Below are 66,117 nucleotides of genomic sequence, written 5' to 3'. Positions count from 1 at the left end.
GAGCAGGTGTGTTAAATTTGGTGTCATCGCTCTCACACTCCCTCATACTGGTCACTGGAAGTTCAACATGGCACCTCATGGCAAAGAACTCTCTGAGGATCAGAAAAAAATAATTGTTGCTCTACATAAAGATGGCCTAGGACATAAGAAGATTGCCAAGACCCGGACACTGAGCTGCAGCACGGTGGCCAAGACCATACATCGGTTTAACAGGACAGGTTCCACTCAGAACAGGCCTCGCCATGATCGACCAAAGAAGTTGAGTGCACGTGCTCAGCGTCATATCCAGAGGTTGTCTTTGGGAAATAGATGTATGAGTACTGCCAGCATTGCTGCAGAGGTTGAAGGGTGGGGGGTCAGCCTGTCAGTGCTCAGACCACACGCCACACACTGCATCAAATTGGTCTGCATGGCTGTCATCCCAGAAGGAAGTCTCTTCTAAAGATGATGCACAAGAAAGCCCGCAAACAGTTTGCTGAAGACAAGCAGACTAAGGACATGGATTACTGGAACCATGTCCTGTGGTCTGATGAGACCAAGATAAACTTATTTGGTTCAGATGGTGTCAAGCGTGTTTGCCGGCAACCAGGTGAGGAGTACAAAGACAAGTGTGTCTTGCCTACAGTCAAGCATGGTGGTGGGAGTGTCATGGTCTGGAGCTGCATGAGTGTTGCCGGCACTTGGGAGCTACAGTTCATTGAGGAAACCATGAATGCCAACATGTACTGTGACATACTAAAGCAATGCATGATCCCCTCCCTTCGGAGACTGGGCTACAGGGCAGTATTTCAGCATGATAACCTTGCTAAAGAAGCTGAGGGTGAAGGTGATGGACTGGCCAAGCATGTCTCCAGACCTAAACCCTATTGAGCATCTGTGGAGAATCCTCAAATGGAAGGTGAAGGAGCACAAGGTCTCTAACATCCACCAGCTCTGTGATGTCATCATGGAGGAGTGGAAGAGGACTCCAGTGGCAACCTGTGAAGCTCTGGTGAACTCCATGCCCAAGAGGGTTAAGGCAGTGCTGGAAAATAATGCTGGCCACACAAAATATTGACACTTTGGACCCAATTTGGACATTTTCACTTAGGGGTGTACTCACTTTTGTTGCCAGCGGTTTAGACATTAATGGCTGTGTGTTGAGTTATTTTGAGGGAACAACAAATTTACACTGTTACACAAGCTGTACACTCACGACTTTACATTGTAGCAAAGTGTCATTTCTTCAGTGTTGTCACATTAAAAGATATAATCAAATATTTACAAAAATGTGAGGGGTGTACTCACTTCTGTGAGAAGTAGAACATCTACAATATATAATCCTTGAGAACTGCAAGACTGCATGACTATAACAAACTAATCAGGAAGCTGAGAATAGAAAGAGCCATTACTGGGAGTAGATATTTGGGATGGTCTATCCCCTTGATATGAAGACATAATTATCCCTGAAACCAAAATAGCAACGGTTCCTGTGGACACAGAGCAGGGAAGAGAGAATGTGTGAACCGTGGAAACGGCAGGTGCTACAATTAAAGAAACCACACATGGATTATCAGTTTTATGTAGTTTCAATAGCATATACAGAATTGGTGCCATTACACACCTAATCGGCTATTTTTATATTTATTAATATCAAGCCTATTTGTAGATAATGGCCTACTTAACAATCTTATAGGGCTTGTTGTTTTTATCTATCATAATGCCTGACAGATTTCTACTTGTTTAGAATTAATCCTGATTTTATTTATTTACATACTGGAAGACCCAGAGAGTGGTCTCATGTTACTGATGCACAGCCTGCTGTTTTCTGAGTGAAAGCTGACCAAGGTTCATCATACCATGTGACAAAGCTGGTATCAGGCCAGAGACTGTCCTTAATGACCTAACTGTAGAAATATGAATCATGATCTGTGCTCCAATACTGTTTTTAATGTGGCCTTGTCAACTTGATCACCACCTAAATGTTGTCTTTTAGCCAATACATGTTACCCTATATAACCAAAAGTAGGCGAACACCTGACCATAATTCCTATATGTGGGTTTTCTCCAACTGTAGCAACAAAGTTGTAAGCATACAAATGTCTATATTGTCTTTATATACTGTAGAATTACAATTTATTTTCACTTGACCGAGGAGGCTTAACCCAAACCTGTTCCAGCATGACAATGCCCCAGTGTACAAAATGAGATCCATAAAAACATGGTTTGCAGGGTTGGTGTAGAAGACCTAGAGTGGCCTACACAAAGCCCTGACCTCAACACCTTTGGGAGGAAATTGGAATGCCAACTATGTACCAAGCCTCACATCAGTGCCTGACCTCACTAATGCTCTTGTGGCTCAATGATCGCAAATTGCCACAACCATGCTCCAAAATAGAAAGTCTTCATTGTGAGAGCTGTGAAGAAAAACATAAAAACAACAGTCAGTGACATCACCAACAACCTCCACAGAGCAAGAGTGAAGATTTCACAATTCAACATTCGAAGAAGACTTTGAGGGCAGAAATACACAAGATACAAACCACTCATCAACAGTAAGAATAAAAAGTTTGTGAAGAAATACAGAGATGAACCACAAAAGTTCTGGAACCAAGATTAACCTCTATCAAAGTGATGGAAAGGCCAAAGTGTGGAGAAAGAAAGGATCTGCTCATGATCCAAAACATACAAGCTCATCTGTGAAACATGGTGGAGGTAGTGTCATGGCTTGGGTTTGCATGGCTGTTTCTGGAACATTCTCACTCATCTTTATAGATGATGTAACTCATGATGGTAGCAGCAGAACGAATTCAGAAGTTTACAGGAATATTTTGTCTGCCAATTTACAGAGAAATTCATCCAAATAAAATCAGGAGGAACTTTTTCATGCAGCAAGACAAATGATCCAAAAAACACACTGCCAACTCAACAAAGGACTTCATCAGGGGGGGAAGTGGAAGGTTTTAGGCTGGCCAAGTCAATCAGCTGACCTTAAACCCAATTGAGCAGCATTTCACCTCCTGAAGGAGACTGAGGGGGGAAACCCCCCAAACAACTGAAAGAGGCTGCAGTAAAAGCATCACAAAAGAAGAAACCAACAGTTTGATGTCAGTGAGATGCAGACTTGATGCAGTTACTGCAGCAAGGGATATGCAACAAAATATTAAGTGTTCTTTACTTCAAGACTTATCTGTTCCTATACCTGTGCTCACCTAAAATTGGGTGGTCTGATACAAAAGGTTCTGTGTTTTATGTTGTTTAATACCAGTAAATAAAAGCCTTAAATCCTAAATCCGCCTCCTATCCATCTTTTGATCTCAAACCCAAATGTATTGAAAAGAGGCTAGAACAGTGTGAATAATGTAATAATGTTCTGAGAATTCAGTTTGTAATATTTTCTAGCACCTTGTTGTTTATAGGCAGAGCTGTGAAAGGAAACATGGCTATGCAACAGGTAATTAATAAGCAGCATTCGAGGACAAAAGATATCTAATTTAATATTTATTCCTCTTTCTTCACGTTATCCTTGTATCCAGGTGTGCACTGAATGATTTATGGGGCTCAGAGCTAGGCCGAGGACCTGAAACATGTATCGTAACACAGAGACGGTGGTAATTTCATTAACTGTTCTGCTATCTAGTTATGAAGCCACATGCTTAGCACACCAACTAGACAGCAGCTCGATTTGTCTCTGAAATGTTGGCTTCAAAATAAATCGGCAATACAAATCTAATCTAATCACGAATTATTACGACCAGATCATTCGGTCAAAAGAAAATGTGTATCTATTCAAAAATGTTACATTTTAGAACTGTCCAATCAGTTACTGTAATCATCCATCCATCCATCCATCTTTATACTGGTCAGGGTCTTGGGGCATCCAGAGCCTATCCTAGGAACACTTGGAGCAAGGTAAGCAACAAATGGACAACACCTGGTCCAAAAAAATATACCCTGGATGACTCCAGTTCAAGGGAGCAGTTTATTATGGACAATCCATCTACCAGCATGTTATTAGGACATGGGACGAAACCCACGTGGACACAAAGAAATACTTTCAAATGCCATATGCTGGTTACATTATTGACACATTTAGACTGATTCATCTTGCACTGGATATCTTGACAAACAAAATTACCACTGCAAACCCTATCTATAACTCATGTGTAATGGCAGGTTGGTGAAACTTGGCTTAGAACTGAGGTCAGAAGTCAACCGATGTCATCCAAAAAGATTTCAGGGTTGCGCACTAGTTAAAAAACAAAAACAAACCCCTATACAACAGATAAACCTTAACATAACACCATAGCTTTAAAGGTTAAGACTCACATTTGAATATGATGGCCTATATTCCTGTCCATATCTTACTGTCTACATCAAGTAGAAGGTGCTATTATTAAGTGTGTGTACAGCAGGAAGGATCTATGTACATAAGTCACATGGCTGGCGCTTCCCAGAAAACTATTAAACGCAGAACACGGCTGTTCTAGGTAAATGATTTTATGTCTGGAATCACATCAACTTGTGACATGACTAAATCATTTTAAATTACGGGTAAATACGTACTGTTTTGGGATCGGTCTCGATTTTCAGAACACTGTTATCCTGGAAAGTCTATGCATCTATAATAATATTTACACTTCCATAAAATGTTGGACAAGCAAATGGCATAAAAACGTATCAGTAGAACGTACAGGCCTCAAACAGAAGGTGGGTGTGTGTGTGTGTGTGTGTGTGTGTGTGCGTGCGTGTGTGTGTGTGTGTGTGTGTGTGTGTGTGTGTGTGTGTGTGTGTGCGTGCTTACTCACATTTTGGCTGCGTCAGTGAAATTCTAGTCTCGATGGTAGCACACATGCATATCTTACCTTGCAAGCGCTGTAACGTAGCTCAGAAGAGCCTGGATGTGTCCCAAGAGGTCCTGATGGAGTCAGTTATTAAGACAGTCCTTATAAAGGAATCAAAAGTGTAGGTATGTTTTAGAAAGGTATGTTTGTCTGGTTTCTGCTTGTGAATATTTTTGCAACAGAAAAGTATCATACGGGCATACAAAAATACAGACGCTTCCGAAGAAAGACCCGAAAGCCCTGCAGTTTGTAGTGTTCTTTCACAGAAATAGACCAGATGCAACATTATAATATCAATTCATTCCAATAATCACAGGGTACAAGGCGGGAATCGGCTAACACTACTCCCACAGAGCATAGCTCTGACTGCAATGCCTGCTAAAGATAGCAGTGTCACAGCTAGTCTAATCTGCCTCGTACACACGCTGTCCCTCAGTTTTCTGTTGTGCCGTCAAAACGGCTCAGCTGTCGTGTTTCCTTCAAAAATAGCCACATTAAAGGATTTGGAGAACAGCAGTGATGGCTAGGGTTTCCGGAGGTCAGGTAGTCACTGACGGCAAAAAGTTTTACAGCAGAGTACTAAACATAGGAAATTCATCATTCATCACTTCTGCGACACACTGCAATGATTTGTAGGGTGAATGCCCATACCTTCAAAATTCTGGGTTAAACAGCTACAAGTTTCTACTGGACCCATCAGCAATAATCAGTTTGCCTTTTAAATTACGAAGACAGTCGAGTAGTCTTAGAATGTTGCATTACAATTTGAATAACTTCTCCCAATCAGGAGTACAAGATCATATTAAATAGTTAAAAGCCAGCATTACGGGCTTAGTCCTACGTTTAAAACAAGAAAGGTTCATCAGGCAACATTACTTTTTTTGCTATATTAATTTGGCTTTATGCTTATTAGGAGTCTTTATAAGCTTCGGTGACAAATATAGATTCTACAAAAAGGCCTTACCCATGGTCAGCTTTATAACTAAATACAGTCAGATTTGATTGATTGATTGATTTGGGTGAGTGTGGGTTTGGGGGGATTTTAGGACATTTTTCTAAACTTTTGCAGCCATCCAGTTCTAACTTTCCATACGTCAACAGCACCAACTAAGAATTTTGTCTGGATATTGAAAGTGACTTGTCAGATAACTAACTTACAGCAACCGTACCTTTCGTTTGAACTTTTTGCAATTCACCGTGATGTTTATTGTTTCTAAAATGTCTTACAGCAAAACCCTTCCAGTATTTAGAATAATGTGACTAAGAAAAGACAGCTGAATATTGTTTTTTTGTTGTTGCTGCGCATAATGACAGCTTGGGGTTATTTTGACTAACCCCATTTAGCTTGGCAATGTAACTAGAAGTAAATGTACACCAGTGAATAATCCCAGGGGATGAGTGGCCTTGGCAGGCTTAAAAGCGAGACCTCACTATAGAAAGCAAACCTCTCTCACATCCCTGACAGCTGCTTGTGTGTGTCACACGTACGCTAGAGATCCTAGAGGCTCCGACAGCTCAATGCTGCAAACCTGGAACACAGCAGCAAGTTCGATAAGCAATTAAATACAGAAATGTTACTTTTAAAAAGACAATTTTTCAAATCCCTTGCTAATCAAAACCATATGATGAACGTCTTATTAATATGTTTGTTAATTTTTAAATGCATGGTTCATCAGATACGTCACATCTGGTTGCGCGAGTTCTGTCGTCTCACCCGTTCCACAGTCACAGCATTATGACTAATAGGAACGTTTCCAATTCTGGTGCCATTTTACAGGAACTATACAGCAGTGGTAAATCAAGTCAACTGGATTTGAGGACTTCATCAGAGCAAGTCCAATGTTTGAAATGAAGATATGAAAACTGTCATTCACTATTGCTAAACCCATCAATCCATACATTTTCCTCGGGGCACAAGGCGGAGGACACCCTGGACGGGGTGCCAAGCCACAGCAAGGCATAATGGCGCACACAGTCACACACACACACTACAGACAATTTGGAAATGCTAAATCAGCCTACAACGCATGTCTTTGGACTGGGGGAGGAAACATGCAAACCCCACGCGCACACACACACACACACAGTGGAGGTGGGCTTTGAAACTGCAATCCCAGAGGTGCGAGGCAAATGTGATAACCATTAAGCCGCCGTGCCCTCCTACAGCTAAACCTCTGTGGCTAAATTGTCATTCCTTCATGATGAGCTGTATTTTCTCAGTCTTTCTCAAGACCTCACATGTGGGAGAGTCAAGTTCGCCACCTCATCCGGTTGCCCTCTTTTACACTTTTCTGTACAGTGACCTTTATGCAGCAGATATTTCAAACAAAATGCAAGACCATTTTGGCAAAACACAGAATCCAATTAAAATGAGAAAAAGGATCACTATTATGCGTGGCTTATACAGAGCAGCTCCGAGGCATTTCAGCTTCTGACACAGTGCGTGTGATAGTGGGTGCATTTGGTTTTAGTCATGCTCAATACCAGTGGTACATAAGGAAAGCTGGAGGTGATGCAGCTTTTAAAGTGAAAACTGTGGTGAATGTGCATCATAAGGTGTACGCCACAATCCGTCTAGACTCTGCAGCACTGCAGCCTAATCACCCGAGGAAGCACTTGTGTCAAACCTGTAATGTAGGCCATGTTTTCAGTAGGGCATTATTCAGGGTTATTTAAAGGCACAGAGAAGTAGGTTGAGCGTCACATGTCAAACACTGAAAAAAAAGAAGACAAACATAAAGAAACAAAAAGGTGCAACTCGGAGGCTACGCTTGATGCGTAACACTTGAGGGTGTGTCCATAAACCAAAACAAATGATAACGAGCAAACAAGCTTTTCCAGCTATAACCCATTTACACAAAGATAAACGTGTTACTGTTGATACAAATTGGTTGCTATAGTGTAGGCTAAACAAAGAATCTAAAATAGTTATAGTGTGTATATACATATACACACACACAATCAGTCAAAAGTTTGGGAGACACTTGACTGAAATGTTTATCATAATTTTATAAATCTTTTAGTCTGAAGAAGTATGATTAAATGTTGTAGACATATTTGTTTCTTTTATTAGAAAACTATTTAAAAAGTTCTTTTTTTTTTAAATGGATGACTTGGGGCAAAATATTCCAGCGAATAAATGTCCAGCATAGGTGGGAACTCCTTCAATACTGTTTAAAAAGCAGCTCAGGGGAATTCCTCAAGAAATCGGCTGAGAAAATGCCAAGAATACATTTCTGGAAATTCTAGGCAAAAAGGGTGTCTACTTTGAAGATGCAAAAAAATGCTGAACTATTTTGATTTATTTTGGATTTAAAAAAAAATAAAAAATCACAACTAAATTTCCCGTGTGTGTTATTCCATAATTTTAATGACTTATTATTCTGAAATGTGGAGAAAAAAAGAAAAGAAAGAATGAGTGTGTCTAAACTTTTGACTAGTAGTGTGTGTGTGTTATATATATATATATATATATATATATATATATATATATATATATATATATATATATATATATATATATATATATATATATATATGATAGATAGATATAGATTCTGGAAATGAATGACCTAGAGGCGACTCTTGCCGAGATAGGATTGAAATAAAGCTTGGAGACAGGGAAATAAATTACCATATTGTGTTCAAAGTGCATAGGCGGAGACGATCTTAAGTAACACGTGTTACGTAGTTGGTCCAACATGAATCACTCGAGAACACTGCATGACTGTGCAACTTCACCGAACAAGGAAGTAGCACAAGCCTGGGATTCACCTGTTGAGAGTGAAACAGTCGTCCTCACACCCGTTGGTTTACAGGCTTAAAAAATGAATGAATGAATGAATGAATAAATAAATAAATAAAGGACGACCAAAGTGAAAAAGAATAAAAGAAGTGCAACCGAGGTTTATTGTTAAATATGCTCTGGGAACATTAACAAGCCATTGGAAAAGGAATTTCGAAACTCCACTGCAATAAAGTGCAAGTTTTCGGATAGCTATGACTGTACATTTGTTTCTGCTGCTTGTGAAGTGTGCGCCTAATTACGAAAAGCCCTTGTTTTCCGCAAACCTGGAAATCTAGAGTAAGAATTTATCCATGAACGATACCTTATTTAACAAATATTTTCAGGAATAAGAAAAATCAATTCTGCGAACCAGTGCTCTGAGGAGATCGGCATTGATTTAAACACACTACGTTCTGTAAATGAAGAAAATTTATCCGACTCTCTCTCAAATTATAGCTTGTCTGAAATCAACTGGGCTCAGAGGACTACTAAAATACACTCCAGACTTATCCTCCGAATACATAATTTTTTTTTTTTTTAAAAACCCAAAACTAAGTTACTTTTTTGCTGCAGGTTTGCAGTCAAGTTAAAGAAAACTGGAGAAAATGATGACAGTAGTCAGGCAGTTAGAAAACAGTGGCACAGTCCAGGAACATGGAACAGTCGCAATATCATACGCTGTGCATAGGAGAAATAAAGCACTTATGGTCTTCACATAACATCAACCACGTCGTAAAGCTTCTGTATGCTTGAAGGGAGTAACGAACGCATTCCATTCCCGAAACAGTGACAAAAAAACAATAATGAAGTGAGGGCATAAGCAAAGGTTCAGAAGAGAATAGCAATACAATAGTATTGTGCAGATGCCAGCAAGATAAAAAGGAAATTAAATTAGACACAGCCCAACACCTTTGCATAGTGACAAAACAAAGCAGCGGCAAACAGGAAAAAAAAATTCTATCAATGAACAGCAAGAAATAAGCATTATGTGGGAGAAAAACTTCAGGCATCAGGCATGGCCACAGAACAGAAATGATCAATTCTCGGAAGTCTTCGACAGACTCCTTCTTCTGTACAAACCGTACACGTGGAGAACGTGAAAAGGGAGTTCGGTGCTCCGAGACACTTTTTAAAATCCGATCTGGATAGTACCTTAGTCATTATCTGTGCAGTAGCACAAAAGCCTCAAGCTTCTCTGGAATATTTCCTGTATATGTAAGATTATGCTTGATGATGGTGCGAGCGGCCAAGCACTGCAGTGTGGTGTGATTTATGGGCTGAATCAGGTTCTTGGCCATCTCCTTCTCGTCTAACAGGTCACATGCAGTCTGCCTGAAGGAGTTGGTGCTGTCGAAGTGCGTGCCACATGCGATAAGCAGCTTCATGATGTCGGGGTGATTGTTGGAGGCAGCTACGTGCAGAGGGCTGTTGTTATCTTCGTCGCGACAGTTGACGTCGGCGCCACACTCCAGAAGGATGGAGGTCACCTGGAACGAAGGGAACTTGCAGACGGGGTACCGGCCGACACACGTTGTGTTCCGGTCCACGGCCAGGTGAAGGGGGCTGAAGCCGTTTTTCCCGCACGGATGCAGCTTGAGGAACTTGTAAATGGTTTCTTTCTTGAAATGGTCCTGCTCGACCGTGCACTGGACTTTCTCCAGTAAGCAGATGAGGTGCAGTATGATGGCGAGTGCCTTGCTGAGCTGAGCTGGGTCGGGCCCGGGCTGCCGCAGCTTCATGGCGCGTTCGATCTCCAGCACGCTTTTGCTAAGGATGCCCATGAGGTCGTCAAAAGACACAGAGGTCCCCAGGAGGCCTTTAGCACGGTCCTGCAGCATGAAAGAAAAAAGCTCAGCGAATGAGAGCAAGCTGCTGGCAGTCATAGGACTAAGTGGGTCCAAGTTATTCTGTTGCATGTCCAGGGCATACTTCCACAGGTTGATGCACCGTTCAAAATTCCCCGAATCGGCATACACAGCTCCTCGGTACCGAATGTAGTAGGACGTGTCTGGATGCGATGGGCCCAGGATGCGTTCTCTAATAAGGAGAGCCTGCATTCGCATCTCGTCCGGGTCCGAGATCAAACTGTCCAGCTCTTCCATGCTCCCGGCCTCCTTCGCGTAGTCGTACGCCATTACAAGTTCTTTAGGTTCGCCTTTAAAGAGGATGTTGCTGCAGTCGCTGTACCGCATCTCCATGGCTCTCTTCCAGTACTTTAAAGCTCCCAAAAGATCCCTCTTTTTGTCCACAAAAGTAGCACCTAACAATTCTAAACTATTAATTCGTTCCATTTTGCTTGTTTGTGGGTGTTGCGTGAGGAAGTCTACTATGTTCGTGTGCCCAGTGACACTGGCTGAGAGCAATGGAGTCATTCCATAGCCGTCCTTTTCCATTGTGGCGCCGTACTTCAGAAGCATTTTCATTATCTCCAGACTTCCTGATTCGGCGCAGTCATGCAAGGCCGTGTTACCTACAGAATGCAGAGAGGTTAGCGGTTAAATGAGACCTCGTTTACACACCTCACTACTGAAAGATTCAGCACTACGACTTCAGAAAAGCGATATAAAAAATAAACACTAAAGAAATAACATTCTTCTTAAACTTGACAGATTATTTCACGCAAGTAGCAAAAGCTTTCGTCGTTCGTGGTTGCGGTTTACCTTTGACGCTTTTCCTATTAACGTCAGCGCCTCTCTCCAGCAGATACTGCGCAATTTCTTTGTGGCCCTTATAACAAGAAATCATGAGGCACGTGTGGCCGTGCCGATTGGCCACTTCCAAGTCAGCTTTGTGTTCCACCAGATACCTGACGATATCAAGGTGGCCGTCGAAGCAAGCGGCTCTCAGAGGGGTCGAATTGGTGAGCGTGGTGTTGTTCACAGAAGCACCATGGCCTAAGAGTGACTGCACAACCTTCAGGTGTCCGGCCGCCGAAGCGGCCCACAGCGGAGGGGCTCCTTCGATGGTCTCGCCGTCGAAGTTGACAGACCCGCCGACTTCTACGGGCGCGCAGCAGCATTCCAGAAGATACTCGACCAAATCGAGGTGCCCGTAGCGTGCCGCCATCAACAGCGGTGTCGCCCCGTTTGTTTTCTCGGACATCAGTTTCGTCACCTCGTGGTCGGTTTTGTTCTCCAAAAGCTTCTGGAGCAGCTTGAGCTTACCGTCTCGGGCTGCGTTGAATACAGCGGTTTTTAAATCCATTGCATCTGCTTGCGTTCCTTCTGCCTATATGAACACAACACCACACTGAGATTAAATACATCTGAAGCATTATACATTATATTATAGACAAGCAAACAAAGTAGAAAAATAAATCAACAGTTCTTGGATATATCGAGCTACACACATGGTGTAAATTGTACGTACATGTCATAGGACATCAAGTCCTTTATCACTGAACCCCAGAAGAACCAGCTAGGTTCTAGTTATGACCGCCGATAGCTCTTTGCTACACTAGCTAGCCAGCTAACGTCCATTTTATTATTATTATTATTATTATTATTATTATTGAGATAACTAACAAGTATCGTCGTGGAAATCTTGTAAAAACTATCCATTAGGACTAAATAAGACGCAGACAGCTTGTTAGATCACAGCTCGGCAAATCTGACCCGCTAAGAGTAACTGGGTTGTTTAGTCAACCTAGCTAGCTAGTTATGTCAGTCTGAATAGGGCCAAATTCCAGAAACGCTTACTACATTAGTCACAATGCCCAGAAAGTAGTTTTGTTTCAATAACTATAATTCCAAGCTTATACGTGTACCTATCGTCTTTCTCTAGCTAGTAAACATGAGCCAACGTAGCAAAGCCAAAAGTGGCCGACTTCTACCTTATTGTCGTCGCTTCTTTGGATGTCGGTCGAAGCCACAGATCCACTGCCTGGTGTCACCTCAATTGACTAACAGAACCATGACAGCACGAGAGACGCTCAAATCCACTGGCGTTAGTGGATTTCTCATCATAACTCTTGGCTTTTCCGAATATACAGAACTTATTTGAACGTAAATCAAAGCCGTTGTGCTGGAATCCGACCGCAGCTCGCCACCCCCGCTTAGCTCACAGCTCACCTAGCTTAGCTTAGCGCTAATGTTAGACGATATCCTATAACATTGGCGTGTTTTTTTTTGCGTATGTGTTTTTTTCTGTAATAAAGTCTTCCGCCAGAAAACAAACACAATCCCACGACTCTTCTCAGCGCCTGTTTGTTTCATATGTTTTCCTCATACGATACTTTCTGTTCCCCACGACGAATAAGGAAGTGTATGGCAGCGGCTCCTCTCACCACTCGGCAGCTTCCCGTTGAAGACCCATTACTCCAGCCCCTTTAATGATTGGCGTTAAAGCTAGCCAATCAGAAACGCCGCGTCTCGGCGCGACGTCTAACCAAACGTAAACAATACATTTCTGTAGTCACGACGTTGAGGCGCTCGAGAAGTTCCTCACGACGACGAGATTTTCACTAGTCATGGTGTTTTAACATTGACCATAGAAACGTATTTATATTTCTAAGTATATTTAGATGTATACTGTTGATATATGACTGTGATAATGATATACATACACCTTGTTATATTTGTAGATAATTAAAATTATATAAATACATATTTATATAAAAGTAACATTTATAATAAATAAACCCTGTATTCTTGAGACTGCTTATAGTTAGAAACAGTTTTACCTACTTTGCACACACTGCCCTCTGGTGGCAACACAGCAGTACAGCGAGTGTACTCACAGCATCCCATCCATCTTCTACACCGCTTATCGTTCAGGGTCACTGGGAACCTGGAGCCTATCCCAAGGGACATGGACAAGACGGGGTACATCCTGGACAGGGTGCCAATCCATCGTAGGGCACAATCACACACCCATTCACACACTACGGACATTTGGACTGCTAATCAGCCTACCATGCATGTCTTTGGACTGGGGGAGGAAACCAGAGTACCCGAAGGAAACCCCTGCAGCACAGGGAGAACATGCAAACTCCACACACACAGGGAAGAGGCGGGAATCGAACCCCCAACCCTGGAGTTGTGAGGCGAACGTGGTAACAAATAACCACTAAGCCACCGTGTGCCCGTCACACAGAATGTAAAAGACTAATACAATGTAATAAAGTATTTCACAGATTTATTGATTGTGTATAACAGATCTCACTATTTTTTTTCTCTGGATGTGATTAAACATACAAGGGCAATTTGTTAACACTGAACAAATCATACATAATCTGAGAGCTGATGAAGACCAAACGTACAGTGAAAATGAAAGAAAAAGAAAACCCACAGCAAAGCTAGCACACACAGAATGGAGTTCCTGTGAAGCCAGTTTAATTAAAAAGAAACTGTGAACATGATGCTTTACACAGCCATATCAACTAATTGAAATCTGCTACTTAACCCACACTTAACCCAACAGGACTACAGGAGGAAATCATTTTTATTAGCGCAAATCATAATCATTGTAAACTCCAACCTCAAAATACCTAAGTATTAAGTACATCAACATGTACATTTCCATACAAGCTAAATATTCAAAAAATTCATCCGCCATTTCTTAATCCAACTGGTGCATTTATTTTGTTGACCCATTGGATTTGACGAAATCAGCTGGCGTATGCGGCTCCGTTTGAATTGGATTATTTACTTGTCTGTTTTACAAATCAAGTTCTCCAGCCATACGGTTGGAATTTCTCTTCTCATTTACAGTCACTGTGACCGACTACCCTGCAGATTCAAGCTTTCAGTCCTCCCAACACACTCGACTACCACCTTACAGCTGAGGACAGGTTCGTTTGAAACTGCAGGGCAGTGGATACACAGGAACTTTGTATTTACACAGTCAAAAACCTTATAATGTCCTGCTCAAACACGATACCAAAGCACCTGGCGTGTGTACTCTGAAGTTCAACTGTGAGCAAATGGAATCAGTGACCACCATTATGTTTTAACTGTTTTTCTTTTCTTTTCTTTTTTTTTTTTTTTACATAAATCAGTGCTTTCTAAATCATGCTTCCAGATTCTATAATTTAAGTCAGTGCTTATGAATTTTGTCTTTAATGTGATGTTATTGAAATTTAAGACCTGCTAATTATGTGACAAAAATACAGCCGTTCAAAACGAACCTCATTTAAGAAAGTAACAACAGAGCACCGGTAAGCGGATGACAGAACGAAAAACGAACCAGACGCAAAGTACTAAACTGAAAAAAATGAAAAGGAACTCCGCTCTGAATAAATACGTTATCCCGGTGTGCTTCTAACATGTTTCTGAAAGTGTTTTTTTTTTTTTCACTGAACATTGAGGTTTATTTGTATTTGTTTACAAGGGGGAACAGGTTAACGGTTGTTTTTTGCATACAGTCTGTAAAATGAACTGAAAATATTACATTTAGTTTATCAAAAGGTAAATTAATTTGTCATGGCTCACACTATGTTCCTAAATTCTGTCATAATTGAAGAGCTCAGGTTTTCTCATGCCTACTTGTGTGTTATATTGTGGTATGAGAAAACTTAATAAATGTGAAAGTGCAATAAAAATATGTTGTCACTAAAATCAGTTAATAATCGTGATAAATAATCGAGATCTCAATATTGATCAAAATAATTGGGATTATCATTTTGGCCATAATCGTACAGCCCTAGCTCCGAGTCAGATTTCGAATTAAATGGTGAAAGTTAAAATGTCTCTCCATACTCAAGCCATTTTCGTCTATTTTAGACCAGCTCATCCAGAAGAGTGGAAAGTGTTTTTTTGATACTCATTTAATACTGAAGTCCTACCACTGATCTCTAAACACCCCAACAGTCACGAGTTCATTAACAGTTCTGCAGAGCTAAGCGTGTGTTAAGTAGCTCCTCCCACATCTACAAATGAAAGAAAGCAGTGTAAAAATTAAACACACACCCACACAATAAATTACGAGGTTTGCTTCTTACCGCTGAAAATATGTGTTTTAAATATATTTGATTAAGAAACTACCATGTAAACAGCAAATTTTACTTACCTTAATCTAATTAAGGTCATAATCGAATTAAGCTCTAATCGAATTAAGACAGGTGGAGTACTCTTGTTTTAGTCGCATTATGGACGTGTATTACAGACATGTAAACACCTTAATCACATTATGAACGTCGCGTGAGAGTTTTCACCGCATTTTGCGACAGGACACAATCACACACGGCAGTTTTACGTTTTACGGCGAACAAGAGAGTTTGGCTGCGTCCCAAATGGCATACTTTCTTACTATAGGCCTGTAGTGGGGAAAAATACATGTATCTCGGCTACTATATAGACGGTAATTACGCCGTTTGAGACGCAGCCCACGGCTTCAAGCAGCTGTCTATTAGCACGTACAGCATGACAAATAATTAACTGCACGTAAAGCATTTGTAAAAAAAATTAAAGAAAAACACCCAAAACTGTATACGGTACCATAACGAAGACGAATTGTATGTTGATACGTGAAATTCTGGAGGGACGGCGTGGCGCGGTGATGTAATGACGCGGGCTGTTAATCTAATTATGTTCAAAAACATGTAAAACGGGAAAATGACAGGAGTATTCTAAAAGCAACCCATTTAAACACCTTAATCACATTATTATCTTACTCAGAGTAAGGTCAATAATTAGATAACTGCTGTCCATGTAAACGTAGTCATACTTGCAGTATGAACAACCACGACTGGATAAATACAGCGCACGGCCAGTTTAAATAACAGCTTGTCTTGCGCTTTTGCATCAGTAGCTGCGTTTACATGGACAACAATAATCCACTCTTAACCCGATTAAGACCATACTTTGATTAAAAAACTACCATGTAAACAGCAATTTTTAATTACCTTAATCTAATTAAGGTCATACTCGAAGTAAGCACTAATCGAATTAAGACAGGTGGAGTACTCCTGTTTTAGTCACATTATGGACGTGTATTACAGACATGTAAACACCTTAATCACATTATGAACGTCGTGTGAGAGTTTTCACCGCATTTTGCGACAGGACACGATCACACATGGCAGTGCTCAACATTTTACGGCGAACAAGAGAGTTCGGCTGCATCCCAAACCGCGTACTTGCCTACTATAGGCCTGTAGTGGGGAAAAATACATGTATCTCGGCTACTATATAGATGGTAATTACGTGGTTTGAGACGCAGCCCACGGCTTCAAGCAGTTGTCTATTAGCACACACACCATGACAAATAATTAACTGCACTTAAAGCATTCATAAAAAAAAAAAAAAAACACCCAATACTGTATACGGTACCATAACGAAGACGAACTGTATGTTGATACGTGAAATTCTGGAGGGACGTCAGACGGCGTGGCGCGGTGACGTAATGACGCGGGCTGTTAATCTAATTATGTTCTATAACATGTAAAACGGGAACATGACAGGAGTATTCTAAAAGTGACTCATGCAAACACCTTAATCACATTATTATCTTACTCAGAGTAAGGTCAATAATTAGATTACTGCTGTCCATGTAAACGTAGTCATTGAGAAAAAACCTTGCCACGTAAATCCCCCTCGGCTGTTTAAAACCTCCTGAGACGCACGAAGGTGAGAAAACGAAGACAAAAAGACAAAAGAAACAAAACAGAGGAGCAAATTATATGAATATTATTTTGAATTCCTTTTAAGCATGGAGAGACCTGTGTTTACTTGTACAGTAGCGTCACTGTTTACTTTTCGGACCATAACTGTAAAAATAAAAAGGTCTCCTCTTTGCTCCTTGGCTGAAAAGATGAAGGGTGAAACCAAAGAGGTGGTGGGGTGAAGACTCGGGTGTTGCGATGTGAGAGGCAGGGTACTTGTATCAGTAGAATGTACAGGCCACAAACAGAAGGTGTGTGTGAGTGCTTACTCACATTTTGGCTGTGTCAGTGAAATTCTAGTCTTGACGGTAGCACACATCTTACCTTGCAAGCGCTGTAACGTAGCTCAGAAGAGCCTGGATGTGTCCCAAGAGGTCCTGATGGAGTCAGTTATTAAGACAGTCCTTATAAAGGAATCAAAAGTGTAGGTATGTTTTAGAAAGGTATGTTTGTCTGGTTTCTGCTTGTGAATATTTTTGCGACAGAAAAGTATCACACGGGCATACAAAAATACAGACGCTTCCGAAGAAAGACCCGAAAGCCCTCCAGTTTGTAGTGTTCTTTCACAGAAATAGACCAGATGCAATATTTTAATATCAATTCATTCCAATAATCACAGGGTACAAGGAAGATAGCAGTGTCACAGCTAGTCTAATCTGCCTCGTACACACACTGTCCCTCGGTGTTTTCTTCAAAATAGCTGCATTACAGGATTTGGAGAACAGCAGTGATGGCTAGGGGTCCTGGAGGTCAGGTAGTCACTGACGGCAAAAAGTTTCACAGCAGAGTACTAAACATAAGAAATTCATGATTCATCATTTCTGTGATTCTTACATGATTTGCACAGTGTGAATGCCCATACCTTCAAAACTCTGGGTTAAACAGCTACTACAAGTTACTACAAGTGCTCCCCATTGAAGTTGGACATTTTCATTTAGGGGTGTACTCACTTTTGTAGCCAGCGGTTTAGACATTAATGGCTGTGTGTTGAGTTATTTTGAGGGGACAGCAAATTTACACTACATACATACAAGCTGTACACTCACGACTTTACATTGTAGCAAAGTATAATTTATTCAGTGTTGTCACAAGAAAACCATTTAATCCAGTACTCATTTTGACCCCCTTTATGCATTCGTGAATGTTTTTTTGTTCATGCATTGTAGGGTTAAATATCAAAAATCTAAAAGGTGTGCATCATACCTGACACCTAGTCGAACACTTTACGGTTGGTTTTGTTACTGTAGGTCATTCCCTTCAAATGCTATTGAGCTTTAAATAATGGTATATTTTGTGTATGAGCCCATTCTATAGTGAAATTCATGTCTAATTTAAATGTGATTTAATAGCTCATTTTGTTAAATATCAAAAAACTAAAAGGTGTACCTCATACCTGACCCCTAGATGAACACTTTACAGTTGGGTTTGTGACTGTACATCATGCCCTTCAAATATTATTGAGCTTTAAATAATGGCATATTTTGTTTATGGGCCCATACTGTAGTGAAATACATGTCAAATTTACATAGATTTAATAGTTTATTTTGATATATATATACAGTGGGGGAAAAAAGTATTTGATCCCCTGCTGATTTTGTACGTTTGCCCACTGACAAAGAAATGATCAGTCTATAATTTTAATGGTAGATTTATTTGAACAGTGAGAGACAGAATAACAACAAGAAAATCCAGAAAAATGCACGTCAAAAATGTTATAAATTGATTTGCATTTTAATGCAAATGTTATAAATTGCATTTTGCATTTTATTTTTCTGTATAAGAAAACAAATTAATTTATTTAGGAGTATTAAATTATTTGTATTTGTACATATGTGTATTAAATTATTAAGGAGATCCAACACAAAAATGAAGGTAGAAGTAAAAAGGGAAAACAAGCTTAAAAAATATTCTATTTCATAACACTTTAACCATCAGTTTGCAGTATACCAAGACCATCTCAAGATTCTATTTAAAAACCGTAATGAATTAATAATAATCAAACTGTGATAATAGTAATGAAAACAATAGCAAGTAGTAGTTATAACAAGTGATAAGTGTTAATGGAAACAAAAAAATAAAATCAGTCAAAAAGAAGGTCTCTGCACCACCTCTCAACACCAAACAGTGCAACACTGTGATCCCATTGTTTCGCACTGCGTTCTGGTCATGCTCAGTGAACATGAACTACAGATCAATGCAGAGTGTTAAAAAACAAACAAAAAAATGCCACATGCCTCTGAATCATCACACATCCAAGTGCTCCACTTTGTTTTGGCTGAAACACAAGCGTTTCCAGCTTGATATCTCAAAGTCCTTCCTGGACTTGCTCAAAGTGTCAAGGTGTGGGAAATGCATTAAAAACTCTTTCAAAATGCTTTTTGGTTTGTTTGTTGTTGTTGTTTTTTTAGACAGAAAGCTAGAGAAAGATGAATAACTTTGGAATAGCATTTTCATAATAGAGTTCCTTTAAAAAAGTTACCTTTTAGTTTTTCATCTTGTTAAACTATTAATAGTAACATTAATAATAACAACAATATACAACTTTTTAAAAAATGAAATGAAATGACAGTTGAAATGACATCTTTAGTATTTCATTTCCTTCAAACTTACACTGTCGCACTGAATAGTTTCCACATCAACAAATTGACACACTTGTCAAAAACCACATAAAGTACCTCGTGGTCAGCTGGAGATGCATGGGGGGTGGGGCAGTTATGACAGGGGAATATATATATATATATATATATATATATATATATATATATATATATATATATATATATAGTGAAGAAATACAATTAATATAATTTTGTTGTTTCACAAATTGATATCAAAATCATCTGAAATTGTGCTAGCATATAGAATTAACTTTGGCTTTTTGCACAGTGGCTAAGTCTCATCCTTTCCTGTCTATGTGTTAATAGAATACAGCAAAAGCTGGCAACACTTCAGTAAAATCTGACATACAGTAAATTACTATTGTAACAATATAGTAACAATCAAAAAATCAAATATATACATTTTTTATTTGTGGGAGCCGATATTTGTTTTAACAATACATTGTGATATTATTGTGGACACTTGATATGTCGCCACTGCCTTTCATTTGGAAGGGGGGTACCTACTTAGGCAGCACTTTTGGCCCCAAGACTAACTGTCCCATACTGAAAGCAATATAAAGACATCAGTCTTCTAAGGGCCTTTATTCTGAGCAAATCTGAAGTGGCATTGCATGTATCCCATAATTCTGTTCACTAGAATTCCACAACAGCCTAAAATGTTCAAAAGCTTATTTCTGATTCTAGATTGCGATAATATTGTAAAATGTGCTAAAAAGCAATTGTCGTGACATTTTAGTATCGACGCTTGCCTACCGTCTTAAAAACTTCCATCAGCTACTTGGAGATTTTTGATAAACACATCATCTTTTTCACTTTGTCAGTCAAATAAAAACAAAACCTCCCACTGACGACGTTTAATAAATCGAATAGAATTTGATCAAAATATATGAATTCTGAATTAAAACACCATTCAGGCTCAAGCAAAAGCAGTACCATGTATGTAAAATGACTGAATAACCTTTGATGAGTTTCAGGTGGCCCGTTACTAGATCCCCCCCCCCCCCCCCCCCCCAAACAGCCAGTGTTTCAAATTAGCAAGAAAGGATAATAAACAAGCACAAAAGAAACATGTAAAACAGAAACGAAGCAGTGAAAGACATAAAACAAGACCGTTACAACATAAGCATTTACATGTCCAGTATAACCAATTCATTTGATTATTATTAGTGAAATGATGTGGCAACGAGTCATTGGAATAAAGTTCTGTTTAGGATCAAATCTCGCCGACATCCAAAAGTGGAGACTTCATTCAGGCCCACTGTAATGGTGCAGAATTAAAAGAGCGTCAGCTTTAAAAACGAGCACCTTTTCATTGCCGATTAAAAGTATAAGAGCCGAGTGGGTCCACTTAATTAAGCAGCTGAAGTTCATTTCTTAGCTAGTGCTGCTAGCTGGTGAGCTCGAAGAAGCCTGGCTCACAATGCCAGCTGATCCGTCGCTAATTTGCATCGCCGACTGACCAAAGTTAGTGGTTCTCAGTGTTGCAAGATGCCGAGGAGAGAAAACGTGGTCTCATGCAGTGGCTCTGGACTCCAGTTCTATGTTACACACGGCACATTTCCCTCTAAGTGTTTCACGAGCTGTTGGCTGACCCACGGCAGGTGACGGAGAACTTTCCAGAACTGCCAGTTGTACTGGTTTGGGAAGAATTGGACGGTTTGCTCGGAGCGCATTGTACTGCAGGTAAGTGCCCGAGCTGATGTCCAACTTCTTGGAACGGTCACTGGAACTAGGAGACTGTATAAGGGGAAATAAGAGAGATGCATGTTCATTCCAATTTCTTCAAGAGCAAAATCCAGAAGTTTTAAAGACATCAGTTAACTGGCGTTAGTTAAAATTCGGTCACAGAGTGAAGAAGTGAAAATCTCACAGCATTAAGTGTAAATTCTGTGACCACAATGGTAATGCAAGTTCATATTAATCGGTCAACATCAATTTTATTACTAACACCTGCACATCCATTCAATTATCCCGTCTGCCAATCATGTAGCAGCAGTGTGATGTATAAAATCAACTGCAACACTCACGCGCACACACTCACCTGTCAGTCAAGTCACTCTGTCTGGAAGATGCTCTTTTCTTTTCTATTTTCTCCATCTTTGTGTATTTTTTGTCTTTTTTTTCTTCTTTTGTTGAGGGGTTATTTTCTTTTTTCTTTTTTTTTATAGGGAAAGGAGGGATGACAGTAAAAAGGGGAAATGACAGTGGGGAGTTATGAGTAAGGGGAATACCACAATGTTGATCGCCCTCGGCCCCTGGAAAAAGAGAGAGAAAAAGAGGGTGAGTTTTTTTTTGGTTGAAGATGGAGGACACTAAATGTGTTATGCGTACAAAAAAGGGGCTTAATATTTGAGATACAGGTAAGTCATTCTTTTAATACAAATACTATTCAGGTATGCAGAATGTCCACTTAGTATAATGTATACCATCTCGTCTACATTACTGAAGAACACAACTCATATAAGTATTATAAGTAATATAAGTCGTAGCTTTATCAATGCCGCAACTTTTACACTTCACCGTCAAGGACAGCGTCCCAAACCACATGCTGCTTATAGTATACCGCTCGATAACGCCACTACTGTGAGACTACAGGGTGGACAATTCAATTAATGAGCTAGCTATTTATTCAATAAAATAAAATTTTTAAAAAATCAGCGAGTACTTGAATCCCTGAGAGAGGCACCTTTATGCAGCCAGTCCTTATCCTTTCCCAATAATCTCTATGTTTATGAACACACAAGGCAGAAATTTGTTGGCTGATGTTTCGCCTTAAAGGGTGGCCACGCTATAAATTTTCGTCCCACTGACAACATGTTCCAGACATGTTGCCTTTAAACGAACATAATCGTTTAAAATTTTTCCTTGCCAAAGTAAACAAAGTAATAAAAGTAGTTCGTCTTTCATTGGCTGTAAGACAAGTGACATGTGTATCTGAACCCGTTTGTTCGTTCTGCCTGAAGCCAGTCTGCCGCTAGTAAAGAGCTGTAATAACGACCTATTAACAACTTAGGAAGAGCAAGGGCTCTCGTCTATCGTGTTGGACCCTTGATGGCTCTGCTCCTTCTGCAGTGTAGTACAGGCTGAAACCACAGTGTGCAAACAAGGTGCCGAGTTCCACAATTTGTACGCTACATTTACACCTTCCTTACACAACATTTTTGTTTGCGTGAAGCAGACGACGAAAACGGTCTTTACAGGCTGCGATCACGTTCCATACCTGATTTTTTACATCTCGGATGAGCGCAAACTTTATTCCTGTAATACTTTTGATTTGTAAAACAGATAGATGGAAACAAACTTTAAACACAAACACATACACAGTTGACATGCAGTGTCTCCACAAAAGCACTTGAGACACACAAACATGCAAGAACATCAAAGATGCAAACACAGCTTAGTCACCTTTAGAATACATGATTTAATCGATTTAACTGCCACGACACCAATCCTAAAATTACAAAAAGTGGCCACAATATTATTTTAAGCCAGTCTAAAAGGCTAAAGGATTAGGTGAACATTTAGCATTTCGTTTTTATTAGCCTCCATGTTAATGCATGAATTTAAAATCGTCGGGGTTACGCATGTAACCCTGTTCCCTGAGAAGGGAACGAGACATTGCATTTAGCATAACAGTATGGGAACGCCTTGCGCGCGCGACCGGTATCTGAAGCTTGTGTAAAATCATGCCTCTATTTATAGGCCTGCCATGATCAGGTGACGTGGCAATTAAGCGCGTCGCATGATATATATATGGCACCTGTGAACCACGCCGCCAGCCTCTATTATCTGAAGCGAAGACGCCATTCACAGGCCTGCTCTGGTATGACAGTGCTATGCAATGTCTCGTTCCCTTTTCGGGGAACAGGGTTACGCGTAACCCCGATGTTCCCTTTCAAAGGGAACTTCGACGTTGCATTTAGGATAACAGTATGGGGACGGGAATACCCACTCCGTCATACTGGGGGTACGACCTGTTCAAAAATACCCAAGCCCGAGGGTCACTGCAAGACACTCGAGCCCGGGGTGGAATGAATATCCAGGCTGTAATAACGAATAACTGTGTGTAGCGTAGACCACCCTGCAGCCGCACACATATCCTGCAAGGATACCCCTTTGGACAAAGCCTTCGAGGAGGCGAATGCCCTAGTGGAATGAGCTCTTATGCCCAGAGGCGTGGCGAGACCGCATGTCGTAAACCCTAGAGATTGCTTCCACCATCCAATTAGAGATGCGCTGCTTTGACACAGCATCACTTTTCCTGTCGCTCCCAAAGCAGACCAGTAGCTGCTCCGACTTACACCACTGGCCGGAGCAGTGGACGTAAGTACAGAGAGCCCTTACTGGACACAGCAGGTGCATCCTCTCTTGTTCCGGGGTGAGGAACAGAGGAGGGCAGAAAGCCTGCAACACCACAGGGTGGGCAGCCGATGTAGGCACTTTAGGAATATAATCCGGCCTAGGATACAGGAAGGCCTTGGCTAATCCAGGGGTAAAGTCAAGGCAGGAAAAGGCAACAGAGAGAGCTTGTAGACCTCCTACTCGCTTGAGAGATGTCAGGGCCAGTGAAAGAGCTAACTTTAGAGTCAGAAGTTTCTCAGAGGCTGACTCTAAGGGCTCAAATGGGGCCCCTGACAGACCTTCCAAGACCACAGCAAGGTCCCAGGAAGGTATGCATGGCCTGCAGATGGGCCTCAGCCATCTGACACCACGCATGAACCTCGAAGTTAGAGGATGTTGCCGAACAGAGGCTCCATCAACAGGGGCATGGCTGGCCGAAACGCCGCCCCATAACCCTGATTGTAGAAGGACCCACCCTGCTGAGAAACTTTCTTGTAAGAACTCCAGGACTGTAGCTATTGCGCAGTTCACTGGGCCTAGCTGATGTTCCTCACACCACAAGACAAAAAGCTGCCACTTGAGCGCATACAATTTCCTTGTGGATGGTGCTCCAGCGTTTAACATGGTCTCTACCACCTCAGTTGTGTGACCAGAATCCATGAGCTGGTGCCCCTCTGGGGCCAGACCCACAGTTTCCATAGTCCCTAAGGGTTCAAATGGGGCACCCGGCAGACCTTCCAGGACCACAGAAGGTCCCAGGAAGGTCCCAGAGGCTCCATCAACAGGGGCATGGCTGGCCGAAATGGCGGCCAAGTAACCCTGATTGTAGAAGGAGCCCAGCCCGCTGAGAAACGTTCTTGTAAGAGCTCCAGGACTGTGGCTACTGCGCAGTTCACTGGGTCTAGCCGACGTTCCTCACACCACAAGACAAAAAGCTGCCACTTGAGTGCATACAATTTCCTTGTGGATGGTGCTCTAGCATTTAAAATGGTTTCTACAATCTCAGTTGTGAGACCACAATCTATGAGCTGGTGTCCCTCAGGGGCCAGACCCACAGTTTCCGTAGTTCTGGCTGAGGGTGATAAATCAGCCCTCCGGCTTGAGACAGTAGATCCACTCTAGGGACTCAAATGGGGCACCCGACAGACCTTCCAGGAACACAGAAGGTCCCAGGAAGGTATGCGCGGCCTGCAGATGGGACTCAGCCATCTGACACCACGCATGAACCTCGACGTTAGAGGATGTTGCCCCACAGAGGCTCCATCAACAGGGGCGTGGCTGGCCGAAATGGCGGCCGCGTAACCCTGATTGTAGAAGGAGCCCACCCCGCTGAGAAATGTTCTTGTAGGAGCTCCAGGACTGTAGCTATTGCACAGTTTACTGGGTCTACAGTGGATCCCTGCGGACGGGAATCTCCCAAGGAGTGCCATCTCGCAGGGATATTATCTCTCAGAACCATGTTTGAGCTGGCCAAATAGGTGCTACTAGCAGACTGTCTTGGAGAACTCTCGCTAGAGCTTGAGGGAGCAGAGCGATGGGGGGAGCAGCATACAGATGTGACCTCGGCCACATGTGTGGACTCCACCCCAAAAGTCTCCCAAGATCCAGCTTTATCTTGCTCAGTGTTGATAGGATTGACACTACGCATGTATGAGGGATAGAAACACCCTCATAGTAGTAGAATCCTATAACCCCTAGAAAAGTTGTCCACTGCACCGGGGAAAGCATACTTTTCTGAGATTCAACCTGAGCCCCAAGCTTTTCATGTGGGCGAGAACAACATCTCGATGTTGAACCGCCAGTTCCCTGGATCGTGCTAGAATTAACCAGTCGTCCAGGTAGTTTGGTACACAGATGCCCTGGAGTCCCAATGGAGCCAGAGTGACATCCATACACTTTGTGAAGGTGTGAGGGGATAAAGCTAGCGATATTCCTATGTGGAAATATGCACCTTTTAGATCTATCGCCACAAACCAGTTCTCGAAATGAATCTGTGGCACGATAAGTTTGAGCGTCAGCTTCTGAACCTGTATGTCTGAAGAGTATGGCTCAGATGACGCAGATCTAAAATTGGCCGCATACTCCCACTTTTTTTGCGGAACAGGAAATAATGGCTGTAAACCTCCCTCCCTTCGGGAACGTTCTATGGCCCCATTGACCAAAAGGGAACTTACTTCCTGCGCTAATGTCGGGCTCTGGTCTGTGCTGACTGCTGTGGTGAGCACACCTGTGAACGGGTGGGTCGAGCTATAAACTGGACCCGGTAACCCTTTCTACGTTGCACAGAACCCATGGAGACACATTTGGCAGTAGTTTGCACGCTGCCCGATGGTCTTTTAGTGACGTTAACTATCCCACATTCTATTGGAGGGAAAGCATCAGATTTCCGTTGCCCTGTGACAGCTCGCTGACCAGAGAACACTTGGGGACTGCCTTGGCTAGGGGAGGCCCTACAGTAGCACTGGGGGCTACCTGCCCTAACAACCTCATGTCCCCAGATACATCCCTCCACGGCCCTTCAGGACTGCTCTTCTTTGCCTGCTTGGCCTTTATGACCATTCTCAGATCAGGCCTAGTAGCAGACCGCGACTGTGGCCGCCCGGTTCCCCTGGCTGTCTGCGGGGGTTGGCAGGCTGCCATACTCGCCTTCTGGGTCTCCCTCACACTAGTGCTGGCCCAGGCTCCACTTGTGGATGCCCGGGTGAGCTTGAGACAACAGGGAAGGAACTGGCTTTTTTGAATGTCGCCATATGTTGAGCTCACTCAGCAGGTCTGCTTGGTAGGCCTGCAACCCTGTCATTGTCTGCAGTGACCCACAAGTAAGACTACTACTGCATAGGCTTGCCCACCAATGCCACGATGGCCTTACATGGCTTGGATGGAAGACGGCCCCTGTAATTACCTGCCGTCGGTGGAGAGAGGTAGCTCGCAAGCGCCTCCTCCACCTTGACCATAGCTAAACGGCCATGCCGTTCATTCCCACAATGGCCGAATAATCCATCGTGGGGTTATGAATATGGCTTATGCGTGGTTTTCCCCCAGAAGCCTGAGATTTTGTCATGCACCTCTAGAAGACAGGGGAGTTTCTGCAGTGTGAGGGATTTACTTTCACAGGGTAATCATTTCAAGCAGCTCTTTATATGCTGCTCTCAGTTTTTAGCACATCCTTCTAACTCCTCGGAGTCAGAGAGGAATTATTACCTTTTGGCTTTCCATAGCGGAAGGAGCAGTCATGACGCGAGCTCCAAAATCCAGCAGAGAGCCGAACCCGGAAGACAGAGCAAGAGATGGAGCAGCGCTCGTCTCCGGCTCCTCTTCCAGATCTATAAGAGGTCCCCTGAACCTGAGACGGCAGGCTGCCTCGGCAACGGCCGGGCCAGATCCGCGAGGCTCTGAAACCCGACTCGCTAAGGCTTCTTTCGTTTTTTTTTCTTGAAGAGCGCGAATCGCGAGCCGAGCGGTTTAATGTAGGCGTTACCAAGCACAGCCTCTCGAGGCTGCCATTGCATACTACACCACTAACACTTCACCCAGAAAGCGTGCACTTTTCCCCGTGATGAAACGGGAGCAAGCCGTAACACACTTCTTGAATTCTTTCTCCCTCATTACTTACCTCTCTTTTCCTCTAAAGCAGGATAGAAAAGTTAAGAGATTTTGAGAAAATCTCGAGTAGAAATGAAGCGTTTTTGTCACACAAACAACAGACATGCAGTCTCGCTGAAGATAATAAGGCTGGCGGCGTGGTTCACAGGTGCCATATATATATATATATATATATATATATCATGCGACGCGCTTAATTGCCACGTCACCTGATCATGGTAGGCCTATAAGTAGAGGCATGATTTTACACAAGCTTCAGATACTGCTCACGCGCGCAAGGCGTTCCCGTAGTGTTATGCTAAATGCAATGTCTCGTTCCCTTTGAAAGAGAACACAAGTACTTTGCTAGGTTACCAAACCTATTCTTCTTTAAATATATGTTTAAAAAAGTAAAATATAACTTTAAGTTTAATCTCAAATTAGCATATTCAAATGTAGTGTGAAGCTTTTTTTTTTGCTAAACACAAGCGTTGCTGCATTTTGAAAAGCTTAAACTATATGCTTAGAGGCAGTTTTAAACCAAAGTTGGCTTTGTTCAGATCAATCTTGAACGCCTGGTCAAATTTCAGTTTGCTCGGCCGTTCGTTTTGGGTGGTGGGGGATGTCAGGGGTTGCAGCGACGACCCGTTAAATGCCCAAATGACATCTGATTGAAAAGGTCGGATGGTCCAGTGAGCAGCTGACAAAGGAAATGTTTTTCTCCATTATCCTAACAGATAGTCCCAGCACAGGTATGGTAAAAACAGGGGGCGGGAGTTAGGCGTTTTCCTTTATAACCTGAGTCGAGGTAGAGTAATATAATCTCATGCACACTGGTGACAGATCCGGTAGGTCTGAAAGGAAAAGGTTTTCTGTACTAAGGGGGTGTCAGTTTTATCTCATCCTGCAGATACTGTTATTAAAATACTAACCTAATTTTCATTAAGATGAAGAGATGTTGAACAAAATCTTTTACCTAAAAATCATCCAAGTGTACTACTTAGAAATATCTTTTATGACTTGTGTTCTAAGACTTGGCCACTCTGTCACTAAGTGTGTATACACCGCCTTATTTTTGGATAAATGCGAAGGCTGCATCGCTCTCAATACTCTTTCAAGTTCAGTAGTGTGTGCACAAATGTGAGCAAGATTGAGGTGTGTCTGCTGTTCACCTGAAGGCCCGTCCTCTTCCTCTGGGTGGTGTGTATCCGCTGTAATACCGAGCCTGAGACGAGGAACGTCCTCCACGTGAGCGGAAGCGGGCCCGAGGAAACCCGCGGTCTGTGGTACTGATACCGGGTAGATTCGTTCTCTTAGCCCCAACCTGAAAATCGTTCAAGGTCAAATATTGAGCTACGGCTTTGACAGTGCTACCGATGTTTAACTCTTTAACCAATTTGTGGGTAAAAGTCCCATGGGCCACAAGCTGTGAAAGTTTGTACCTGAGATTCCCTAACCATCAGCATTTCTAGCCAAGAATGCATCTTTTTTCACTTAAATTGATATCTGTTAAACACATTTACCTTTATCTGCCTTCCTCGGAATAAGGACTCATCCAGTGCCATTGCTGTTCTAACAGATTCCTTGTCTGCAAACTCAATATATGCAAACCTGAAATGCGAAGAAAAAACCCCCCCAAACATTTTAAAAAACACAATCAGGAGGCGTACACCTGGGTCAGGTGGGTGAAAGAAATAATCAAGACATCGGCTGATTATGGATAACTGATGAAAAAAAAAACATTGCACAGTACAATTATTTACAAAACAGGTGAAAGCAACTTTAGGAAATGGCTTGAATTTAACCGAATCCTATTTTAGGACGTTCACAGAAGGATGTTTAATAAACATAGGGTTGTATTCACGTCTGCATCCCAAACAGCATACTACTATAAAACCATCATGCCACCCACGTCTACCGAATAACGATACAACTTCTACAAGGACAAATCTGATGTGTCTCCAAGAAATTCAAGAACAGAAAAATGCCATACGCCAGCAAGTAAAAAACATACATTTATAATCATCAGTAAATCGTACACACACCAGCTTTAAACAAAAGGAGAAAAATAAGCCGTATCATTGCTATAGAAGAACAATCATTGCTCAGGAATATCAAAATGAACCGCAACGAACAACAGAGAAAGAGTGATAGACAGAGAAAATGTAGCGTTTTAGCGATTACCCTTTCGGGTGTCCTGTGAATTTGTCACACAGGATAGTGACTCTGTTAACAGGGCCACAGCCGTGAAAATGAGCTTCGAGCTCCTCGGCTGTTGCGCCGTAATCCACCTGCAGAGAACACACAAAAACATTTTAACACAATGACATTCTCAGTCCATGATAACCTCATACATTATGAAAAGGTCAAGGTGTCGTACTTTATTCAATACATGTTCTGTATAAGCACATTCCTCAATTGCAGAAAGAATGTAGTACTTCTGGATTAACACAAAGCTGTAGTGTACAAGAATCTGTCCATTACTGAATGTGGCTTCATATCTGACTGACCCACAGTCAGTCACAAAAAGGAATAAAAAACAATCAAAAAAAAAAACACACCCTGCTCCCACTACCTTTTGCTGGGTCCCATCTCTAGCTTTCGCTTGTAAATGATAATTTCTTTTATGTATGACAAGTTCTGTAATATTATTACATGACATGTTAGTGGCTCACTAATAAATATAACTAAACATGTTTTTAGAATAAATGCATGTGTCTTACTGCTCTCTAAACCTAAAGGGCATTAGCTTTATATTTAAAAATAAATAAATAAATAAAACCACACACACAGTAACTACTAGAAAAACATAAACCAGTACTACTAACTATTTACAACTGGTTAAAAAGTGTAAGAGAAACCTGTACATTTCCAACATAATTTGATCTTCCATCTGCTTCGATCTTCTCTTCAATGGACATGATGACAGGACCAGCTGTGGGGGGAGATAGGGTATAATTTTAAGAAAACTTGTACGTATTTGTATCGCAATTAAGAATTTTAAATGAATTTAATGTTAACGAAAGGGTTTCTAAAGGTTACGATATTGCAGGCATTTTTCTTATCAATATGTTGATTATCCTTTTAACCAAATTCTTTGAGCCGCTAGAGACGTGCCTGACTCTGTCTTCAAATTTGGTTAAAGAAAGAAAGCTTAGTGCTCCCTCCCCCCCACCGGCCGACGAGGCATGGCTCAGCTAGGCAAATTACCCATAATTCCTATACTTAAGTAACCAGGCTACATTTTGGTTACCCTTTTTACCCAGATACCACGCATCTCGATCTGGAACATACAAGTGGAGCTAAAAATAGCGCAGACCGCGGATTGATCAAACGGCCGCACAGTCGTCCTGATTAACGTCTATGACTAGAATTCACAAAGACCTCCAGGACTAGGTTAGAGTAGCATCTGACAACGTTTCTGGAGGTTTTCAAGGGTCAAAAATGTAAATTATTTCAGCGATTTTAGACAGAAATGTAATGTTTCGCATTAACTTCAATGTATTAAGATCAACGGTAACAGTGGTGTGCACTCACTGATAACCGTGCCACGTTTTCTCCTCAGAGGATAAAATCATGCAATTCTGTCGACCAGTTAGAGCAACATGAAATCACAGAGCTCGCTCTACATTTCTAAAATGTTCCAAAACGTTTTGTTAAAAGGGAACCGTATTTACTTAAATAGACAAGCACGGTAATATATTCCTAGACCAAATTCTAAGAAATCCTCATGTGATGTGACGATTTATTATCAGCACATGCAAAGATAAAGGCAGTGTTTTTGTGCTTTTCCTGAAAAGAATCTAGGTTGCAGGCAGAAGAAGAACATCTCAAGTGACCCAGTTGTTTCGCCGCTCCTGCCCGGGCGCAGCTCTATTTGTCAGCAGCGCCCCAATGTGCAGTGTTCTCCTTTTCACACAAACACACTCACCAGGAGGAGGACTAAGGTTCATCTGTTTCTCCACTTCGTTCTGGAGCTCCTTCAGTTTCTCTGCTTCCTCCTCCATCTCTCTCACCCGGGCTTTAATGGCCTCCAGCTCCTGTAGACATTGTTAAATTACAACTAGTGATGCACAGAATGTTCGGCAACCGAAATTATTCGGTTAATAAGTGAAAAGGCCGAATAAATTTGACTGAACAATGACGTGTTTGATGATGTGTCAAATAGCCTAGCAACCAGAGTGAGATGCGTGAATTTCACTCGGAGCGATGAGGGGGTGCGCGCATGCACAAGCTACGTGCATGAGCGCATGCTCTTCAGATGTTGACAACCGTGACATTGTTTACTGTGGACACGTGCGTTTGTTTTGTTTCTGTTCCGGAGTATTCTGTCATGTCGCGAGACGTAAGGGATTAGACTACAGAAGCAGGTAAAGACGTATTTATTTAAGGGAACATAACATTAACAACGTATCTAACTATACTATATCTACTGTAATACTCCGTGAGGTGTACAGGGATGCGAGCGGTGTATATCCCCAATATAATCAGCCGTATAGAACCGAATAGAACCATTTTTTGCACTCTTGTCAATGCACTTTTTAATGTATTTTTTTGTTGTAGACTTCAGAGTGTGACATTCTTTCAGCAGTCAGTTATAGGCCTAACATCGGCTATTCAAGGGGGGCTCAAAGATGACCACATCAAAATATTTTTATTTTACTCATTTATTTATTTAAAGTTATATTGTGCCTTGTTGGTAGCCTATGCCTGCTGGAATGAAAAAAAATTCAGTGTTAAATAAATATTTTGAAATTGTAGTTTTTGTAATTGATTTTTTCTTTGAAAAGCAAGACAAAATAGTAAAAAGCACATTTTGACTATTTAATTTATGCAATGGTGAAAATTTTTTCTTTTTTCATTATATTCGGTTTCGGCCGAGAATTTTCATTTCGGTGCATCCCAAATTACAACGATAACGTTAGCATAAGCACGATATAATATTACGGCTAATTAAGACAAATGCTCATCAAACGGCATTTTAACACAAGCTAGAGTATTGCTCAGGTCCCGTGACGAATTGTACATGTCGACAAGGTGTTCTACAATAATCGGCTGAAATATAGGCGACGCAATATCATCGCAAACAATCCTCTAAATTCATGCCCCTGGTATAAAATCCGCCCCGTTCATAAAGAGACACGGCTGTCTAGTGTATTCTGTACAATTTTTAAGCAGTGTCGCATGTCCATCATACATCTGTTCACTAGATAGTGATACCAACACTACTGTTGATCCGAATGAATAATAATAATAATAATAATAATAATATAAATTGAGGTTGATGGTTAGGTCAAGATTGCGACAGCGTAATTTAGCATCGGCTCAGGTCTATAGTGACGCATGTTAACGAATATGTTTGGGATGGATCAAATGAAATGTGAACGGGAGGTGGAAAATATTTAACAATTAAAAACTGTGCAAACTTGCTTCGTATTAAATGCTATGCTTGCAAGTAAAAAAAAATCTCTGTTTTCCGTTAGAAGCACTCTGTGATGCTGCGATTACTATTATTACTACCACTACTACTACTACTACTACTACTAGTTCATCTTTAGTAACCAGGATCGCAATAAATCTGGAGCCACACACTTGTTCACAGCAAGAGACAGTTTAGAGTAACTGTTCCTCGCAAGGACATTATTTGGAAGGTGGGGGAAAACCCTGAAGAAACACATATGGACATTAGGAGAACATGAACAGAAACTGTATACAGATAGTAATCTGCGCTCAGGATCTAACTGGGAACACTGGATCTGTGCAGATACAATGCTACCCACTGCACCACCTATTATTATTATTATTATTATTATTATTATTATTATTATTATCCTCCAATGTGCCCGAATCAATTAGATGCAGACTAAGGACTAGGCATGTTTTGGTGCATCCAGAGCTCTCTCTCTCGCACACACACAGACACACAAAGGTAGCACACCCCTCTTCACATGCCCAGGTCATGCACTTTTTAGATGGTCCCTTACTGACTTTAAGGCGCTGATAACCTGCGCTTCCCAAAGCCCGCAAGTTTTTAATGGGAGAAGATTTAAAAATATATTCAGTTGTATTGGTTCTATGTCCACTCAATACACATTATTAAGACAATACACATTATGTCCTTTTTGTATGTTTATTTCTTGAGAAATAGAAGAGAGAAGCTCGAATGTACAGCGAATGTCCAATATAAACCCAACTTTAACGCTGCGCGCGCGGTTTACAAAACCAAGGGTAAGGATCGCAAAACCGAGAGTAGGGTTTACAAGTTTACAAAACCGAGGGCACGGATTACACACGGGTGTTTTTTTTAAACCTGGCACTAGGGGGGCTCCGTACAAACAAACAAAAACAAACAAACAAATAAAAAAACAATGTTGCGCCAACATGGCCGCCAACGCCATGCGTTAAAGCTTACACAGTGAGCACCGCGCGAGCCACAATGGCGGACCGCGCCAACGGTTTTTAAAAATCGTTACACCATGAGCCTAAACACGGAGGTATTTGAGAATGTCATAGACTAATAACAAATCCATGAGGGTGAATACTAGCCAGCTAGCTAAACATGTGATCTCAGTGTAATTCCAATATCAGACGCGCTGCGGTGAGATAATAACGCTGTAATAACATCCTTAACTCACCAGATCTTCAATAGCGGCCTCTCCCTCACCTGAAGCCGGTTCTTCCGGCTCTGGGTGACCGGGGTCTGAGTCGAGCAGAGATTCCTCCGCGAATCCATTACCGAACTCCGCCATCGGGCCGATTCACCGCTGGAGAGCGCGACGGGCAGAAGGTGGAGGGGGAAAAAACGGCGGAAGATACCCGGCTAAAGTTAAGAAGAGGAATAAAGAGGTCCGTTTCCTTCACAAAAGGTTCAAACCTTTTCCGCTTACAATAAATAACTCACTGGTACTCGCTAGACCAACTCAACTATCTTCCGTGCTGTGACCAGGAAGGACTCGTGTTCGCTATAATTATCAGTCACATCAATATTATTCAGGGGGAAAAAACCCCAAATGTGTATTATTCGCTTTGCGCCATGTGATCCAGAACAGAAATGTAAGTCATGTGCGGGACGGGAATAAAGTTGGTTTGACGTTGGACGTTCGATATTCGACTGGAATAACGCTGGTTTGACGTTGGACGTTCGATATTCGAGGATATGCGGAAATTAAGGGACCGTCTCTAAAGTTACATACGACATTGTTAAACACGACTATAACTTCAATAGCATTAGAAGGGAATGACTTACAGTCATATAACCAACTGTAAAGTGTTCATCTAGGTGTCAGCTATAATGCACACCTCTTAGAGTTTTGATATTTATCAAAATAAACTATTAAATCATATACAGTGGCACCGGTGGGCCGAGACCCCTAGGGGCGGGGCGCGGGTTTGCCTTTCTTCCTGGCCGAGTTCCACGGTGGCTAACAAGCACTCCAGGGCAGTTTGGAGCTCCTGGGGGATCTCTGGCGCATGCACACCCACAACGCACAAAGGCTCCCTGCCGATAAGCCCATCGATGGAATTCCGCCGCGGCCCGGTGGGGAGTTCGCCCACACCACGCCAGGACTCCCTTTTCCATTTCTCCGTAATCAGCTGCTTCCTCCGGCGTGAGGGCGTAATAGGCCATACGTGCCTCCACTGAGAGCAGCGGGCCGAGGATGCGGGGCCAATCTTCATGGTCCCATTCTTCGCGGCGGGCGATACATTCAAAGGTCTCGAAGTAGGCCTTGAGATCTTCCTCGGGGGTTAGAGGGGGAAGCAGGCAGCGGATCTCGCGGCCCGGATCCGGGAGAAGCGTGGCGGCGGCGGGAGGCGCCGTCCTCATGGCCACGTGTAGCTATGCGGCTCGTTTGTTTCATTTTGTACCAACTACGCCACCCCAAGAAAACAGGGAAAATGACCCGAATAAAGACATGCAAATACATTCCGCTTAGAACAGGCAAGAGGCATGGGTCTCCATACAAATATACATTTTATTTTAAAGTTAAAAAGACTGGCCAAGAATTATTTTAAGAAAACAGCAACCAACACAGTCAGGCATTGGTCAAATAAAAACAGTCACAAGAAGAAATTAACAATAATAATAGGAGGACTGAGGCTTCTTGTATGAAGGGCAGGCTAGTATGACAGCACCAGCTGTACAAAAGGGAAAAGCACCCACTAATCAGAATCATACCCACAAAATTCACTGCAAATAAACACAGCAATAATAACGACCCTTAATTAAGTAAAGCCTACGGTGCAGCGAAGAACTCCCCCCCCAGCCTCAGGAAGCACTCAACTCCTACAAGGAGAAAACAAAAACACAGTCAATTACAATATGCTCAAAGCAGACAAACGAATGAAACAAAACAAAGACAAACTTAATGTCACAAAAACACAGATAACCCCGAGCTCAAACTGATTACAGGTAGCAAGTTTACCAAGACTGTCCAAAACCACTACTACCACATAGCAGTATCAGCATAACTGATAAAGACTGTTACAACTCAGTTGAATGAAAGAAAACGGATCTTAGTGACAGTAACCAACATAAAACAAAACCAAATCAAAACACAAACAAGCAGAATCAAGCAGCACCAAACAATCAAGCAGCCCCAAAGCAGCCCCAAAGCAGCGACGTGGCCCCGCGAGTGAGGGGATACCACCATAAAAACATTCCAGATAAAGGAATCCAACCAAAGTGCACATCATTAATATTTTTCCATGGTAGGGTTGTGAAAGGAATGCTAACACACAGGTCATAGAAAAAAAACAAACCCTGCAGTGCTAGCTTTACAATGTTCATACTGTTGGACACAGCAGACTGATGACGTTACCACTTTACTTACATTTTAGTTCTCACAGTTCAGGTACTATTAAAACTAACAGCATCCTTTTAGAAATTGAGCAGCAGGGAATGATCTTAGTTTTGTCGATCAGACCTGTGATTATTCATTGGGGTCTGGTGACTCTGTGTGGTTTGTGATATCAGGGAGGGCCTTGATTTTATTATTACTCTATGTTTTGACAGTGTAGATCACTATTAACAATAACTAAAACAACAACATAAATAATAATAATAATAATAATAATAATAATAATAATAATAATAAGAAGAAGAAGAAGAAGAAGAGGTTATTTAGTTATTGTATTTTTGTAAATTATTTTTTATATTTTTTATCCATTTGATTTAAATTTATTTTTATACATGATAATTTACTTCTTTTTTTTACACACATTTTTTCGAAGGTGTTCTAGTACAGTCACATCACTCACTTCCACGCCATTCTATTACAGTACATTTTAATCATTAATTTTTTTTCTTAAATCCTTTTTATCTCCTTGTGCTTATTTTATATTGATATTTTTCACTTGATCGTTTTATCTCTATTCAGTTCGTACAGGATTTGGCTTTGTTTTTTTGTGATTGTTGCGGCTTGAAAATGAGAGGTGTTTGTGTCGTTTTTATGGAAAACTACTTGAATTGGGGAATTGCAAAACTGTTTTCCAAGGTTGCTCACAGTGATGTTTGTTGATAAATGAGACCTTTTAGCTGTACTCATGTTCAACGCGTATGAATCGAAGAGGGCTGAAGGCTGAACGTGTGCCGTGATGATGTCACATGACACGTCTTGGCCCAAATCTGCATGCATTTTGAAAAATTGCAAGCTCCATTTTGAATATTGTGGAATTCGCTTGATTTTGATTAATTTCTACAATGACAAAATCCTGGAGGGACTTTCTATTAGATTATTCCTCATTTGATTTTTACTACTTACTTTACAGCAATTTGATGTACAGTTACCACATATATGAAGCCCTTTATAAATAAATTTGTTATTATGATTATTAGTATCTTAACATTATCTTAAAGAAATAAAAGTAAAACATACAAACATTACATTTGAGAAAAACAGGAATTTTTTTTTTTGTTAAAATGACATTTAAAGTTTTATACACAGCGTAACTAGATGGGGGGAAATATCTAATGTAAAAATGGCAGTAGCAAATAAATGCAGTGTTACACATTTGGCTAAAATGTACCTAATATTCGCGTAGGTGGATTATACTCATTACAGTAAATTACAACAACAAAGGAGGAGTGAATTTTTTAACACGGAAAGTAAAACATTTGAGAACAGCCTGATTCTCCTGAAAAAGACTAGCTTCAGCAACAAGAACATTTCAAGGTCTAGAAGAAGAATAAGAAGAAGAAGAAGAAGAAGAAGAAGAAGAAGAAGAAGAAGAAGAAGAAGCTTAAAGCCACTCAGAAGAAAACTAAATACAAGAGCCCACTGTTGATATATTTCCACTGTAAAAACATTGTATTTCTGTGTCAGATTATTTCACATTGGTATGACTGACCATAAAGCTGCCCTGATACGATCCCTATTCTCTAACTCTGATCTAGCCCCCAATCCAGTTAATCAGAACCCGTCATCAGAGGACGGTGTACTGGAGTTAAACTCTTGGCACCTCTGGGCTATGTCAAATGCCATGAACTACCAGACAATTGCCTTATTGTAATCTCTCCTTGGTGGTGAACTGTTTACCATATCGTTTGCTCAGTGGACTAAATTTTTTAGGTTGGTGCAGATTAAGAGCACTACATAGGTCAGGGCTCCTTTAAACTAGCTCTGGAGGGTTACCGAGTCTGGTTCCTCTTCTTTCCAGGGACCATACAAACGGGACACACGGGTCGAGTTAAAAGTGGTGCGGAACGTCATCACGGATGTGTCTCTGACTGAAATCACTTCTCTAAAGGCGCAGCAGTAATGCAAATCTGCCCGAGTTACTTCTTCCTTTTAAATGTCCTTCCAAGTTTAAGGCAACACACAGCTTTAGCCAACACGTTACTGTATCAGAATTCAATTTTTTTAACCACAATGAACTTTTCTTCTCACTATTATGCTCGATTTTACATTTCTTATTTCTTCCTAATCACTGTTTGCATCATGCGCAGTGTATAACGTAATGGAGATGTACTACTTACCTAGTGCACTACACGAATAATGTAGTATGCCACGTAGGATTCAGCCACATAAAATAGAAAATCTATCATTCTGTGTTAAAAAGTATATAAACTAATATATAAACTAATCAGTATTTTCATTAAAAAAAGGTTAAAGTATTGAATCTCTAGTAGTATTTTAGTACTTGTGGCCATGGACATGTCCAGAGTAATTCCACCCACTTTAACATGCAGAGTTTTGGGAAATGCCACACATACACACACACCTTCTCTTTGAGGCCTGTACGTTCTACTGATACGTTTTTATGCCATTTGCTTGTCCAACATTTTATGGAAGTGTAAATATTATTATAGATCAGCTGCATAGACTTTCCAGGATAACAGTGTTCTGAAAATCGAGACCGATCCCAAAACAGTACGTATTTACCCGTAATTTAAAATGATTTAGTCATGTCACAAGTTGATGTGATTCCAGACATAAAATCATTTACCTAGAACAGCCGTGTTCTGCGTTTAATAGTTTTCTGGGAAGCGCCAGCCATGTGACTTATGTACATAGATCCTTCCTGCTGTACACACACTTAATAATAGCACCTTCTACTTGATGTAGACAGTAAGATATGGACAGGAATATAGGCCATCATATTCAAATGTGAGTCTTAACCTTTAAAGCTATGGTGTTATGTTAAGGTTTATCTGTTGTATAGGGGTTTGTTTTTGTTTTTTAACTAGTGTGCAACCCTGAAATCTTTTTGGATGACATCGGTTGACTTCTGACCTCAGCTCTAAGCCAAGTTTACCCTAGTCTTGACGGTAGCACACATCTTACATTGCAAGCGCTGTAACGTAGCTCAGAAGAGCCTGGATGTGTCCCAAGAGGTCCTGATGGATTCAGTTATTAAGACAGTCCTTATAAAGGAATCAAAAGAATAGGTATGTTTTAGAAAGGCATGTTTATCTGGTTTCTGGAATATTTTGGCGACAGAAAAGTATTATACGGGCATACAAAAATACAGACGCTTCCAAAGAAAGACCCGAAAGCCCTGCAGTTTTTAGCATTGGTTCACAGAAATATGATTTGATTGATTGATTTGGGTGAGTGTGGGTGTGTGTGGGGAGGGGGGTGCCGGTATATTTTAGGACATTTCTCTAAACTTTTGCAGCCATCCAGTTCTAACTCTCCATATGTCAACAGTACCAACTCAAAATTTTGCCTGGATATTGAAAGTGACTTGAAACTTACAGCAACCGTACCTCTCGTTTGAACTTTTTGCAACTCGCCGTGACGTTTGTTGTTTCTAAAATGTCTTACAGCAAAATCATTCCAGTATTTAGAAAAATGTGACTAAGAAAAGACAGCTGAATATTGTTTTTTTGTTGTTGCTCATAACAGCTTGGGGTTATTTTGACTAACCCCATTTAGCTTGGCAATGTAACCAGGAGTAAATGTACACCAGTGAATAATCCCAGGGGATGAGTGGCCTTAGCAGGCTTAAAAGCGAGACCTCACTATAGAAAGCAAACCTCTCTCACATCCCTGACAGCTGCTTGTGTGCGTCACACGTACGCTAGAGATCCTAGAGGCTCCGACAGCTCAATGCTGCAAACCTGGAACACAGCAGCAAGTTCGATAAACAATTAAATACAGAAATGTTACTTTTAAAAAGACAATTTTTCAAATCCCTTGCCAATCAAAACCATATGATGAACGTCTTATTAATATGTTTGTTAATTTTTAAATGCATGGTTCATCAGATACGTCACATCTGGTTGCGCGAGTTCTGTCGTCTCACCCGTTCCACAGTCACAGCATTATGACTAATAGGAACGTTTCCAATTCTGGTGCCATTTTACAGGAACTATACAGCAGTGGTAAATCAAGTCAACTGGATTTGAGGACTTCATCAGAGCAAGTCCAATGTTTGAAATGAAGATATGAAAACTGTCATTCTCTATTGCTAAACCCATCAATCCATACATTTTCCTCGGAGCACAAGGCGGAGGACACCCTGGACGGGGTGCCAAGCCACAGCAAGGCATAATGGCGCACACAGTCACACACACACACTACAGACAATTTGGAAATGCTAAATCAGCCTACAACGCATGTCTTTGGACTGGGGGAGGAAAGCAGAGTACCTGGAGGAAACCCCCCCACGCACACACACACACACACACACACACACACAGAGTGGAGGTGGGCTTTGAAACTGCAATCCCAGAGGTGCGAGGCAAATGTGATAACCATTAAGCCGCCGTGCCCTCCTACAGCTAAACCTCTGTGGCTAAATTGTCATTCCTTCATGATGAGGCAGTGGTGGCTTAGCGGTTAAGGCTCTGGGTTACTGATCGAAAGGTCTGGAAGGGTTCAAGCCCCAGCACTGCCAAGCTGCCACTGTTGGGCCCTTGAGCAAGGCCCTTAACCCTCTCTGCTCCAGGGGCGCCGTATCATTGCTGACCCTGTGCTCTGAACCCAGCTTCCTGACATGCTGGGGTATACGAAGAAAACAATTTCACTGTGCTCTACTGTATATGTGACCAATAAAGACTCATTATGAGCTGTATTTTCTCGGTCTTTCTCAAGACCTCACATGTGGGAGAGTCAAGTTCGCCACCCTCATCCTGTTGCCCTCTTTTACACTTTTCTGTACAGTGACCTTTATGCAGCAGATATTTCAAACAAAATGCAAGACCATTTTGGCAAAACACAGAATCCAATTAAAATGAGAAAAAGGATCACTATTATGCGTGGCTTATACAGAGCAGCTCCGAGGCATTTCAGCTTCTGACACAGTGCGTGTGATAGTGGGTGCATTTGGTTTTAGTCATGCTCAATACCAGTGGTACATAAGGAAAGCTGGAGGTGATGCAGCTTTTAAAGTGAAAACTGCGGTGAATGTGCATCATAAGGTGTACGCCATAATCCGTCTAGACTCTGCAGCACTGCAGCCTAATCACCCGAGGAAGCACTTGTGTCAAACCTGTAATGTAGGCCATGTTTTCAGTAGGGCATTATTCAGGGTTATTTAAGAGAAGTAAGTTGAGCGGCACATGTCAAACACTGAAAAAAAAAAAGAAGACAAACATAAAGAAACAAAAAGGTGCAACTCGGAGGCTACACTTGATGCGTAACACTTGAGGGTGTGTCCATAAACCAAAACAAATGATAACGAGCAAACAAGCTTTTCCAGCTATAACCCATTTACACAAAGATAAACGTGTTACTGTTGATACAAATTGGTTGCTATAGTGTAGGCTAAACAAATAATTTTCTAAAATTGTGTGTGTATACTAGGGATGTCACAAGAACAGATACTTTGGTACCAAATCGGTACTAACATTCTTAAAACATGACGGTACTTGTTTTTCTGCACTATCCTTAGAACTGATTCTAATGGTGTATCGAGGCTGCAATTCTTCCGGATCTGATGGGGCAGCAAATACACGCAAGGGTTTTAGTCGGTCCACAAGTGGTGAAGAAGAAGAAGAAGAACGCCTACAAGCACATGGGGAAAACTACAGAAGATTAGCTTAGTTTAACAAGTTTAGCTCCGCCCTGACTCGTTGAGAGGAAAAGAGAGGAAAGCTAGTATCGTTCTCCGGTGTGCAACCAGTGCTATTGCTCATTCCGAACAAAGCGAGGAAACACCTGGAATTTGGCGAAGCACCTGAAAGACGGTCCTATATCATGTTTGTTTCAGGCAGCTGGCATTGTGGCCGTGAAACCAGCTAACGTTATGCTCCATGTAATGTTAGCGATAGCCAGTTATTTGTTAATGACGCTAACACATTGCAGTGTTATAAACTACCTTCTAATGGACCACCATGCATCGCCATTCAGCCCGTGTCCTGTCAGATAAATGTAGCCTAATATCACTAATAATTATTAAAATGCTCATGCTTTTAATAAATCTTTTTGGCCTGCCACCATATCAGTGAATTTAAACTAATGCTTGCATTCAGAGTGTAAGGTGTGTGTGTGTATTTGTGTGTGTGTGTGCGCTTTTAGGAGTGCACCTCCACTCATTGTCAGACAGTGTTTGATAACAAAAACACCCCCCCCCCCCCCCCCTCTCGCTCTCCCCCTCTCCCTCTCTCTCTCTCTGCTAGTATATGTCGTCCGGGAGAGTTTTTAATTAAATTTTTTATTAATTTTTTTATAGCACACTGTGGTATCGACTTTGGTATCGAGTATCGTGTACTTTTGGTGGTATCGGTAACGACTACTAAATTTTTGGTATCGTGACATCCCTAGTGTACACACACACACACACACACACACACACACACACACACACACAACCACTGAAAAGTTTGGGAGACGCTTGACTGAAATGTTTCTCATGATTTTATAAACCTTTTGATCTGAAGGAGTACGATTAAATGTTGTAGACACATTTGATTCTTTCTAGAAAACTATTAAAAAAATATTTTTTTAAATGGATGACTTGGAGCAAAATATTCCAGCCAATAAATGTCCAGCATAGGTGGGAACTCCTTCAATACTGTTTGAAAAGCAGCTCAGGGGAATTCCTCAAGAAATCGGCTGAGAAAATGCCAAGAATACATTTCTGGAAATTCTAGGCAAAAAGGGTGTCTACTTTAAAAAAAAAATCACAACACAATTCCCAATGTGTGTTAGTCCATAATTTTAATGACTCAGTCATTATCTGTGCAGTAGCACAAAAGCCTCAAGCTTCTCTGGAATATTTCCTGTATATGTAAGATTATGCTTGATGATGGTGCGAGCGGCCAAGCACTGCAGTGTGGTGTGATTTATGGGCTGAATCAGGTTCTTGGCCATCTCCTTCTCGTCTAACAGGTCACATGCAGTCTGCCTGAAGGAGTTGGTGCTGTCGAAGTGCGTGCCACATGCGATAAGCAGCTTCATGATGTCGACGCGATTGCTGGAGGCGGCTACGTGCAGAGGGCTGTTGTTATATTCGTCGCGACAGTTCACGTCGGCGCCACACTCCAGAAGGATGGAGGTCAGCTGGAACGAGGGTAACTTGCAGACGGGGGGACACGTCGTGTTCCAGTCCACGGCCAGGTGAAGGGGGCTGAAGCCGTTTTTCCCGCACGGATGCAGCTTGAGGAACTTGCAGATGGTTTCTTTCCTGAAATGGTCCTGCTCGACCGTGCACTGGACTTTCTCCAGTAAGCAGATGAGGTGCAGTATGATGGCGAGTGCCTTGCTGAGCTGAGCTGGGTCGGGCCCGGGCTGCCGCAGCTTCATGGCGCGTTCGATCTCCAGCACGCTTTTGCCAAGGATGCCCATGAGGTCGTCAAAAGACACAGAGGTCCCCAGGAAGCCGTCATCACGGGCCTGCAGCATGAAAGAAAAAAGCTCAGCGAATGAGAGCAAGCTTCTGGCAGTCATAGGACTAAGTGGGTCCAAGTTATTCTGTTGCATGTCCAGGGCATACTTCCACAGGTTGATGCACCGTTCAAAATTCCCCGAATCGGCATACACAGCTCCTCGGTACCGAATGTAGTAGGACGTGTCTGGATGCGATGGGCCCAGGATGCGTTCTCTAATAAGGAGAGCCTGCATTCGTATCCTGTCCTCGTCCGAGATCAAACTGTCCAGCTCTTCCATGCTCCCGGCCTCCTTTGCGTAGTCGTACGCCATTACAAGTTCTTTAGGTTCGCCTTTAAAGAGGATGTTGCTGCAGTCGCTGTACCGCATCTCCATGGCTCTCTTCCAGTACTTTAAAGCTCCCAAAAGATCCCTCTTTTTGTCCACAAAAGTAGCACCTAACAATTCTAAACTATTAATTCGTTCCATTTTGCTCGTTTGTGGGTGTTGTGTGAGGAAGTCTACTATGTTCGTGTTCCCATTGAAACTAGCTGTGAGCAATGGAGTCATTCCATAGCCGTCCTTTTCCATCGTGGCGCCGTACTTCAGAAGCATTTTCATTATCTCCAGACTTCCTGATTTGGCGCAGTCATGCAAGGCCGTGTTACCTACAGAATGCAGAGAGGTTAGCGGTTAAATGAGACCTCGTTTACACACCTCACTACTGAAAGTTATTCACAACTGATTCAGATTCAACACTACGACCTCAGAAAAGAGATATAAAAAATAAGAAATAAACACTAAAGAAATAACATTCTTCTTAAACCTGACAGATTATTTCACGCAAGTAGCAAAAGCTTTCGTCGTTCGTGGTTGCGGTTTACCTTTGACGCTTTTCCTATTAACGTCAGCGCCTCTCTCCAGCAGATACTGCACGATCTCTTTGTGGCCCTTATAACAAGAAATCATGAGGCACGTGTGGCCGTGCTGATTGGCCACTTCCAAGTCAGCTTTGTGTTCCACCAGATACCTGACTATGTCGAGGTGGCCGTCGAAGCAAGCGGCTCTCAGAGGGGTCGAATTGGTGAGCGTGGTGTTGTTCACAGAAGCACCATGGCCTAAGAGTGACTGCACAACCTTCAGGTGTCCGGCCGCCGAAGCGGCCCACAGCGGAGAGGCTCCTTCGAAGTGCTCGCCATCAAAGTTGACAGACCCGCAGACTTCTACGGGCACGCAGCAGCGCTTCAGAAGGTACTCGACTAAATCAATATGCCCATAGCGTGCCGCCATCAACAGCGGTGTCACTCCGTTTGTTTTCTCGGACATCAGTTCCGTCACCTCGTGGTCAGTTTGGTTCTCCAAAAGATCCTGGAGCAGCTTGAGCTGGCCGCATTGCAGTGTTATAAACTACCTCCTAATGGACCACCATGCATCGCTATTCAGCCCGTGTCCTGTCAGATAAATGTAGCCTAATATCACTAATAATTATTCTACGGAGCCCCCCTAGTGTCAGATAAGAAAAAAAAATACAGCCATGTGTAAACCGTACCATCAGATTTGTAATCCGTACCCTCAGTTTTGTAAACCATGCGCATCGCGTTAAAGTTGGGTTTATATTGGACATTCGCTGTACATTCAAGCTTTTCTCTTCTATTTCTCAAGAAATAAACACACAAAAAGGACATAATGTGTATTGAGTGGACATAGAACCAATACAACTGAATATATTTTTTAAATTCTCTCCCATCATTAAATTTTCTCTCATCATCTCCCTCATCAGACAGTGTTTGATAACTAAAATACCCCCATGCCAACATGTTTTGTACTTTGTAGATATCATGCCACCAAAAAAATGACAAGACATCAGGAGCTTTTTCCCCCACCCAAAGCGTAAGTAATAGGTGGTAAACTAACTGTCCAGTAGCCACATTGATTTAAAATGAAAACCTGTTGGCGACCAAACGTCACCAGCCTTGCACCGCGGAAAGTAATGTCAACTGATGTTAGTTAACCGTGTTAGCTAGTGTTAATTAGCAAGCTAACCCTGGCTTCTGTAATCTGCAGGCTAGCAGTCAGGTTCCTAGCTGGAACATAAAATAGGTGTGTATATGAAATTATGTTGAGTTGAATTTTAGTCTAGGAAGCCCATGAAAATATCATCATTTAATGAATTAGTTAGTATGCAGGAAATGCAGCAGCAGGCTGAAGTAGAGCAGGATGAAACAGCTGCGTCTTCAGGGTTTCAGGTGAGGTTCTGATTATGAATTATATTTTAGAATTGTAGGGAGGCATCAGCATTAAAGTCAGTCTTTAGGATGTTCAGCAAATATACAGTATAACCTTTGAAAGTCAACATATTGGTCCTGAGTTTGTTATTAAACATAGGCCTATATGAAGAGTTCATTTGCAAAACCAGATATCTCCATTCTTATTAATATTTAAAAATCATGTTTTTTTTATTGCACATTAAAGGTAATATCAATCAAACTGCAGTTGGGTTGTTTTAATTAAGTGAAAATGAATGTAATCAAAACATCCCAATTGCAGCTTGATTTGTATTATCTGGAATGCACTATTTGAAAAATGATTTATGAAAATGAATTAAAATGGTGGATGTCTGTTTATGCAAATGAACTCTTCATATGCAATTATGGATTAATTGTAAATGACCAATGTACATATATTTTAAGTACACCAAGGACTATCATGAAGAATGTTGTTATCAAGATGTTGGATGCAAAACTTTTTTTCTCTCTCTTTTCTGTTAACAAGTAATTTCATAGTTTACTTTCTTTTAGTCTTTGAGTTGCTTTGTATAATTTGAATTTAAATGTAAATACAGATCTTAATGTAAATATAGATATTATATTTTAATAAACCAGTTGGTTGTCAACATTAAACAGTCCTTTTTTCCCGGGGTGGGTGGGTGTGTCTCCGGTGGGTGTCCCTACCAATATTGAGACCAAACCTACGCCCTTGAATCAAAGCCGTTGTGCTGGAATCCGACCGCAGCTCAACTAACGCTAATGGCGTGTTTTTGTGTGTGTGTGTTTTTCTGAAATAAAGTCTTCCCCAGGAAATAAACGCCTGTTTGTTTATGTTTTCCTCATATGATACTTTCAGTTCCTCACGACGAGCAAGGAAGTGATTGGCAGCGGCAGCTTTCCGTTTAAGTCCCATTACTCCAGTTAAAGCTAGCCAATCAGAAACGCCGCGTCTCGGCGCGACGTCTAACCAAACGTAAACAATACATTTCTGTAGTCACGACGTTGAGGCGCTCGAGAAGTTCCTCACGACGAGATTTTCACTAGTCATGGTGTTTAAACATTGACCATAGAAACGTATGGTCGTTACGAATATTTATAAGTAGAGTATACAGTTGATATATGACTGAGATAGTGATATACATACACCTTGTTATATTTATAGATAATTAAAATTATATAATACATATTTATAATAAATATAAGTAACACTTATAATAAATAAACCCTGCATTCTTATGAGACTGCTTATAGTTAGAAAGTTTTACCTACATTTGCACACACTGCCCCCTGGTGGCAATACAGCAGTACAGCGAGTGTATTCACACAGCATCCCATCCATCTGTTACACCGCTTATCGTTCAAGGTCACGGGGAACCTGAAGCCTGTCCCAAGGGACATGGAGCACAAGACGGGGTACATCCTGGAAAGGGTGCCAATCCATCGTAGGGTACAATCACACACCCATTCACACACTACGGACATTTTGGACTGCTAATCAACCTACCATGAATGTCTTTGTACTGGGGGAGGAAACCAGAGTACCCGAAGGAATCCCCTGCAGCATGGGAAGAACATGCAAACTCCACACACACAGGGAAGAGGCGGGAATCGAACCCCCAACCCTGGAGTTGTGAGGCGAACGTGGTAACAAATAACCACTAAGCCATCATGTGCCCGTCACACAGAATGTAAAAGACTAATACAATGTAATAAAGTATTTCACAGATTTATTGATTGTGTATAACAGATCTCACTTTTTTTTCTCTGGATCTGATTAAACATACAAGGGCAATTTGTTAACACTGAACAAATCATACATAATCTGAGAGCTGATGAAGACCAAACGTACAGAGAAAATGAAAGAAAAAGAAAACCCACAGCAAAGCTAGCACAGACATATTGGAGTTCCTGTGAAGCCAGTTTAATTAAAAAGAAACTGTGAACATGTTGCTTTACACAGCCATATCAACTAATTGAAATCTGCTACTTAACCCACACTTAACCCAACAGGACTACAGGAGGAAATCATTTTTATTAGCCCAAATCATAATCATTGTAAACTCCAACCTCAAAATACCTAAGTATTAAGTACATCAACATGTACATTTCCATACAAGCTAAATATTCAAAAAATTCATCCGCCATTTCTTAATCCAACTGGTGCATTTATTTTGTTGACCCATTGGATTTGACAAAATCAGCTGGCGTATGCGGCTCCGTTTGAATTGGATTATTTACTCGCCTGTTTTACAAATCAAGTTCTCCAGCCATACGGTTGGAATTTCTCTTCTCATTTACAGTCACTGTGACCGACTACCCTGCAGATTCAAGCTTTCAGTCCTCCCAACACACTCGACTACCACCTTACAGCTGAGGACAGGTTCGGTTGAAACTGCAGGGCAGTGGATACACAGGAACTTTGTATTTACACAGTCAAAAACCTTATAATGTCCTGCTCAAACACGATACCAAAGCACCTGGCGTGTGTACTCTGAAGTTCAACTGTGAGCAAATGGATTCAGTGACCACCATTATGTTTTAATTGTTTTTCTTTTCTTTTTTTTTCTTTTTTTTTTTACATAAATCAGTGCTTTCTAAAATCACGCTTCCAGATTCTATAATTTAAGTCAGTGCTTATGAATTTTGTCTTTAATGTGATGTTAGTGAAATTTAAGACCTACTAATTATGTGACAAAAATACAGCCGTTCAAAACGAACCTCATTTAAGAAAGTAACAACAGAGCACCAGTAAGCGGATGACAGAACGAAAAACGAACCAGACGCAAAGTACTAAACTGAAAAAAATGAAAAGGAACTCCGCTCTGAATAAATACGTTATCCCGGTGTGCTTCTAACATGTTTCTGAAAGTGTTTTTATGATACTCATTTAATACTGAAGTCCTACCGCTGATCTCTAAACACCCCAACAGTCACGAGTTCATTAACAGTTCTGCAGAGCTAAGCGTGTGTTAAGTAGCTCCTCCCACACCCTCCCACATCTACAAATGAAAGAAAGCAGTGTAAAAATTAAACACCCACCCACACAATAAATTATGAGGTTTGCTTCTTACCGCTGAAAATATGTGTTTGTTTGTTGTATATGAATGTTATGCCATACATAAGCCTAAAAGATGTAAAGCCAAACAGATACATCTTTAAATAAACATTAAATATGTAGTCCTAAAAGTGGAGAATGAACCATGGCAGCATGCCTTTAGTCCCTTGTTTGTGTGCGTGTGTGTGTGTGTGTGTGTGTGTGTGTGTGTGTGTGAGAGAGAGAACGAGAGAGATCGAAAATAACAATGACTTGAAGATGTTAGGATCCGACGCGAGTCGTTGTGGTTTTCTTGTCTGAAAAGAAGCTCCTGAGCAGGACGACCTGGCTGATGCTGACCACCAGGAGGATAAACGCCTCCCCGACGGACCAGAAGGCCACCCTGGTGTTCAAGTCCTCTGCTCTGCTGCGTCCCTGCGCCTCCCGCAGCCGGAAATGGGTCTGGTAATCGATCACAGACTTCAGGGCTTCGTGGATGGAGACGCATGCAGATTCCATCTGACGGAGATCAAATATGACCACGAGTCAGAAACGTTCACGCGAAACAACGCAAATGGTTTCAGTGACGTTACTTACACAAAAGTGCTATTCACACACTCATTAAAAAAAAAACAAAAAAACAAACCAACCCTGGGTCGTCCTATACCCCGGGTAAACAGAATCCTGGGTTATTCTTCTCACACACTACTCATACTTTACCCGGGGTTAACAATTAATCCAGGATATTCATAATCTGATGTTTCACATTAACCCTGGGTTAATGCTCTTATTTGCATACTTGCAGTATGAATAACCATGACTGGATAAATACAGCGCACGGCCAGTTTAAATAACGGCTTGTCTCGCGTTTTTGCGTCAGTGAGAAAAAAAACCTCACCACGTAAATCCCCTCGGCTGTTTAAAACCTCCTGAGACGCACGAAGGCGAGAAAACGAAGTCAAAAAGACAAAAGAAACAAAACAGAGGCGCAAATTATATGAATATTATTTTGAATTCCTTTTAAGCATGGAGAGACCTGTGTTTACTTGTACAGTAGCGTCACTGTTTACTTTTCGGACCATAACTGTAAAAATAAAACGGTCTCCTCTTTGCTCCAACTGACGCATTTTGTCACAGTCTGACTTTTTTTTTTTTAATTTCCCCCCCTCAAACACTTTCTAAATTACAAGTGTGAAACGCTCCTCTAACCCGGGGTTAAGAACGACGGTTAAGCAAGGTGTGAAAAACTCTAAACTAAATCTCGACTACACAATAATCAGTGATTTAACCATGTTATTATTCCTATCCCTGATTATAACCCTTACGCTTGAGAATCCTCCTCTGTATTAGACGACGTGTGAAATACGTACTTGAGTTAGAGCAGTCACTCGGTTTTCGTTGGGGAAGAGTGGAGGATCATCACCGACTTGGAAGTCGAAATAGACAGTCTTGTGTGTGAACGTGGAGAACTCGTTGCTGAAGCAGAACTTGTACGTCCCATTCCTGGCGGCAGTGAACGTGAAACTGTCATACTGCTTCTTCATTTCTTTGTACAGGACTGTACCGTCCGGATCCTCCAGACGACAGTCAACATCGTAGTGGCCCCCGGTAACAACCTATAAATAATAAAGATCAAATGTGAACAAATAGTTTAGACGCGACATTTTTAGACACCTAGAATAAAAACAAAAAACCTTCATGGTTCTGTTGAGCCTAGTTCAACAGACACCGACCAACGTAGAAAAGCACAAACTGTTGGATTTCGAATGCTGGGAAACACAACTGTCATGTTCACATTGCCCCAACACACACCAACAAACTTTTCATGGACAGTCAGACTGATTTAAAAATGGATGATCCTTATACTGCAATCCGAACGCTACTATTACTAGCGTCTTCATGTGTCGCTCCTTGGCTGAAAAGATGAAGAGTGAAACCAAAGCGGTTGTGGGGTGAAGCCTTGGGTGTTGCGACGTGAGAGACAGGGTGCTTAATGACGTTTATGCAGAGGACGTGCAATGAAATGAATGAATAAATACCTGCACCCACGCCTGCCCTTTGCGGATAAGATTGGAGACCCCTGATCTAAACATTTGTTGCAATCTCACTTCATGAAACAGAATACAGTTAGAGGATGATCCTGATTAAAACCAGAACACAACAATCGATGACCCTCACCAGGGGTCAAAATAAACAATTGTATTGAAATAACACATCCGTAGTTAATTTATCCTCTTGTTTCTGATTTGTCCAGAAATCTGTAGTTTAACCCACAACGACGATTGCGCACACAGGCTTTCGTTACTATGGGGTTTCCAGGGACGCCTTTATCATCATCATGGTTACAGTTTCGGTGGCTATCCAGGTAAATCTGAGTTTAGTTTGAGCAAACTCTGTTTTTTCTGTCTCAACAAGGTGGATTGGTTTTCAGTGGATTCCATCATCATGGTAACTTGCGCTACACGGCTAACCTGCTCCAGAGCAGGTTTTATTCTGGTTAAGAGAACTCAAACCCAAACTGGACTGATCAGCTGTGAGCAAAGTGAGATAAATCTGATGTGTGCAAGTTAACCCTTTAGGCTTCACCATTTGTGGGGAATCCTGTGGAGCTCACAGCGCAAATAAGTGAACTTCAAAGGAAAATCATTTTTAGGGACACACACAATCCCCTGGCTTTTCCTGATGACCATCTGTATGAAAGATATGGATTTTGGGCAGATGGTATAGTTCATCTGTGCCGGGTTCTTCAGCCACACGCTTACTGTTACCGCAAACTGTAGGCCATTTATTGAATTCTTTGAGAGTGGTATGTTTTCTATGGTGGTATTATTCCTGTCCTAATATATATTTTCACAAATTGACATGAAATTTATTAATATTTAATTCTCCCGAGCTTTGGCAGCGGCAATGATGCGATTTTTGAATTTAGCATAGGTTCCTCATATTTCCACCAAATAATCCCTCGTGCTTCAACTGGAAGTATGCGCACCTGGTTTCCCCCCCCATACTGAACGCTATTGGCTGTTTGCTGCAGACGTCTGGCATTTATGTGCACGCGCACGCTGAGTTAACCTTGGTTCAGGGTTGACTGAGAAAGTTGATAAGTTTCATGATGCTGGTTAACCTTGACTAATCTGGGTTGGATTTGTTTGGTTTTGTCAACTCAAAACCAGCTTGCTGGAAAATGCCACACTGCTCAGACATTCCACGGCCGATAAACGGCGATTGAACACGTTCAGTTGGTAAAAACAAACACCGACCAACACCAGCAGGGTTCTTACACCGATCTGACAAAACCCGACAAACGTGTCTGTTGCCATTGGTTGGCATTTGTCTGTGAACTAGGCTTTACACACTGACCTGTGTGTACTACCATAAAAACATTCCAGATAAAGGAATCCAACCAAAGTGCACATCATTAATATTTTTCCATGGTAGGGTTGTGAAAGGAATGCTAACACACAGGTCATAGAAAAAAAACAAACCCTGCAGTGCTAGCTTTACAATGTTCATACTGTTGGACACAGCAGACTGATGACGTTACCACTTTACTTACATTTTAGTTCTCACAGTTCAGGTACTATTAAAACTAACAGCATCCTTTTAGAAATTGAGCAGCAAGGAATGATCTTAGTTTTGTCGATCAGACCTGTGATTATTCATTGGGGTCTGGTGACTCTGTGTGGTTTGTGATATCAGGGAGGGCCTTGATTTTATTATTACTCTATGTTTTGACAGTGTAGATCACTATTAACAATAACTACAACAACAACATAAATAATAATAATAATAATAATAATAATAATGAGGTTATTTAGTTATTGTATTTTTGTAAATTATTTTTTATCTATTTGATTTAAATTTATTTTTATACATGATAATTTACTTATTTTTTTTTTACACACATTTTTTCCGAAGGTGTTCTAGTACAGTCACATCACTCACTTCTATTACAGTACATTTTAATCATCAATTTTTTTTCTTAAATCCTTTTTATCTCCTTGTGCTTATTTTATATTTATATTTTTCACTTTACCTTTTTATCTCTATTCAGTTCGTACAGGATTTGGCAGTGGTTTTTTTTGTGATTGTTGCGGCTTGAAAATTAGAAGTTTTTGTGTCGTTTTTATGGAAAACTATTTGAATTGGGAATTGCAAAACTTTATAAATAAATTTGTTATTATGATTATTAGTATCTTAACATTATCTTAAAGAAATAAAAGTAAAACATACAAATTACATTTGAGAAAAACAGGAATTTTTTTTTTGTTAAAATGACATTTAAAGTTTTACACACTGCGTAACTAGATGGGGGGAAATATCTAATGTAAAAATGGCACTAGCAAATAAATGCAGTGTTACACATTTGGCTAAAATGTACCTAATATTCGAGTATGTGGATTATACTCATTACAGTAAATTACAACAACAAAGGAGGAGTGAATTTTTTAACACGGAAAGTAAAACATTTGAGAACAGCCTGATTCTCCTGAAAAAGACTAGCTTCAGCAACAAGAACATTTCAAGGTCTAGAAGAAGAAAAAGAAGAAGAAAAAAAAGAAGCTTAAAGCCACTCTGAAGAAAACAAAACACAAGAGCCCACTGTTGATATACAGTATCTCACAAAAGTGAGTACACCGCTCACATTTCTGTATATATTTGATTATATCTTTTCATGTGACAACACTGAAGAAATGACACTTTGCTACAATGTAAAGTAGTGAGGGTACAGCTTGTGTAACAGTGTAAATTTGCTGTCCCCTCAAAATAATTCAACACACAGCCATTAAAGTCTAAACCGCTGGCAACAAAAGTGAGCAAAAAAAACAAAACAAAACTTTTTTTTAAGTGAAAATAGTGTTTACTTAAACTAAACAAAAGAGGGATCGGTACACCACTTAGGACTGAATACACTGCTGTGGTAATCACTATATACCATTAAAAAAAAAAATTCAGACCAATGATTTAAACATTCGCAAGCAACAGCCTACAAAAAGACAGGAAAACAAGTATTTCCACCATTTCAGGAGAATACAGGAGGGTAAATAACATGACCAGGTGTGCAGTGAGGAACTGCATATCAGCAGCGGTGGATATTTAGGTGATCAAACATTTTTGATAATGTTTTTACAAACTGCTTGTTTAATATTGTTTCACACTTTATTGAATCAATTTCTAATTTTCATAAACATTATCTGTAAAGTGTTAGATCAGACGCCTATTTTGTCCTGTTTTACATCAAACTTTTCAGCTATTTTTCTCTTTCAGTCAAAATAATGTTTAACAATGCTAAATATATATGAAGGGAATTCTCTTATCACGTACTCTCTTATATTATGAACTGCTATTAAGAAACCTTAGATACGGGGAATACTGGGTTATAGTTTCTGTTTGTGTGTCTCTGTGCCATCAAATACCTATGATGAATGTATTAATTTAATTACCACTTTGAATAAGCTGATCAACTGCCTTCCTTTATTATAGCTGACACATGTATTTTCTATATCGTGAAAAGACTTATTTTTGTAGTGTGCTGTGTGTTTTGTCTAAATCTGTCTAGCACCTGCACAAGTAGAAACCCGCCTATACAATGCTGGTGTTCATGTGTATCAATACTCCTGTTCTAGACTAAATAAACTGGATGTCCCTGTGAACAGCATGTGTCAGTGTGTTCATTTAGACTCCCCAGGCCTGAATACTCTGTGGTCAATCACACTTTCTCGCTCATAGCACAGAACTAAGAGTTAAGAGAAATAAAAGGCTGAAAAGGCTGACGGAGGACTGAAGGACATAATCTGAGATTCCTTTGTCTCGAACAATATACCTGTCTAATATAAGCTAATTCGATCATACATTAATTTTTCACATTTTTGAAAATCAACGTTCACTCGTTATTAAATGGCAGCCGTTTTTACAATTTAGCTCAGATGTGTTCTGCATCATGCCATAAAGATAAAACTTGACATGTATTTCCTTTTTGATGTAGAATTAGAACAAACCAAACCTGGCATATCTGTAATGACTTCAATGATAAATGACAAAATTGGCACTTCTTTGGGGTACCCACGACCCCACCCCAGAACCCTACTTCTCCTAAACTACTAGATCAAGCTACAACTTTCATGAGACATTTATAGCTTCACTTCATCTTACAAATAGGCCTAAAGTGAAATTTGTGTTATGCCACAATGCAAAGAAATAAAGCCATTTTTACACATTTAGAATTTTTTTTGTACAGGAATTCACATATTCACATGAACTGTAGATATTAGTTTGGAATAACCATTTCACATTTAATAAGCCATAAATAGATAAACAAGTATATTTTAAGAACCAAAGATTCAGATTCAGATTGAGCACAGCTTAATGAAAGTCACCCATAAGGCTGCAACAATAGTAAATGGCTGTTAGTGAGCTGTTAGGTTATCGGAATATACGTAAGCGCAAAACACTGGTCAAATATTCAAACAGCAAATTCTAACCAATACACATGGTGACATCTGTAACTACCCAAATACGTGTGAGGGCACAACCTAACAAACTTCACATGTTCGTTCAATTCCATGTGGTTGTTACTGCTACGATACAAATAATGTCAGCATCCCAAACAGGACCCAGATAAGGAATGAAACAAAGCTTGCATAATGCCAGTGACTAGGCAGTTTGGCTCATTTTTCTGATCACGAATAGTTTTACTTCAGCAGTTTGCAGCTTGCATTGCTATCCAGTGACTGGCCAAGGCTGCAGGTACAGAACCCAGTGTCTGAACATGAATGAATGGCAGCCAGGATTCTTCCATTCACAAACTGTGGTCTGGTATACAACAGCGCATAAATTTCACATAAATGCTCCAATTTTCAATACGTTTTCTCCCAATACAAAAAGATAACAATGCATATCATAGACTACAGCGGCATACAGTCTGGGTTTAAGAACAGACGCACTGATTGCAGTAGCAGATTTTCCCTGTGAAATGATGGTGGATGTTTCATCAGAGAATAGTCTGAACATTTTCAAACCGGTTTGGAGTAGGTTCGAATTTGTGATGTCTCTGGTGTACCAGGATTGGTTCTTCCAGTTCCCAGTCTACACCGATGGATTGGTCTGGTTCTTCAGTCGCTGCCCTACTAACAAATATTAACCCAGTGCCTAAATCATTACCTGTGCACCACATAAAAAAATCTATCTGCAGTCAAATTCAGACCCTGGTTTGAAGGAGGCACTCCTAAAAAGGTTAACAGTGACTGTCAACAGAAAGCTTACACAGAACTTATATAGACTGTGTCCGAAACCGCATACTTACCTAATATATAGTAGGTGAAAAGCAGTATGTCAGGAGTAGTATGGGGTAGTAGTATAATAATAAGAACACTGAATTACTGTAACTGTATATCGTACATTTGTATGTAAGTATTTTGTCAAAATAGTTTTTTTTTCTGCTATCAAGTTGTAATGTGGCATAGTACACACCCAATTTTCACTTATCTGTAAGAAGATGTAAAGCAAAAAGTCTCAATTTGTAGCTTGATATAGGTCGACAGAAGTAGGGTGCTGGGCGGGCAGTGATCAAATGTGGGTACTCCCTAAAAGTGGCATTTTTGCCATTTTTCATTGAAATCATTACAGATATGCCAATGGCTGATTTTTTATAATGAATGAGAGCTGACTCAAAAGAATTGGGGGTTTTTGTTCTTGTGCATGTCCCAACAAATGCGAAGAAAAAAAAAAAATCAGCAAAATCTAAGACGGGTGGTGGAAAAGTCCTCTGCCACAGGCCGCTCATTTGAGATGGAATCACCCGAAGAGAAAAAAAAAAAAAAAACTCTGATATTTTAATTGTGAAGCTCCTTCGCAAAAAATGTGAGGTCTGGCAATAACATATGACATGTTATAATATACTCAGAATGAACATCAGTGGATATCGTGGCAATGAAGTATTATGCAAAAAATACTCGCACAAGCCTGGCGCTCAGTAATCCTCACTCTACTATAAGTCAGGAATCAGTTTGAAAGCTTGTGTGAGCTTTACAAAGCTTCTAATCTATGTTTTTTTAAATTAATTTTTATAGCAGTGCTAGGTATCCTGTGCAAAAGAACCACAAACTAAATGTAAAAACTGGTTTACTTAAACAATCATCTGGTTAACACTACATCACTGTGCAGTTCTTACTGTTAGTCTAGTGGTAAAACATTTTAGATTATATTATCCAAACAGTGCTGTATACTTGCATAATGACTGAAACGTTCACGTTAATTCTTAACCCTTGTGTATCCTTATGGACATTTTTGTCTTTCTTTTTTTTATCTATAATTTTGTCTGTATTAATACAAACTGCATAAATTTTGCAAAAGGTGTATATTTTTATTGGAATTTTAAAACTTTACCCTCATTTGCTTTCATAAATCAATTATAAACTAGGTACACAAAGTAGTTACACTCAGGACCTTAAGGACAAAAATGTCCCCATTGAACCCATTCAAACTGCAATATTTAATACCCATGATGTTTAAGTATAAAATGATGGATTCTGTGTTAATAGGCTTTTATTTTGTTGACAAGGTTTCAAAACATTGATTTTTAATTTTCTGAAATGTGTAGTGTTTTCTCGGGTTTAGTCTGTGGGGAAAATCCATGTCTTTCCTTTTTCCTGATTCTGCTGTATTATAAAGTGCTGCAGACCAGCTGAATAAATGATGCAGCTATAATTACATGGGTGTGTTTGTATTGAAAATTTTACACGAGTGAACAGTTTGAAAGAAAGAAATGATATTGTACTGGAAATCACAAATCGCACCCCATGTATATGAGTCAGAGAAGATTACTGAGTTTTGAAGATATTTGCATTAAGTAAACAAACCGGCGTTTAAAGGGTTAAAATTCTGAAAATTAATGAATGTTTGGTAATTATTATCAGACCTGATGCTTTTGAAAAAAATCTACATAAATGAAAGTGGAACAAAATATTAATATATAATGTTTCTATGACAGTTTTTTGACATGGACATTTTTGTCCTTTATGGACCTGTGTGTAACTTTTTTTAATTGACGCGCAAGGGTTAAGTACTTGAAGGCTGCATGCTCCTGTTATGTAGTGATGGGAAGTTCGGATCATTTTACTGACTTGGATCTCTGAAACTCGTTCAGCAAAATGAACAAATCTTTTCCTGAGTCATTTTGGTCATTTCAGAATATAATTAAAATGTTACATGTTCAATTCCCCAACACATCTTGTACTTGCGCAAACGTTTGGAATAAAAAATAAACTATAGGCTAATGCAGCCAAAGCCAAATTATGAGAAACAGAAATGATTAATTAATAGCTTAGCAGTAGGTCTTTAGGCTATGCAGTCTGTTATTTCACCTCGCCTCCCGATCCGAGTCGTTCTTTCTTTTCTCACATCTGTTCCCTGGAAACAGAAATGATTAGTTCACATCTTGAGTCTTCGGGTTCGAGTCGTTCGTTCATCACCTGACCACCCCATATTCTGAATACAATGGAGCTGTGATGTGATGACCGAACGACTCGAACCTGAAGACTCAAGACGTGAACTAATCATTTCTGTTTCCTGTACAGAACCTATGGGGATGTCGCAGCGCATGCGCAGTCAAAAATGAACGAATTGACCCTGAGACAACTCGTTGTTCCCGAGTCATATGAAAGATTTGTTCAAAATGAACGAATCATTCATGAATGATACATCACTACTGTTTAATATCTTCTCTTAATTGTCATTATTCACAAAAGGTTTTTAGTGAACGCTGCTTGATAAGTGGGATTTCCGTTTCTGCTGGGGATTGAAACCAGGCATTGATACTTCAGATATATTGGGCCTGTGGCCTGTGATAATTCTGGGGTGATGCCATCACTAGCTGGGGGAGTAAGGCGGTGTAGCAGAAATTATTTCACACGCTATGTGGTGTACTGTTGTAGGGAGCCATTTGGTTTTCGAGTGTCGTACCTGGAACTCCAGGGTGCACTTAGTCCCGATGGTGATGTCCTCGTAGAAACATTGCTTGGCATTATCTGGCAGCTCGAAGGTGAGCTCGGAGCCCCACGCACGACCCCAGAGCAGCTGTGCACACAACACCTGTAGCAGCACGCGCAAACCGAGCATCATGGCTAACTTCCGAGGGAGGAGATCTCAGAAGATACACAGATGCACCTGCAACTGGAAAACACCGCGTTCCTCAATGAAAAGACCACATTAGCAATGAGACATTTTTATACATATAAAACAGTCATGTTGAGTGAGGAACTTCCTTTTTTTAACATACAGTCCTTCCTAGCTAGCGCTTCATAATGAACAAACCCACCGGCTAAGCTAATCCTCAACTGACGTCGGCTAAAAGCGACGCAGAATATAGATGACAGATGAGTTTATAGATTGAACGCACGCGTTCGTTGTAATCTCACTGGTTTATTAAAAAGAATACTAAATTATTTTTGTTCCGTTTTTTTTTGTTTTGTTTTTTTTAGCAATGAAGCTTTACTCACCAACAAACCTCTACCCGGATGAAGGAAGTGCACCAGTGGCGATGACATAGCACGTACGTGCGTCGTGACGTAATACCGAACGGGTCCACGTCTGAATGCAAGATGTTATGTTTTCACCACCCGTATTGGGACCATTCCTATGGCAGGCTTTCAGAGCCAAAGCGCGTGGGAATACCCACATGTACACGTAAACGCAATGTCGTCTTAATACATAAAACTTAAAACGTAAATGCTTTCGCGCCACCTACTGGTGTGGCGTTAATGCTAACACAAAAAGGGGTTAGACCAAGTGGAAAGTTTGGAAATAGAAAAAAAGTTAAAAAGAGAAAACAACAGAAAAAAAATATACTGCACGGTCGCTTAAGGCTTCCGTTTTGTAACGTTCAAGCTTTTATAACACATTACGGTTATTATTATTATTATTATTATTATTAGTAGTAGTAGTAGTAGTAGTAGTTGTTGTTGTTGTTGTATTAGGAGTATTAGTAGAAGTATATTAATAATATATTTCGCTATGAAAATACACAGCTATGCAAAGTTATAGGCAAATAATAGGATACCAAAATAAGCATGAGTATGCTCCTTTTATTGACCAGAAAATTCTACGTATAGAACTTGGTGCGATAATCGTAAACCTGTATCAAATACCACTAGATGGCAGTATAGCTACACTATTCTTCACGTACAACTACATACAATAGAGACGCAGTGGAATGAGCAATACGTTTGTAATACATCACCTACACTGATTTTAAACAATCAATGACATAACAACAACGCATTCATGACATGCCTAATTTCACCTAGAAATGACCAGATCGTATGTTGTGAGATGAAAAATCTGTGCTTCTGATAGTTTCTTCAGTCAACAGACTCATCAATTAATTGTGGTGGCATAATCAAACACATTATGTAATACAAGAGCTAGATATTAACTTTAATATTAATATATATTTGAACTTACCCTGAATGTGTCCACAGGCAAACGTTAATGTGGTGATTGATAAGTGTGTTGTGGCCTGGGAAAACCCATCACATGGTCTAATTTTGATATTTTCTATTCTACTATATATACAGTCCCCTCCAAAGTATTGGAACGACAAGAAAGATTCATTCTTCAAGTAATTTGAGTTTGAGCTCAAAAGATGAATATGAGACGATAGATCAGAATTTCAGCTTTCATTTCCTGATATTCACATCTAGATGTGTTAAAAAAAAAAAAAAAAAAAACTTAGAACATGGCACCTTTGGTGGCATACCACCCAATTTGTAGGCAAGCAAAAGTATAGGAACAGGTCATTAAAGTAAATTAAAGTAAACAACACTTTATATTTGGTTCTGTATCCCTTGCTTGCAATATATGCATCAAACCAGTGACCCACTGATGTCACCAAACTATTGCATTTATCTTTTGTGTTGCTTTTCCAGGCATGTACTGCAGCTTCTTTCAGTTATTGTTTGTTTTAAGGGGTTTCTCGCTTCAGTCTCCTCTTCAGGAAGTGAAATGTTGCTCAATTGGGTTAAGGTCTGATGATTGACTTGGCCAGTTTAAAACCTTCCACTTTATTCCCCTGATAAAGTCTCTTGTGTTGGGTCAATGTCTTGCTGCATAATGAACTAATTTCATAAATCTCTTCAGCAAAATGATCAACTTGTATACTAGATCCCTTACCTACATGTTTCTTCAAACAGATTATTCCAGGAGTAATCGAACCCCTTCTAAAAATAATCATTTCTCCCCTTAGCACTGGCTATGTACCTAAATCATTTAAACTAGCAGTTTATGCTTGTATCTACAGAGGAATAACATTCATGAAATGTATCAGTGAGGATTTAGGCCTCATCGTAGCACAGAGATAGCGCTATTTAAAGTGGTAAATGACTTACTACTGGCCTCTGATCAGGGTTGTGTCTCCTTGCTTGTGTTACTTGACCTTAGTGCAGCTTTTGATACAATTGATCATACTATTCTCCTTGATAGATTAGAAAATGTTGTTGGCATTAAGGGATCGGTCCTCTCCTGGCTCAGGTCTTATTTGATTGATCGTTATCAGTTCGTAGATGTAAATGGAGATTTCTCTGTGCATACTCCGCTAAAGTTAGGTGTTCCACAAGGTTCTGTTTTAGGCCCACTGCTTTTTACTTTATATATGCTATCTCTGGGTCAAATTATTTGTAAACATGGAATTAGCTTCCACTGTTATGCTGATGATACACAGCTTTATGTTTCAGCAAAGCCAGAGGACAGACAGCAGCTTAATAAAGTTGAGGAATGTGTAAAAGACATGAGACGGTGGATGCTTATTAACTTCCTTTTGCTTAATTCTGACAAGACATAAGTACTTGTACTTGGACCACGTGCAGCTAGAAGTAAGCTTTCTGATTACACAGTAACTCTGGATGGCCTTTCCATTTCATATTTGAGCAGCAGTAAAAGACCTTGGTATGATTATTGACCCTAGTCTTTCATTTGAAGTTCATGTAGATAATATTACTAAGATAGCCTTCTTTCATCTCAGAAATATTGCTAAGATAAGAAATATAATGTCACTACACATTGCAGAAAAATTTGTTCATGCTTTCATCACCTCTAGGTTGGACTATTTTAATGCCTTACTGTCTGGATGTTCCATTCGGTGCATAAACAACCAGCTCCAGTTAGTTCAGATGTCCCATGATCCATGTAATGGAGGTTAGGATGGATGCAAGTTCAGATAAGAGCTTTTATTAAAGAGAGGCAGGCATACAAATCCAAATCATGAGACAAAATCGTAGTCAAAAAACAGGCAATAGGTCAGGCGATCTGCAAACAGCCATAAAACAGGCAAGGCAAAAGCATGTAACGAGAAACAAGAAACAAGATCAAAGACTATGAAACAAACCGCAGAATAGTGTACAAATGCTTGGTATGGTGATAACACTCAATCCTTTGCAAAGAGTGAATGCATAGAAAGTCCTTTTAAACTGTGGTGTTATTGAGTGTGAGATTGGATGCAGGTGTGCTTGATTAAAATGAAAGCGAGTGTTCTGGGAATTGCTGTCTATGGCAGACATGTTTGTAGGCCGCAGTGCAGGATGGGAAATGTAGTTATTGGTTTGCTGTGATATGACATCAGAGTGCAGCTGAAAGAGTCCTTACTGGAACCAGAAGATATGACCACATCATCCCTATCATATCCAAACTGCATTGGCTTAAAGTAAAATTTCACATTGATTATAAAATACTACTACTGACCTATAAAGCACTGAATGGTCTCATGCCACAGTACCTGAGTGAACTTTTGGTCTTTTATGATCTGCCACGTCTACAGGGATCAAAAGGTGCAGGTTATCTTTTGGTACCTCAAATAGTGAAGGCTACAGCAGGGGGAAGAACTTTCTCTTACAAAACCCCACAGCCTTCCAATTAGTGTTCGGACTCAGACACAGTCTCAGTGTTTAAGTTCAGGCTGAAAACACATTTGTTTACTTAAACTTACCATGAATAGACTTTTTTTTTTTACTCAAAGTATACAGTCTTATCTATTATGGGATAGTAAGCATACCTAACAATCTCTCCCTCTCTTTACCTCCCTCTCCCTCTCTCCTTCTGTGGAGCCGCACATGATATTATGGAGATGCCAGTGATCCTGACCCTTTCTGCTCTCCGGACCTGCCTGATCCATCCTGATGCCCTATCTCTGATGAGGTAAGATGCTTTGAGACAATGTCAATTGTTAAAAGCGCTATACAAATAAAATTTTATTGAATTGAAGTTCCTCCCAATTAGATTGGATACAGTTCTCTTTAAATTGGCAGACTGAATGTTTCTGTCATTTCAGAAGCAGCCATGTAAGCCCAAGCTATGACATTACCTCCACCATGCTTGACCAGTGAGCTTGTATGTTTTGGATCATGAGCAAATCCTTTCTTTCTCCATTTTGGCCTTTCCATCACTTGCTGAGCTTGGCTAATCTTGGTTCCAGAACTTTTGTGGCTCATCTCTGTATTTCTTTGCAAATTTCAATCTGACTTCCTGATTCTTACTGCTGATGAGTGGTTTGCATCTTGTGGTATGGCCTGTTTCTGCTCTTGAATACCTTTAACCCGTGCCCTTTGGAGGATGCTGGAGATGTCACTGACTATTGTTTTTGGGTTTTTGTTCAGAGCTCTCACAATGTTTCTGTCCTCAACTGCTGTTGTTTTCCTTGACTGACCTGTTCCATGTCTTGTTGTTAGTACACCAGTGGTTTCTTAATTTTTTCGGACATTCCAAATTGTTGTGTTGGCTATGCCTAATGCTTGTGCAATGGCGCTGATCAATTTTCCCTCTTTTCTCAGCTTCAAAATGGCTTGCTTTTCTCCCATAGACCTCTCTATGGCCTTCATGTTAGTTTATCCTTTTTAACAGCAAACACATTCTTCACAGGCAAAACCCAGGGCTCAAAACCAAGAGTTGACATTCAGAGCAATTTATACAATCAATTTAACAGGGCACACCTGAGCAACAAGAAACACCTGTTAGTCACAAGTTCCAATACTTTTGATCAGTTGAAAAATGGGTGGCTTCAAACAAAAGGCGACATGTTTTAAGTTGTTTAACACATCTAGATGTAAATATGACAAAATGAAAGCTGTAATTCTGATGCATCGTCTCATATTCATTGCTGTCCCATTTCTTTCAGAGGGGACTGTAGTTCTGAAAACAGGCTGATAGAGATTTAGAGACTGTACTGTTCTGTAGAAACACTATGATAGAGCTTTAGAGAGTGTACTGTTCTGTAGAAACACTATGATAGAGCTTTAGAGAGTGTACTGTTCTGTAGAAACACTATGACAGAGCTTTAGAGAGTGTACTGGGGGTAAAAAGGTTAAGATCCCTGATGAGCAAGCCAGAGGTGACAGTAACAAGGAAAACCTCCCTAAGAAATGAGGAAGAAACCTTAAGAAGAAATGAGTCCATAAATTATTACAGTTTTTTTAAAAAAAATTGCTTATGAGCATTAGTCAGTACTAAGTTAACTTTTTCAAAACTCATTATATCGCTCTGTACAAACATACAGCTCAGCACATCAGTTCATTTCATGGCCAAAATCCATCAAAATACCACAACCACATGTCCAAATAAATTAAAACACAGCACTCTTTCTACCAAGAACACTTAGTCGATCAGAGCACGAGGACAAAAAAACAAACAAAAAAAACACTAACATTTGGTGTCATTACAGTACGTTTACTATATGATAAGTATTAATGATGTAGTCATTTTTCTTTAGTTTGTTTTGTATTTTCATTTGTTGATTTACTCTTAATTGATAAAAGCATTTTAAAAAATAAACACTGAGTTATAAACAGAATGCTACAATTTACAGTAATTAAATATAACAAGAATATACAAAGTAAAAAATTCAGACAACAACAACAACAACAACAACAACAACAAAAACTTGATCATACATTTTCTGTGTGGGTGGCTTCAAACAAAAGGCGACATGTTTTAAGTTGTTTAACACATCTAGAGGTAAATATGACAAAATGAAAGCTGTAATTCTGATGCATCGTCTCATATTCATTTTTTGCTGTCCCATTTCTTTCAGAGGGGACTGTAGTTCTGAAAACAGGCTGATAGAGATTTAGAGACTGTACTGTTCTGTAGAAACACTATGATAGAGCTTTAGAGAGTGTACTGTTCTGTAGAAACACTATGATAGAGCTTTAGAGAGTGTACTGGGGGTAAAAAGGTTAAGATCCCTGATGAGCAAGCCAGAGGTGACAGTAACAAGGAAAACCTCCCTAAGAAATGAGGAAGAAACCTTAAGAAGAAATGAGTCCATAAATTATTACAGTTTGTTTTTGTTTTTTTTTTAAATTGCTTATGAGCATTAGTCAGTACTAAGTTAACTTTTTCAAAACTCATTATATCGCTCTGTACAAACATACAGCTCAGCACATCAGTTCATTTCATGGCCAAAATCCATCAAAATACCACAACCACAGGTCCAAATAAATTAAAACACAGCACTCTTTCTACCAAGAACACTTTGTCGATCAGAGCACGAGGACAAAAAAAAACAAAAAAACACTAACATTTGGTGTCGTTACAGTACGTTTACTATATGATAAGTATTAATGATGTAGTCATTTTTCTTTAGTTTGTTTTGTATTTTCATTTGTTGATTTACCCTTAATCGATAAAAGCATTTATATGCTTTTATGTTATATGCTCAATGTTTATAAATAAACATTGAGTTATAAACAGAATGCTACAATTTACAGTAATTAAATATAACAGGAATATACAAAGTCAAAAATTCAGACAACAACAACAACAG

The 66,117-nt window shown here is 40.5% G+C and overlaps 4 protein-coding genes and 1 long non-coding RNA gene across 10 annotated transcripts in view; 1 reads left to right on the top strand and 4 right to left on the bottom strand.

Annotated features, from left to right (window-relative positions):
• Positions 1-8,709: 8,709 nt before the first annotated feature.
• On the bottom strand, positions 8,710-12,930 carry LOC108265006 (protein fem-1 homolog C). 2 transcript variants are annotated; one of them, XM_053680290.1, is made up of 3 exons: positions 12,443-12,930; positions 11,271-11,838; positions 8,710-11,080 (listed from the first exon to the last, which is right to left on the bottom strand). In XM_053680290.1, the coding sequence occupies exons 2-3, from the start codon at positions 11,812-11,814 to the stop codon at positions 9,771-9,773; spliced, it is 1,854 nt and encodes a 617-aa protein (XP_053536265.1). In that variant the 5' UTR covers positions 11,815-11,838; positions 12,443-12,930; the 3' UTR covers positions 8,710-9,770. The 2 variants fall into 2 exon arrangements, with proteins under 2 accessions (XP_053536265.1, XP_053536267.1); XM_053680292.1 differs by lacking the exon at positions 12,443-12,930 and adding an exon at positions 11,980-12,413.
• A 7,900-nt stretch (positions 12,931-20,830) lies between these two features.
• Positions 20,831-34,829, bottom strand: LOC108265929 (polyadenylate-binding protein 2-B). 2 transcript variants are annotated; one of them, XM_047155585.2, is made up of 8 exons: positions 34,421-34,829; positions 31,688-31,796; positions 30,624-30,691; positions 29,941-30,047; positions 29,280-29,367; positions 28,929-29,080; positions 21,875-22,088; positions 20,831-21,570 (listed from the first exon to the last, which is right to left on the bottom strand). In XM_047155585.2, the coding sequence occupies exons 1-7, from the start codon at positions 34,487-34,489 to the stop codon at positions 22,046-22,048; spliced, it is 636 nt and encodes a 211-aa protein (XP_047011541.1). In that variant the 5' UTR covers positions 34,490-34,829; the 3' UTR covers positions 20,831-21,570; positions 21,875-22,045. The 2 variants fall into 2 exon arrangements, with proteins under 2 accessions (XP_047011541.1, XP_053536264.1); XM_053680289.1 differs by having other exon boundaries at positions 34,392-34,828.
• Positions 34,830-43,191: 8,362 nt separating this feature from the next.
• On the bottom strand, positions 43,192-45,818 carry fem1c (fem-1 homolog c). The gene is made up of 3 exons (XM_017468301.3): positions 45,813-45,818; positions 44,894-45,416; positions 43,192-44,677 (listed from the first exon to the last, which is right to left on the bottom strand). The coding sequence occupies exons 1-3, from the start codon at positions 45,816-45,818 to the stop codon at positions 43,377-43,379; spliced, it is 1,830 nt and encodes a 609-aa protein (XP_017323790.3). The 3' UTR covers positions 43,192-43,376.
• Positions 45,819-47,986: 2,168 nt separating this feature from the next.
• On the bottom strand, positions 47,987-59,963 carry tmed7 (transmembrane p24 trafficking protein 7). 2 transcript variants are annotated; one of them, XM_017468299.3, is made up of 4 exons: positions 59,807-59,963; positions 59,271-59,480; positions 50,681-50,926; positions 47,987-49,829 (listed from the first exon to the last, which is right to left on the bottom strand). In XM_017468299.3, exons 2-4 carry the CDS (start codon positions 59,427-59,429, stop codon positions 49,593-49,595), a joined length of 642 nt encoding a protein of 213 aa, XP_017323788.1. In that variant the 5' UTR covers positions 59,430-59,480; positions 59,807-59,963; the 3' UTR covers positions 47,987-49,592. The 2 variants fall into 2 exon arrangements, with proteins under 2 accessions (XP_017323788.1, XP_017323789.1); XM_017468300.3 differs by having other exon boundaries at positions 59,271-59,474; positions 59,807-59,947.
• Positions 59,964-63,107: 3,144 nt separating this feature from the next.
• Positions 63,108-66,117, top strand: part of LOC128632851 (uncharacterized) — a 9,006-nt gene continuing 5,996 nt past the window's right edge. For 2 of the 3 annotated variants that reach the window (XR_008396458.1, XR_008396457.1), the window contains exon 1: positions 63,115-63,494. This is a non-coding gene — a long non-coding RNA (uncharacterized LOC128632851). Of the gene's footprint in view, positions 63,495-66,117 lie in introns of all 3 variants that reach the window. The other variant, XR_008396459.1, reaches the window with a different exon arrangement.

The sequence above is a fragment of the Ictalurus punctatus genome, chromosome 5, assembly GCF_001660625.3.
Source record: "Ictalurus punctatus breed USDA103 chromosome 5, Coco_2.0, whole genome shotgun sequence".
NCBI lineage: Eukaryota > Metazoa > Chordata > Actinopteri > Siluriformes > Ictaluridae > Ictalurus > Ictalurus punctatus.
This window is presented reverse-complemented; position numbering and strand designations above follow the sequence as displayed.

Coding starts and splice junctions, on each gene's coding strand:
- fem1c (XM_017468301.3), bottom strand. Junction 44,678..44,893: donor TAATAGGAAAAGCGTCAAAG/GTAAACCGCAAC, acceptor TGCATTCTGTAG/GTAACACGGCCTTGCATGAC.
- LOC108265006 (XM_053680290.1), bottom strand. CDS start 11,814: ATGGATTTAAAAACCGCTGTATTCAACGCAGCCCGAGACGGTAAGCTC. Junction 11,081..11,270: donor TAATAGGAAAAGCGTCAAAG/GTAAACCGCAAC, acceptor TGCATTCTGTAG/GTAACACGGCCTTGCATGAC.
- tmed7 (XM_017468299.3), bottom strand. CDS start 59,429: ATGATGCTCGGTTTGCGCGTGCTGCTACAGGTGTTGTGTGCACAGCTG. Junction 50,927..59,270: donor AGTGCACCCTGGAGTTCCAG/GTACGACACTCG, acceptor TATTATTTATAG/GTTGTTACCGGGGGCCACTA. Junction 49,830..50,680: donor GAGTGACTGCTCTAACTCAA/GTACGTATTTCA, acceptor GATCTCCGTCAG/ATGGAATCTGCATGCGTCTC.
- LOC108265929 (XM_053680289.1), bottom strand. CDS start 34,505: ATGGCGGAGTTCGGTAATGGATTCGCGGAGGAATCTCTGCTCGACTCA. Junction 31,797..34,391: donor AGGCCGCTATTGAAGATCTG/GTGAGTTAAGGA, acceptor CAATGTCTACAG/GAGCTGGAGGCCATTAAAGC. Junction 29,368..29,940: donor TTCACAGGACACCCGAAAGG/GTAATCGCTAAA, acceptor TTCGCATTTCAG/GTTTGCATATATTGAGTTTG.